This window comes from Oryzias latipes, chromosome 22, assembly GCF_053564925.1.
Source record: "Oryzias latipes strain Hd-rR chromosome 22, Olatipes_Hd-rR_3.1".
Lineage (NCBI taxonomy): Eukaryota > Metazoa > Chordata > Actinopteri > Beloniformes > Adrianichthyidae > Oryzias > Oryzias latipes.
In genome coordinates this window covers 16,459,302-16,530,897 of record NC_136258.1, presented here as the reverse complement: position 1 = coordinate 16,530,897, position 71,596 = coordinate 16,459,302, and the positions used below count along the sequence as shown (strand labels likewise).

Here is a 71,596-nt window from a genome sequence, read left to right as displayed (position 1 = left end):
CTTCTGAGAGGGGAACAGAATGTTATGATAGATCAGATTTGCTGTAGATCAAGCTGTTTGCACAAAATATGGTTCTTAGTATTCATCAGGAGAAGCTAGGAAGGCCATCATCAGATCATCTTCATCAATCTGGGCAAAGTGGCTGGTGAGGTTTATGGAAAGTTGAAGTTTGATACATTTTTTATTTTTCAGTCGATTTTAATATGGTTCTGCATTACAGATGTAACATTGGGTGTTTACGATTTAATATCTAGAGGTATCTCAAGTTTTGTTCCAAACTGACACAAATAATTTCGAAATGTGGTTTTCTTCTGCCCTCTGCTGGACATTCTTATAAGTACACTTAAAATGTTAACATCTAAAAATTGAAACTTGCAGCACCTTGGCTTAGTCTAAATTAAAACTTAATTGTTTGATTTTTTTTTATAATATAAGAAACATCACATAAAAGCAAATTACATTTTAACTTGGTATTTTTAGGTTTTAGATATTAAGATGTTGCCTTGTAGTCCTGTCCTGCCATCAGGGTTTGAAATAAGGCTGGAGATACACAATTTTCACTATTTTATTTTATTTTAATAATTTTTATTTTACATTTTTCAGAATTCTTATTGATTCCAGTTGATGATTCTGACATATCTCTATGGAAATCCTGGAAAGCATTTATTTCCAGTTTTTACTGTACTTTTCTATTACCAACTTTATCTTTAGTATAGATGACAAAAGGCATTCCTCCAGGAGCCCAACATGCACTGGGAACAGGTTTGACATACTACGGATAATATACTCCTGCTCTGGTTGTTTAGAGACTCGAGAGCCCTTAGAAGCGGGGTTCCAGACCCCATATTTCGCCTCTGCGTTGCCATTAGTCACTGGCTCTGATCATTGTTGTTATATAAAAGTTCGTGGTGTAGCCAGGCCCTGGAGAGTCTGGTTTGCAGATCACAGGATTGTATCTCTCTTTTTTTTAATCTCAGATGATGTGATTTTGTTCTGCTGGCTTCATCAAACCAGAACCATTGAGAGGGGGATTTGCAGTCAAGCGTGAAGCATCCAGAGTGAGAGGATTTACCGCCTTTAAGTTGAAGGCTATGCTTCTCAACTGGAAAAAAGTTGTTTGTCCTCTCTAGGTGAGTGGAGAGCTTCTGCTTCAAGTGAAGGAGTTTGAGTATTTTGGGGTCATGCTCATGAGTTAGGGAAGGGTGGAGCATTCAATTTGAAAGTGAAGCTGCTGCAGTGATGCAGTCACTATATCAATCAACCCACAATTGGAAGGGGAGAATGTCCAAACTCCACATAGAAAAGTGCCAGCCGGGATTTGAACAAGTACCTTCCCACACTGTGAAGTGAATAGGCCAACCACTACACCACCTACAGACTCACAACTGCAACTTTCTCATCTGTCATCAAAAGAATGACACACCATTATTTCCTCTGTCCAACATTTTAAGTGCCTTTATGTGAGGAACTAAGTGGCCAAAGAGGACGTCAGAAAATTCATCGAAAATGAAAGTTTAATTTCGCTGTGTTTCAATGCATTCTGAGCCAATGACAGCTTTACAGATATGACAGATCTTAGTGGTTTTCTTGGCATTAGTGAAAGCATCTTAACAATAAAATAAGATCATTACAAACCCAATTCAAACCTGATAATCATTTGTGAAGTGGGAAGGATTTAATAAATCTTTAATCAAAATTTAACCCTTTAATACAGTTTGCATTTATTTTTAGGTTTATCTGGAATGTGTTTTTAAGTGGGTGGAGCATCTGAATATTTTATTGTAAAGCTGAGGAAATCTTCATGAACAAATCACTCAAAAGACCACACAGACCTTTCTGAACTTTATTTCTGTTATGGAACTGAAACTGTGTCAGTGCTTCAGTCGTACTCTTTAGAAGTTGCTATAACTTTAGTTATCCATCAGATGTCACTTTTATGGAATTCGTGATGCTTTGAATTTTTTTCAATACAAATTTTAAGAAAGCCTCATTGCTTTGTAAAGCTTCACTTACCCACCACTAGTGATGTCTCTGGCAACGAAGATGAATTGATGCATGTATCAAGCTCATAAAGAGAACATAAGGAACTTGTTTTATTTTCCTTGCTGTTTATGTCACAGTTGTTCAACAGAACTTAATTGAACAAATCCACCTCTGTAATGCTGATGCATCATAGGACCAGGGTTGAGATAAAGTCTCAGATACAAACTCAGACATACAGCCATTCTGCAACTCACTCATAGTTGCTCTATGGATAATTGAGTCCTATTCATTCATTCTTTACTTCCTTCCAAACGTCTGGGAATGCACATCTGAGGATATGCCGGGACCGTTTTCACACCTGCTGTCTGCACCCACTTTAAGTATGTTATACAGCATAGTTTGTTTGTTGTTGTATGGAAATCATGTCCCAAAATCCAATTTTTTGCTTTTGAGACAACCTATGGCAACATCTTGATATCAAAGTGGGCAGACAAACCAAAAGTACCTCAGCTGATGCCATCCAACTGAAACATGGATACTTGGCAAGGGGCAATATTACCCATGTCCCAGGATCCCATGATACCAAAACAACCACAAGACCAACTACTCAAACCTCTTCCGGATATCCTTAGAGTTTCTTTGTACTCCAGACTCGTCTTGTAGTGTAAGGGGGTGTTCCTGAGAGCTGTAGAAGTTGAATAGAAAAAGCGTGATAGACTGAATTTCAAAATGTTTCATAAACGCATTATTTTGTTTAAAATATTTGCAAGAAAAATACTTGCAAAGTAAAAAACCCAGTCCACAAGCATTCTCATCAACCACACGTTCACTTATATTTTCACGTTATGATACGTGTTCACATTACTTATTGACCGGGTCTAGAAATATCAAAGACATTTTAAATGTGAATGAAATAATTATATTGTTTTATTAACTAGGTCATCAGTATTACAGATACAAAACCTGGTCTTTCAATAGAAAAAGAAAGAACAAAAAATACACAAAAAATATTAACAAATTAAAAACAACAAGCAGGCGTTAAGCAAACAAAAAGGTTAAATAAGTCCCTTATTTCTCCCCTGTGGAACTTGTGTAGATGGCACCTTCCCATTAACCTGACAGAAGTATTTAAAGGACAGTACTGGCTCAACTTGCCTCTTTTGGCCAGGCTTTGCAGCACGGCCCCAGTAGCAAAACCTCAGCCGCACCTGCAGTGATGATCAGCATCACCATATTTAGCACTGGCAACTCAAAAACAGGGGATGTTTGTGACGGGGTTCTTCTCAGCAGCGAATTAATAAATCATTCTCAAATAAGATGACCAAGCCAGCAGACTCCAAATTTCAAAATGGGATTTTATTGATCTCAAAAAATGTAATTATATAATAAATTCAGCTGATTCCGGGAGAGCCTGTTGCCACCACTGCAACCAAGACTGCTCTTTCCCACTGGGAAAAGTTCACCCCTTACACAGGCTTAGCCCCTCCCACTGGCCAATTAACCAAACAATTCCTTAAAACAAATTCCTGGAAGATTCTTTAACTTAACTCCAAAATTAAAGATATTTGACAGAAAAAAATAACAATTGAAATGCAGAAATAGGTTTGAAACAAAATCAATTAAAAAGAAAGAGGAACAAAGCAAAAAAAAACAAAAAATCAATTCTGACATGTGAAGTCACTTTCCGTTTCCTGTGGATATAAATGCTGATGTGTCCGTTGCTCTGGTTTGGCTGTTGGTGGAGGAAAACTTGGATGGTGAGTGAGATTCTGTTTAAAACCAAGTGTGCCCCCTTAAAATTAAACACAACATGAAATGTGAATGATTTGTGTCCCAAAAAACTATAAACTGTTACTGGGCTGGGAGAAAAGAGAAAAACAAACAATTTAGGCTCATGTTCAGGCACTGTCCTGCAACCTGTGACGCTACTTCGTCACTATGTTAATTAAACAAACTAAACGGAGTAAATTGAACAAAGTATAAGAGTGTTTGCACTAGAAATAAACACTGAAAACACAGAATAAAATTTTATTTTAAGTCAGATAGTGTGTATTTATTTAAGAATAAATTGCAAACCAATTAAACTGGAAAGAAGAAAATCTGCAGTGTATTTGGATTTATCACCATTCAGTATGCTGCCTTCACACTTTCAGAAATTAAACAGTAGATACATTTAATTTATGCCATATTGTGTGCATAAACATAAACAATCAGTTAAAAGCTAAGACAACAGTTTGCTGTAATTTTTTCATGTTCAGAATTATTTATTTGTACATGTCAAACAATTTATTGCACCAAAAAATTGAGTTTTTCCACAATTCCATATTAATCATAAAGTTTTTTTTCTTTGAAGTACAGTAGATATTCAGGTGAACGTAAAACATGTTTTGCATTTTATGTATACAACAGAAAACCATGTGCACACTGAATGAACGAATGAATTTTGAACTCTCAGATTTTTCTTGCAGCCACATGGTGGCAGTATTGGAAAAGAAAAAAGAAAACCTAATAAATTCAATGCACAAAACATTCAATCTGACTCACAATCACAATTTTGTCATTATTTACTCTTTATAAAACATGTTGCTAAAACAGAATTACATTTTTTAAAGGGAGTACCTTTAATATATCTAAAATGGTCATGGTCCAAGCTCAAGCACAGATATTAACTGATATCTTGATCAATATTTGTCATCTGCTGTCATTCTTGAGGTGCTCTGAGTGATGCTGCTGTCTGTCAGCTGTGGGTTAATGGATGCTGCGCTTGAGTGATCTGTGTTGCCTGGGGACTAATTTCATCTCCAAAGTCCATTTTTGTTCTCCAAATAAAGGCACACCGATCTGCCAGCTCTTTTCCCCGCTTCGCTTCATAAAAAACAAAAACATCATTATCTTTGAGCTCATTTGTTAAAATTAATCCTCTGAGGCTGTGACAGTATCACCATTTTTTTTTTTAGATTTAATGCCACTTTAGCAACATAAGCTTTTTGATTGGACTTTTGTTCTTGTTTTTGTCTTGAATGTTAGGTTTTTGGTGTGGGAACTGTGTTATAAGTCATATGGTTGTTTGCTGTTATCTCTGCATCAAAATGTCATTTGTTTTTTTCCCACGTGGGTAAAGCTTTCTTGAATTTTGTTCACCAAATATATTCCAGCCCTTAAAGCATTTTGGACACTTTTCTGTTCGCCCCATGACTGCAAACTCCTTTAAAGCTATACTTATCTGTTATTTAACCACAAAAAGATTCTTCATGTGTGGCACCACACCAGCAGTCGTCCACTACAGCTGCCCTCCAGCCTTGAGTGCTCAGTATTTCAAGCAGGCCATCTGTGGACACTTGTGCTTGCCAGCTCCAGTCATCTGGTTAGACATAAACTGTGTTCGACTCTGTTTACTTTATCACTATCTGAACAACCTTTATTACTTTCTGCTTGGCGTTTCTTGAGTTGGGGAAAATGGCATCGCCCCTCCCTGTGAAGCGATTGCAATTAAAAACCATCACATCAGGCTCGGTGTTATCTCTGTGCTGCATTAGAGGCTTCCGCTGGTGCGTTTAAGGAGCCAAGAAGGGGGGGAAAAAGTGTCCAGTCTGTTCTTATCAAGAGGAGGGAAACATGAACAGATAGACAGCACTCCCTTGTTGCTCAAAAGTGATAAGTGAAGCCAGAAGATGAGGATGGGAGGACCTTATCAGTGTCGAATGCTTTCTGGCAAATGGTGTCGCCTCAGAAGACAGTCATGTTGCTGTGTGACAAAGGTGTTAGGGCAGATAAGCATGCATGTGTGAAATGCTTCAAGGATGAGTTTAACTCTGATGTGAAAACAGAAAGAAAGCAAAAAAAATAAAAGTGGGAGGCTGAGATCTGTTGTGGGGATTGGGAGCTGCCGTGGGGACGTCTTCATTTTCTGACTCTTACTAAAAAATGTCATGGAAATCCTGGTGGAGATCCAGATGTGTCCCACTGATGCTAAGAAGTTATGGAAAAGGTGCTCTGATCTTCTATTGGAATATACTGCAGTGCGGAAGTCAAAGGAAGAAGAGATTTTGCTTTGTTCAGGAATTAATGTAAAAACATAGTCATGCAAAAATTTTATTGAAAAAAAGCAAATTTCAAAAATAGATTTAAAAGCACATTGAACATTATATTTGTTAAATAAAAAATCTCAGCCAAACTATCCAAAAATACACTATAACCCCTGAATTTTTACATGACAGCTCTGTGTTTTTGTCTCTTTGCAGAAAAAAACTCATTTATATGTAATCTAACATGGTTTACCACATGACCTGCTTATTTCATATTGTTCCACTATTTGGTTTCGGCGGACTGAGGACAAGACATTTACTTGAGGTTGAAAAAATATATAAACCATATTTAATTTTAGTCCCACGATTTTAGCCCTTTATGTTTCTTTTAAAAAACTAGTCATCCCTTAATTCAAGTTCAAATTAATTTTATTTCTAATGCACATATCATGTAAAGCAAACAACTCAAGGTGCTGTACATAAAAGCAAGCAAACAGGAACACAAAAACACCAATCTCACCAACTCATGTAACAAAATAATAAAATAAGCCCCTCATAATAAAATACACAAAAACAAACACAAGTAAAAGAGAAATAACTAAAAAAAACTAAAGAAGAGAGAAGCCAGAAGACGCCGTCCGCCCTGACCTTATGTTGGGGGTGTTGGCATCTATGCAGCACAAGCACAACTCATCCCCAGCACCTCCCGCCCCACAGACCCCCAACCCCCGGGTCCAGTGCGCCTGACGTGAGCACACCAGGCCAGGCACATCGGAGGACCCAGAACAACAGATGCCAGAGGACAAGCATGGCCAAAATTCTGGGAGCCCGAACACAAACGCCCCTGCCAAGGGAGACAAAACACTCGTGAACAGTCTAAAATTTAAAAGTGATAAATAGAAAAGTTAAAATATAAAAACAGCTAAAATATGAAAATGTTAATTGAAATAAGTTAATGCATAAAAAAGTGCATAAAATAGTCTAAAACACCTGAAATACAAATTAGAAGAAGTAAAGATGTAAAAATGGCCAACTTGACTAGAAAGCCGTAAACAAATAAACGTTTGATAAAATATCGTATCAAATATAAGAGTAAAAATTGTAGATCCCACATATGAGATCTAATTCAAAGCTGAATTAATTAGACACTTCTTTGGTTTCTTTTTAAATATTTGGACAGTGGATGAGGCCCTCATCCCTACCAATGTCTCAAATTGAGTGTCATGAATAGTAGAACACAGAAAACCCAAGAGCAGATCCAGAAAGACTGTCCCACACCATGATACCACCACCATCTTTTGGAATGAAGATTTTTTTTTAAACCAGTAACTTCAAATAACTTCAGTCCCATCCTTCCAACACCCCCCAAGTATCCAACTCCAAATAAAATAAAATAAATATCAGAATGTGTGTAAGAAAATCATCACAAATTCGAACCATTTGTCTCCATAGCATTTAATCTGAATGAATTTGAACTCCAGAGAGAGAATTTAGTAAACTCCTGTAAATCATCTCAACACTTTGTCTTTACAAGTTTTTTTATGTAGTGGATCTACCGAAAAAAACATCTGCAAATGGTGCCCACCAAAACACCATCATCCACACTTGATCATTCTCCTGCTCACTGAATACAGTTGATTCCATCAGTACTTGGGACTCTTACAGAAACAAACAATTACTTTTTTTTCTAATCAAAAACTAAAATAGGGATGAAAAACATTGCACACTGCTCAAATATTTAGTTGGAATATAGACATTAATAATGAGTATGCGTTAAAAAAACCATTCTGTGTGAAGTCCATCATAAAAAGACTCATGGGTTCTGTAAAAACTTGGATTTTTAAGTTTAAACTAACAGTTTTTAAAGCATTTCTCATAAAACGTTGCTTTTTCTGTCTTCTGCATCCAAAAAGAGACCAAATATGCAATTCATTTTCAGTAAAAAAACAATAATTGCATGAATCACCCAGAGACAAGTAATGTTTTTCAGAACAAACTCGATCTGTGCTTTCCTCCTTCCTATACACCACACTACAGAAGCACAGAGGGAATTTTATATTACCAACACTGTGAATTTCATTTTGTAGTCAGACTCTGTTTCTCTTTCTGTTTTTCATTTTTGCCTTTGTTTTTTATTCTCTTTATTTCTTTCAAATGCTCTCTTAGAAACTGTCTTTTATGTTGCTTTTTTTGTAAAACGAACATTATTCAGTGTAAGGCTTTTAATTTGGCTTTTTTTCCTGCCAGTTTTTTTGTCCCCACTTAGAAAAAACAACATGAGGGAAAAATTTTGTTTTAACAATTTATGAATTGCAAAAAACAAAACAAAAAAAAACAAGAAACACAAGGATCTTTCCCATTTTCCTTCTCATTTTTTTTAATTAAACAACTGCATGTAGAAAAAAAGCAGCATGTGTCTAGTGTTTAACGAATGACAGATAAAAATGAATTAACAAGAGCCTCTTAATTATTCTTATTCAAGATTTTCTTAGTTATGTTCAGTGTAATCTTTCCTTTTTTTAACCAAAAATAAACAAATACAAATAAATAAATACAAAACAAAAAAATATTGGTATTGCATCTACAAAATGTAAAATAACTTAAGAAGAGTCCTCCCTACAACTGGGTTTACGAAAATTCCTGCGAAGTCCTCAGATCTATGAAATTTGATTGTCAAAAATCTAAATTGTGTTTAATAAACTGTCAAGATCTTAAAATAAAGAGGCAGTCATGATTTTGTTTTCTTCTATCCATCATCTATCATTCAAACAGTTGATGACCCAGAAAATGTCCCTGGAAGTATCAAATATTCATTAAATCTATCTGTCTGTATGGAAAAAAAAATCTGGATAAACTTCAAACAGCATGCACATATCTGTAATCTACCAGATGAACTTTGGGATTAAAGATCTGTCAGAAGAGAGACTTATCCACTTTTGCAAGATAAACACCATAATCCCAATTGTTTGAAATTTCATGGCACAAATTTTAGACTTTAGAAAAGTCGATGAAGCTCTAAAGTGTGAAAAGCATCTGGTGTCTTACTTATGCAGCACTCAGCCTTTATATGTTTTTATCTCTGTATTATGTTCCAGTTTCTCATGGTTTATTTTTCATTCAGCGTTCATCATCGTTTGTGTATCTCTCTTTGGTTCTGATTGCACGACCCGTTCCGCTTTTGTTCGTGAGCTGAATGCGACAAGTGAGGCTTTGACTTTGTCCAGCCTGAAGAAAAAAGACTTTTGCATAATTACAGATGAGAAGATAGCATGTAGAAGCTCTTGATGGACAACACAATGCTCAGTGTAAAACAAAAACGTGATTGCCAAGATAAAGAATAAAAAAATGCAAAAGCTCACACTCAACCCGTTCCTGCCCTCTAGAAAACTTTATACACGTGGGGCGGATGAATAATAAAACCAGTTTGTTTCTGGTAGTCTCGGCTAGCTTTAGGCGTGGGTGAAGCTTCCTTTTTGTGGTGGGGGGAAAGGACACATGCTGCACTGCACTTTCTCGCAGAGTGAACCTACTTCACCACCTCATACAGCTCCCATTGATGAGAGCAGCACTTTCGCCCCCGTCTCCCCCAGTGAGCCACATCTCATGCATTAGGGACTGAGACTTGCTTGGAGAGCCACTACAACAAAGAAAACATACAAATTTAACAGACTAGACAGTGCAAGCTTTCAGGCACGCATCTTATTTTCCCGGCTAGCTGCTTCATTTATCTGGCACTGAAGAGAAAGTCATATTAGCTAATCTTATTACTCTATATCTGTGTTTGGGCTCATAATAAGTCCGGGACATTTTGATTCTTTTTTTTGTGATCAAAATTTTCAAACTCATAATCTCTCTGCTAGTTTTTTAATCTTCTCCTCAGAACTACTCAGACCACTCTGTTCTTTTGTCTCCAGAGGCTTTGGACTGTTTTTCTGGATTGGAAGACAGGTGGAGTGAGATAACTGAACCTGCACCAGACTTGTTCCAAGTCCTGGAGGGGAGCGAAATGCTGCTTTCATTTTTTTCTGACATCCTGACTTCAGAGAGGAGGCTTTTGTTCCTGCTGCTGGCAGCTAAAGTAACCTTGAGGTGTGACACTGAGTGATGCCAAAAGACAGAAAAGAGACAAGGCAGTCCTCGCACAAACTTGTGCCTGCAATTGTAAATAGTCAATATATTGCTCTGTGGTTGGTAATGTGCTCTGACAGCCTTCTCCAACCGCACAATATGCACTGAGGATCGGTGTCTTCAGCCTTTGTTGTCTGGTGTCTGTGAAATGCTAAGTGTTCCAACTGTCAAAACTGAAAAAACAATTTTAAATACAGAGGCTTATATTATTGTATTGTATTGCATTTGAAATGCAATTACAAAAGCATGTTTTTTAGAATGGTTTAACATAATCAGCTGCAATCAATCTGATCACAATGACGACGTCCTTTCACTGCGCTGTTTGGTCCACACCAGTTTGTTTAACTGGAAAAGTCTGTTTAACTTGGCTGTAAAATGAGGGTCTTGGTTCAGTGACAATGTGGATGAAAATGGTAATGGTTTGTCTGATGGACAAAAGAGAGAAATGCAGAATTTCCACAAGCGGTTTCGCCCCCCCCCCTGAATCGCCTTTATTCGACTAATTTGTTTTTACACCATTTTATCAGGGCTGGGCTCTTTGCACCGAAGCTAGCAAAACAAACGCCTATCGGTTTATCCTGCTGTTTTCTAACAATGCAGGAGAGCCTATTGGTCATACTGTTGCGTCTTTGAATCTTCTTGGTGTGGCTGAATACAAGGATGCAACAAGAATCGAGACCACAATGCAGTACACAGATCAAACCACACTGAGTTGGCAACAAAATAAATGTACCTTAAGCAAAGCACAGCACAGCACAGTGTGAGGTGAAAATGCAGCAACTTCTTATTGGCTTTGGTAATGCTTAAACAAACTTTGACCAGGAATAAAAGCACAAAGAAGAAAAAGAAGTTGTTTCCAAGCTCCCTTCTTTCTTTACCAAATTTGTAGCAAACCAGGAAGATCTAATTGTTGCAGTTCTTCAAGAGACCGCCAGAGGTTGGTGTCATAAAGGAATAATTTTGATCCCAAAAAGGATTTAGTGGGCTCCGAAGATAGATAGATGTTGAGATGGGAAGAGAAAACTGATCAATGTGCCCGCCCCATTCAGGCTTTCATTTTTTACCTTTGTGTCTGAGGTCAGAGATTATCCATTGAGTGTTTATGTCAGTCAGTGGTAGTTCCATTAATCATTTGGTAATTATAAACTAAAATGGGCCTGCACTGAAGGCAGAACTTGTAGCGGTACTCACAGATATAGTAGCCATATGACTAGTCAAGTCCATCAAAGCTTGAGAAATACCATCAATACGGCGAAACAGATCTAGTTGAGCAGAGGCCATCTGGGTTAAGGTGTCGGCTTGACGATCCAGTAAGGCTCCCTGCTGAGAGACAGCGAAGCGAAGACCTTCAGGGTCAGCTCGGTCTTGAGTTTGGCCAGTTCGTTTTGTCATGATCAGCTTAGGCAGAGTAGACCCAGACGCTGGAACCCGGAAAGAGCACAGGAGAGTAAGATGGAGAATAAGAGGATTTTTTGTTCTGGACGAGGACCAGTGGAGGAGTCTTGATGTGATTTCTCTGACGGCCTGATGATTCTGGGGAAGCGGTGGGGACCAATGATGTGGCGTGGATTTGCGTTCGTGGCGTGGAGAGGAACCGGAGCTTGAGTTAAGTTGTGACTTGGCTTGGAGTTGTGGCGAGGCTTGGAGTTGTGGCGTGGCTGGAGGCTTTGGAGAGCTGATGGTGATCAGACTGCTCGTGATGATGTTGGAACCAGGTGGATACTAGTGGGATTATGTCTATAAAGAGGCAACGTAGAGGCAGGTAGATGATGAGGTGAGTTTCCACAGCTGGGTCCAATCAGGAAGGTAGAGCAGAGAGGGGAAGGTGAGGAGAGACTGCCAGAGGCACCATGACATGCACCATCTTACCACACTGTAAATGCCAACAAATACTTCCAACTTTTTCATTAATTTTCACTTATTTGATTGACCATGTGGTAATTTTTTTCTAATTCTAGTGAATTGTGCTTACATCATTTACTTTTTTTTTAGCTGTGGTTTCTTTGATCCACTGGATTGTCCAGAAATCTTTTCAAACTGAGAGGAAGTTGCAAGTGAACCAACCAACACCCATGTTCTCAAGTGAAGCAGCATTTGCTCTTTTGGACCTCACCATAGTTCAGGTGAGCTTTAACTCATAACCACATCTTTGTACTTACATGTTGCATCTTACTGACTTTACACATGTTACTTTTCATCTTTCATTTTCAACTGGTGAAATTTCCATTGCAAAGTACATAAAGAACGCCTCTCCCTTCTCGACACACAAATGCACCTGTGTGTTGTAGAGGTCAAAGGCCTACTTTTTTAAGTCTATCACACAGTGATTCACTTCTCAAGCTACATTCACACCGGGCACATGTTACACATTCAAGAATGCGCCAAACATGGTTTCATGAACTCACATTTAGTAGGCGGTGTTCACACCAGACAAGCAGGGAGCGGGAGGAGGAGCTTCTTCTTCTTCTTTTTTTGACTGTTTACTAGCGCCTGTCCACCACCATTGGAAGAAGCTCGGTATTAACTGTCAAAGCAATGCAAATGTCACAAGTCTTTCTCCAGGATTTTTCTTTCAAAGCTCTTTGCCTATAAATATACATCATGGTGTCATAATTCCAGCCGGGCACAAACCGCAATTATTAATTTCTACTTTGTGATCATGTTTACCTTTGTCAAGTCTATGTTTTGCAAAAGCCACCACCTACACCTCACTACCGAATCCGAGTCGTCCCTGATTGGTCACCGTTCAGCCGTTTCGGGATTTAGCAGTGAATAGTTCAACTGGTTGAACTTGCAGCTTTGATTAATGGACGCCCATTTTGTTTGTAGAGCCCGAGAATGGACTTAAGAACTTGCATAGCGGCGCATGAACACAAGAGATCTGGAAGCGGAAGCCCAAAAGAGGGTGAACGTGCATTTACATAGATTTTTCATTGGAAGTGGCCGCTTAAACGTGAGTCGGCGCGGCCAATGTGAATGTACCTTAAGAAGTACGACCACATGACGGGCTTAACAGATAAACTCCTCCACAAACATTAAATGATGTTTATACCAGAGAACTGTTACATTGGAGTTATAAGCAAAACCGATGTGCTGAGTTCACACCGGGCTCGGAAACGCACGTTCCAGCAACCTCTTCCAATGAAAAGTCTATGTGAAGGCACGCAGTTGCACGTTTTGGGCTTCCACGTTAATAAGTCTTGTTTGTACGCCCGTTTGCAGGCTCTATGTACAAAACCTGCAGCAACTGAACGCATGCAGAATATTCAAACCAGTAAAAATTTGACCAATCAGAGACTTTGCATTGGTCCTTATGTATGGGCAGTGTCCTTTTCAAAACAAGGAAGTGCCAACTATTTAAAATGTGATTATGAAGGAGAAATTAATAATAGTTGTTAATACGTCTTTTATTTATTGGTACAGATGTGTGAAAGAAAAAGCCTGGAGCAAGAGTCACGAGATTTGCACCACTCTGACATTTCAACACTAAGCCTCTTCCAACTGTGAGTGCTCGTATTGGGTTGCAACAGTCCAGTGTAAATATCAAATGCTAAAAGCATTTTCAAGAAACCACATTCAGCGAATTCTCAAATGCGCCACACATACCCAATGTGTACATAACTTCATTCTACAACAGTAAAATAAGTATTCTTGCATAGACAGTCTAACTTCTCGCTGCATTCATATTCTGAGGGGGAAAAAACTCGTCCTTGCCCGTCACTTTCATGCAGTAGAATGACAGGTATCATTTTAATCAGGATTTCCAGAGGCACACCTGTCAGTCTGGGAGTCTTTATGTTCCTGCTTTTAAAACCCAGACAGCAGTTTTAAGAGAAAATCTGGAGACCCCATTCTCATTTACACACAGTGTTATTATTTTTTTTTTTACTTTTTTTTAAAGCCAAAAAAATGTATAAAATAACATTTTTTTATTGGTTTACACACATAGAAGGACTCCCTTCCAATCTCTTTTAGTAGAGATGCAGTCTGCTCAGGCTGCTCAATGATCGGTCACAAATGGTAGAATGTCACACTCAAAAATACTGAATGCTTTAAATGAATGCAAAAGTGGTTTGTGGCAGTTTATAGCCTATGTGACGGCAGCTTCTTTAAACTTTCAATGTATTATCTATTTAATCTCATTTATTTGATCTGATTTTATGAAATATTTATATCACAGACCTGTTTAGGGTGTACCCCAGCTTCACCCAACAGTAGCTAGGATAGGCTCCAGCAACCCTGCGACCCCAAAAAAGAATTAGGTAGGTCTGAAAAGCTTCTTGTGACTCCCCTGCCATCCTGTGCATGGATGAAACCAGTTCCAACATTTGAAGATTATTCTCAGAAAATAATGATTGAAGCTTTTATTTTAATTTTTTTTAAATGTGACATAAATTATGATTTCTGTCCCGGTAACTGACTTTTTTCTGTCGTTTTTTGAGGTAAATGTTAAAGTTGCCCTCTCAGAAGGTCATGCTTGAGTCAACACTGCATGACAATGGAAGTTATTAGAGTAGATAATGGCGTATTTGTACAGCAGAGTAGCCTGGTTTTATTGTGTAATTTGAAGGTTAGATTTTTATTTAAAAGAATAAAAAATATATTAATATATATAGGTTTAACATAAGCAAATCAGTTTTAAACTGATATATTCCTTGACTGCATTAAATACTTTAACATGGAAGGACAATTGTTTTCCAACAAAAATGGCATAATTTACATAATTGCAGAAACTGAGTGTGGATTCTGTTCTTACTGTAATGGCTTACCAGCTTACATATCTCCTCTTTTGTTTTGAGAAATTACAACTTCTGAACATAAGTGTTTCATTATCTGACAGCAAGCGATAAGCAGCTCAGTAATAAATATCCCTAATTATTCTCAGCAGGTGGTGTTTTATATTTCTACTTCAGATGTTTGCCTTGCTCATTCTTATTTTTCACTGTTTCATTTGTTTCAGCTTTGAAAGACTTTTTTTTTCCAGTTTCAAATCTGTTGAAAACACTGTGACAAATGGGAGTGAAAGACAATGGCTCAGTTCTCATGCCAAACATATTTATTGAGTAAAAGTACAGTACACTACAGACACTTAAAACCCTCAGGTCCACTGCTCAGCAGCTTTGAAGCTACCCTCTTGAAGTCTTTTGTCCTAGTATTTTTTTCTTTTTCTCACGTCTCATTGACCAGATTACTGTCTAATTTACGTCTTCCATAGATTATGACTCAAAACAGCCTGCTATTATTCAGGAAATTCACTTACAAGGTAAAACAATGCACAGTTTGGATTTGTAGACACAGATAATTCATTCACCATGAAGCTAAATAAAGATCAATTTACTGTTGTGTTAAAAGGTAGGTTTTGTTTTTGCTGCTGAGTTCGGTTTTTCCATGAGGATCATGTGTTGAAGAATTTTTTATTTATTTAACAGTCTTTTTTTTTCTCCTGTATGGTAGAACATTCAGGTGGAAATGATAAAAATAAAAATACCAAGATTCATTCTGGATTAACTTAGAATCAAAGTTCATCCTTGAAGCGTATTTTCTTCTTCTGTGGTCTGTTTTAGTAGAAAACCCAAGACATACATGTTCATGAGAGGATAACAGATCCACCTTTCTTTCTTTCTTTCTTTTTCTCCCCCTCCTGAATAACAAGCCCCAGTGCTATACATGTCCAGGCTTGGATAAGTAAGCTACAAGGGCAACAACCACCCCCACGTACATCCCGGTTCCGATGGTAATGGACAAAGCAGCCAGAAATAGCGCTCTTCTGGAGCTCATCCCTGCTCTGGAGAAATCTCCCTTAGCAATGGCCTTGCCAGTCTGACGAAACAAAGCAGAAAATAAAATCGCTTGGTGGGTTACTCATCAACAAAGAGTGTATGTGTAGGTGTCGATCCACAGTTAAAAGAGAGAAAACAAGAAATCCTCTTATGCAAGCCATTAGTTACCATGGCAATTAAACCATTATACCTCTGACAGTGACAAATGTGTTGTTCGGTTGTTTTGGTTTCCTATCATAAACCAGCTTGGCCTTTATTTATCCCTTAGACGTTTCATTTTCTCTCTGCGAGTAAAATTTGCTTTGTAGTTATCTGGGAAGATTTAGCAGAACTTTTTAAATGGGGTGTTAGAGTCTGTGGGATCTAACAGCTCTGTGAGCTTATTTTAGGCACTGCAGCAATACATCATTATGTATCTGAGGCACAGTGCTTAGATGGACCATGATGTGAATTAAGACCTCAGTGTTTTTCTGTTCACAGATGACTGACAAATGGGCTGAATTTGCAGTCAGTCGTGTAAAGCAAGTGCAAAGAGGGTCATGGGATGGAAAATGGGCTGCTGTAGCACTTGTCTGAGTGCTTGTGCTCACTGACCTTAGATATATTGCAGTGCAATCAGAATTAATAACAGGTTTGGGCTCAGTGGGACTTTACCTTGTGAGAATAGCAAAAGGCGACAATGCCCAGCGGCCAGAAGCAGCAGAGCATGGAGAAGATCGCCAGGCCCAAGTAGTCACGAGGGGGGAGTGTGAGGAAGTTGTCTTCACTCTCACTATCGCTGGAGCTGTCACTCTGGAAGAAACAGTGTTTATAACAAATAATTAGGTTTCTGAGTGGAAGACGGCCTGCAAAGCTTGTTTACGTGCATATTTTTAGATAAACAAATCTCCATTCCAGATTGAGACAAAAATATGAGCCTTTGATATTGACGTCTACGATTAAAAAAAAAAAAGGATTGATGTGCACATAATCAGATTTGAGCATCTTCAAAGTGGTGTGGTGCAACAACTCGTGCTCTGTGCCCTTGTTTCCACAACCAACCAGGACAGGCTGTGCTCAGCCAGCTAGAGAGGATTTGTTTCCTCTGTCAACACCCATGAACGGCATGACAGATAACGCAGGATTAACAGATTGTTCCATCATTGGGAGGTGACAGGAGAAAAAGCAATAAGACAGTGTCATTTATGTACTAAATTGCCTCTGGAGTCTGATAGACCTCCACCATTCTGCCTCAATAAAATCCACATCCTGCTTTAAAAAAAAAAAAAAAATTCAACAAGCTCTCAATGCTGCACCTTGATGCTTACTCTCAAGGCCACGGGGGCTGAGCAGGCTAATGAATGATAGATTTGAATGCCATTCAGACAACATGAGCCCATCGAGCCTGCAGCAACAGCAGCAATGTGACTGCGTGCATGACCTTTAAGAGGAGGTGGCCATACTTCCCTCAACTCTTCAGGAGAACTAAAAACTGTTTGCCCCTACAAATTGCCTCCACAGAGAATGGGTTTCATTTGTTAGTGTTGCTACCTTCAGGATTGATAAAATGGCATGGGGTTCAAGAAAGCACAAAACAAAAATCAATAAAGACTTTAGTTTGCAGGTGATTAAAGAGCTATCAAAACGAAGGACAGAAAGAAAGATGTAGTTGTAGTGTCTTATGTTTCAATTAAATCACTTTATATGATCTAATTTGGTCAGATGGAGCTATAAGGTTATTTCTTGGAAACCTTGAGTCAAAGGAATGTGCATAAAGGTGGGGCCAGCTTCAGAAGAGAGTATTTTAGTCATAAATTATACTTTTAAATAAGTACACTGCAAAAACTTCATATTAAGAGAGTATGTAGACCCTTGTTTTGAGAAAAACATTTTTTACTCAAGGAGTAAAAATGTAGGAAACAAATTATTAACTCAATTGTAAAAGAGGAACAATTTTAGAATTAACAGTTTAAATATATATCTATATATATCTAATTTGAAGTCTAAAACACATCCCATTCAACTCATTTTATTAGTTACACTCCAGTTCAGAGCTGAAGTTATCACAAGGGTCAACACTAGAGGAATGCAACAACAACAAAAAAGAAAAAAACTTCAAATCAACTAATAAAACAAAGAAAAAACTTTTAACAACAGAATTACAGTAGTTACAATTTAATATTTTTCCAAGTAATTTATCTAATTTGGTCTTAATTTGAATCATTTTAATAAAGAACAGGGCAGAAAAATATATAAAAAATCTTGATCAAATGTTTAAAAATTTCTGGACAAGTATTAAAAAATTGATTTACGTTTTCAATTTATGGAAACAATGGATTTTCACTGATGACTGGAATAAAAAGTAGTCTTTAAAAAAAGAGAAAACTAAAAGACTAAAACTCATTATAATTAATTAAACATAGTAATTTATGCATCAGAAATGTACCCAAGTAGACGGTATAAATTTTCAAGAAACTCCAGGAGAACAATTTTTACAAAAATGTAAAAATATTTGAGCTGGTGTAACTTGTTACTACCCACCTCTGCAAAGCTCCATGCTATCTACTTCCTGAACTCTGTGCACCTCGGCAACAGTGTGTGATCAATCAAAGCAGCAGCTGGTCACAACCGCCTGAGATGACATCATATAAATGCTGAGCACAAACAAGAGTAATCTCCTGCTATCTCTGCAGCAAAGCCTCATAACAGACCTGTATGACTGGTGCATTCAGCCTTGCTGACAGGCCTGCAAGTCTACTGCAGGTGATGCACTCCCGGTCCGGTCTGCCCTTATAACTGATGAAGCCCACTGAGGGACTGAGCCTTTAACAACCCTGTCACAGCTCTCTCCAAGGTCTCATTAGTGTCTGGAGGGGCCAGTGGACTCCACAGAAATCCACCGACAGAGCCATGTAGCTAGTTAGTTGGGGCATCATGCACAAGGTTTTGCTACTTTGTCACCAGCAATTTCTTCTTTTGCTGTCAAGCACCTGTCAGATTTCTACTGATAAAGGCAAGCTGTCATTTCTTCCATCTGGGTTGCTGGATGTACACCAAGCCTGCTGTACCAGAAAAATGTAAACACGAGCCATCGTGGAGATTTCAAGGCCTGATTGAAACCCATATTGCATTATCTTGATTTTTCTGACATGATTTCTTAATGCTTTATTTGCTGCAATTTATCAACCCGTAAAGCATTCCTTATCTGCACTGACAAAATTCAAATGAGACATAAATCATACAACTGACATGCAGTAATATAAGAGGGGAAGTAAGAATAGCAGGTGTTCAAATTTGAGCGAGAAATCCAGCTTTTCATCAAAGTTCTGTTCATCAGGATCATTTTCTCCTTTGAGTTGACATAAAATAACTTTGGCTCCAGGCTTACCTGCTACACCGGGCATGAATCAGCCAAGTTCCATTTAATACCCTAAAAGCCCAGCATTACTTATGGCATTAATGGCGCTTGCTTCAATGTCTCCATCCATCTGCAGGGCCTCCGAGTGACAGGAGCTGGCACAATCATCATCCACTTAGAGTGCTATACTTTTTCTTCTGCCAGCTCCGAGCACGGGGCATTTCACAAGCTTCCCAGACTGAAATTAGATTTTTACCACTTCACTGATTCTTTGCTTTTTCTTTTCCTTTTTTCTTTTCAGACTGAGCTGTGGTCTAGGAAGAGCTTGGACTGATAAAATCTGATGTGTGACAATAAGAAAACAAAAGCACAGTTCCACTCCGGATAAAATTTGAAAGCTTTGAAAGAGTGGGAAATGAGCATGAATCATAGTGGCAGCATATTGAATAATAAGCAACACTGCAGTCAGTGCACGATGAATCATTTTCTACTGAAAGGTGGCACTGCCAGTTACAAGCAAGAACTGATGTGCCCTTAATTTCATGAAGTAATTCTATATCATAATCACTGTGAAAAGCATCTTTTCTAGCTTGAATTTCCTCTTAAAATGTGAGCCTCCAGTAATTATTGCGCTTTTAACTACCTCTACTACCACAAAGCTGAAGTTTAAATCCTTTTAGTATTCATTACACCACCTCATACTGTAATAAGCACCACCAATTCCTCGGTGGTGGAACCTCTGACCTCATACTCTGGACCTTGATCCTCCTCCACTTCATACGACACAGTCTGGATCTTCACATCCTTTTCTCCTTGTGCAATGTGGTCGGTGTTTTCGGTGGAAATTGCATCCGTCGCAGCGTCCTTATTCTCTGTGAATGTGGTCTCAAAGCTCTCGCTCTTTGAGTCCTTGCTGTGGAGGCTAACATCGTCCTTGTACATGATTAAGTTCGGCTTGTAAAAGGCCTCCACAGCAATGTGAAGAGAGGTTGCATCCAGAAACTGTTGAGATTTATGCGTGCCGCTGGTTCCCGTGTAGTAGTAGCCGATCAGACTGTCCTGGTAGGGCTGGTAGTCGCATTGGTAACCCTGGTAGTTGTTCCTGCTGGTTTTGTCGAGAAGGGGGTTTTGAAGCTCATTGAGGCTCTCCATGATTTTAAAAAAAGTTGAATTGATAAAGAGATTGAATGGTGAAGTCCAAGGTTTTACTGATGGTCTTACAGCTGGACACAAAAAAAAAGTCAATTAAAATAAACACCATCAAAAATGCATGCAGTCATTTTTAAACCATGCTGCTCATGCAGCTGCAGTTTGATCCCAAAATAACACATTTTGGCCGTAATGCGATTTGGGAATTCATTGCAGGGGTACCTTGATTTGATTCAGCAATCAGGATTCCTCCTACAAACTCTTAGCAAAAGCAGCAATAAATGCACCATCTGCTGTATGTTCAGCTGTTCATCTCCCACACCTAGTTTCATATAAACCTGCAGGAAAATGCATCCTTTACACAGCCTTTGCATACTGATTTGAAATGTCTGCCATTTGATCTTCTTGACTAGTTTTACATTCAGTTGTCGAATGGAACAAATGGGAAACAAATATCCGAGAGAAAATTGAAAGGCACTCTGCCAATGAAAGGTGGTGTTATCTAAGTATTTCCAGATTTGTGGCAGCAAATGGGAGGTTTGTTTTGCAAATTAGCCAGTCGAATCAGCCCGGCTTGCTTAATCTTGCAACTAAATCTGATATCCGCAAACTAATAATGAAATTAGATAGTAGATGCTGAAGCAGCTGAAGGTCAAATCCGAATCAGCTTGATAAATTGTTACAAAATACTTAATTTTTATTTAGAGGAGAATGCATCTGTAGACATTAGAAAAATAAAAAAGTATTAAAAAGTAAAGCTTTTTGAACCCACTGTAGATTTCCTACTGATTTGCTCTGGAGAAGCATGACTAATGTGGGCCAGTGGCTGAGTGAGCCCACACACACACACACCCGCGCAAACACACACAAACAGGACTTAAGCTCAGCATTTTCACCACTGTGTATATTCCTGCAAGCTTCCGAGGCTGAGCCACAGTCCAGATAACAAGAAATTCCATTACACACTACATTACACAAGGAAAATCACATCTCGAATGCACAAATAATTCATTTCACATTAGAAAAAGTGCACTTAGCACACTTGAGTGTATACTTAGACTCCACAATTATTAATGACCATAAGTAAACTGTCTGTCTGTCTGTTCTCTGGCTTTATTGGGGCTCTCTCACACACACATGCGCATGCACGCAATAAACAACAAAAAATACACAATTCCCTTTATTTTGGTCAGCCTACGTTACTTCACATAAAGAGCAAAACTAAGAATATACTCCTGATCATTCTACATGTCTCTTTCTTAAAAACATTCGGATGTAAGAGAGCTGCTATATGAGTATTTTGGGGGGAAAGCTCTGACAATAGTCTTACCTGTAGAAGACAACTCCCCGCTTCGATCCGCTCAGCATCGTTCCCTGGCGCAACTCGCTCGATGGAGAGGAATGGGAAAGGAGCGATCCAGCATCGCACTTCTCATTTTCAGTTTGGGCAAAACTGCCATCGGTGCACAGCATACAAACATCCGCGTTTAAAAAGCCCTGTAGTCCGTGCGCCTCAGATTGGACTTCGCACAGATGCCATGGCACCGCCGCTGCGCCTGGTGTTGGTTGATTTTACGCACAGTGTCGCGCTGAGCTCCAAACAAAACAAGTCGGACAGAAGCTGAGATGACTTCAGACAAATGATTGGCTATTCGTGGCGCGCTGTAAAACTCTGCTGCCGAGCAGGGATTTGAAATGTCCACGTTTTTTTTACGCACCGCCTACAACCCATGGGATCTATTCTGCTTATCATGAACTGCGAATGTTATATGAAATCAGGCTCATGGGAAAGCTACTGAAATGTCCTTTACAGCACAAGAGCAGCTTTGCAGACTTTTATGACATATTTTCTGCTATTTATTTACGTCACATGCAGCTTAGGTGTCATTTTGACCATTTACCAGGCACAAATCTAATGTGTATTCTTCCTTTATATCTTACATATAAACATTAAAAGCCTCAGGGTTTAAACACAACCAGGAATATAGATCATCATGTTAAAATTCATCTCACATTTACTTTTGATGAAATGTTTAGACAAATCCCATTAATCTAGCTTGAGCGTAAACATTGAGATGTGCTCTGATCCACCTGAATTCCCTTTGATTATGCTCCAATTCTACCCTGTAAACATGGTTTATATAACGCCTATAAGGATGCATTTCTTATACAAACATGTTTGTGACACAGCCAATCTCACCCCGAAAAATTAACCAGTTCTGATCTTGCTGGAATAGAGATAACTGCACCACATCACATTTAAGAGGTCTCTGCCATGTGGACTCTCTAAAAGCATTTTTTTTTTAAGATTGTGATGCTAGATGACAAAAACTAAAAGACTGATATACAGCCAGAGAACATTGAACACATATCTTGTTCAGACGGAGCTCATAAGCTCATAAAACTGACTGGAGTTAATAATGTGCAAGCCCTGGCTCTGGCACTTTCACTGGGAGATACATTAAGGTGCTGATGGATACTTTATGGGGGAAACATGGGTCTGCATTTATAAGACTGGGCAGTCACGCTCCTCGAGTCACCTTGTGTTCACATGCACGAAGCAACGTGGCATAACAGCCCCGCTGTCTGTGTGATGGATACCACTCCCTCAGGGGACGAGTATATTAGAAGAGAGGGTGAGGGTGGTAAGCATGGAGGGTGGAATGGAACCTTTAACCTCTTTCCTCTCCCTTTCCCTCTCTATTTGTCACGGTAGGAAGATTGAGGATAGACATTTCCCATTTCTGAAAATGAGGATCTACAAACAAAAACAAGCAAGCTGTGAGGCAAAAACCCAGTAGAGCTCAGAGATGCCACATTTAGCACAGTTTATGCGAAGAAAGGATCTCTCCAAAGACCAAGCGTTCTCTTGCTTTCTGTAGATGGACTGTGAATATTTATGGTTCTTACTGTGCCCCTTTCTTCTGCTCCACTTTCCTCTCTATATTTAGGCACCATGTCACTATGTACCAGACGCACACTTTATAAGAGTTTTTTTTTTTTTTTGCTCTCAGACCTAATCATGAAGAATGCTTGCACCAATGCAGAGCAGGTTATGATTTATCTGATATTGCAGCCAGTTGTGACACCGTGAACTTTCCTCCGGCCCCCTAACCAGCTTTAATCATTTGAACGCTTTTGGGAATTAATCAGCCTAATCGGATTGGCAGAGGAAGCTTCAAACCAATTAAGTTGATCTAGTCTATACGGCTTTGAAACAGGAAGTGTGTGTTTTTAATGTATATGTGTTTAGCAGAACTTGCTGTGTAGCAGCTTTTCCTCAAAGGTCATCTTTGATGTTTACTTTGCTTTCTGATGAAATAAAGGAGGATCGAACCAAGTATTTCTGATCCGTACAATGAGTATAGGACAAACGTCAGAAGATATTTCTTTGAATGACATGTAGCAAACGCTTGTACAGCTGCATTAACAAGTTCTACCTTCAGATTTTATGTACCAGTAAACAAGTGGAATATTGGAGTCATTTTTACCAGTTCTTTATTTTTTCATGTTGTTGACATGTTCTGATCACATCTAAAATCAGCAATATCCTGTTGCAGAGTGATGTAAAGGAACTGGGATTAAATCCCTTTTAGCAAGCTGTCCCAAAACATCCCTGAAAAGTCTCCAGTTAATCCAAAATACTAATATAAAATACTTTAATTTTAGCTTCTCTTCCTTTGCCGCCTGTTTTAAGCTCCTCTTACTAATAAAGCTGTCATCTTGAAGCCCTCATAGTTCCATATATTTTCAAAACGGAGTGTTTTGCTCTCCGACAGCAGGATTAGTCATTGTTCCTAGAATTTCCCAAACTGGAAGGGAAGGCAGAGGTTTTAGCTGTCAGGCTCCTCTCTTGTGAAAGCAGCTCACAGTTTTAGAGGCATGCAGAGTATGAGTCTGTACCTTATACATTTGAAAGAAATCCGTGGGCTGTTTTTACAAAAAAACACAGTATTGTCTCAATTACATTGAATTAAATTTGTTTGTTCTTCAAAAATCTTCTAGAACCACATTTCTTTGCTTTGTTGTGGAATCTTTTGTTTCCATTGTCTCTGACTTGGGATGAATTGTGCTGTGAATTGCTGCTTTATAAATAAACTGAGCAGTAATGGGTTTTACACCTCTGTGGTGATATAAATATAGTGGTAATTTTCACATGTGGCATGCGAAAGCATGGACAAGAGAAATGTCTGTTTCCATAAGTAAAACATTAAAAGGGTTAGAAAATGCCACCAAATTTGTGGAGTGAAACGTGTTTTTAATATTTTAGCTTAAGACAGTCAAAGGTGGGATCGATCCATGCCTGAAATCAAAAACATAATAAATTCTTAACCTAACATATCTTCAGGGCATTTTTTCTCAAAGTCCAGCACATTTGTGAAGATAATATTTTAGAAAATTCCACTACTTAAGTCAGGGAAAATAGTGTCTTCAAAGTGTCAAATGTTTTAAAGGATGCCAGACCAATTTAAGGTTTATTTCCCACGTTGTGGCACCGTGCTGCTGCTGGGGTGCCTGAAAAAGACCTTTTTTTTACTGAAAGTGGAAGTAGACACAATGTACTGCAGTGTGGCTGTCAAAGGTTTGAGAAAAAAATTATTCTAACTTGCTGAATCATGCTGTGTCCCAAATGGAATTTATTATGTGCTGTTTTCATGTTCTCATGAGGTCATCAGTGTTGTAGGCGTCAGCTACTTTCACTCTCAGACTGAAAGCTGATCATTTTTTTTCCTCTAAATGCTCGTTCAGATGTGCTTTTATTGTGTTAAATTGTGCAAACATCATGCTTGAAGTGTTTTAAGAGTACCAATAACAGAATTTTTGATGTTGACATGCAGTCACCAGGTGGTGTGTATCATCTATTTGGTCAAAAAAGCCATGTTAAAGAAAAGAAAAAAAAGCTTGGCTTTGCCTCTGGAATGGAGGAGGCAGGTGCAGCAGTCACCTGGGGTAGGTTTTGCCCGAAAACACTCTGGAGCTCCTTCCAGAAATTGGAGGCTCAGTGCAAACCTCACACTGGAAACAAACAAGAAGAAGAAGCCTCTCATAGTAAACTGACTAATATTCAGCAGCTCACCTAAGTACAATGAGCTAAAAAGGAAGCAGATGAGAAACTGTTGTGCTATTGGCAGGAAAAGAAGAAGAAAATGTCCCTTCAGTTGGCTTTCAGACATCTTTCAAAGCACTGAATCAAACACTAGAGCATGAAGAACAACAAAGGCTCTCAGTTTATTAAGCACAAAGAGCTGCAATCTAGTGACCAAATAATTAGTCCCTAGGGCAGGATTATAGAAATATTTGTGAAGGTCTAGGAAAAAATACAAAGCACTATATACATAGAATGTTTTGAACTTCTGTAGAAGGTTATCACAAAAAAAGAAAAAAGAAAAATATATGAAGTGACTTCAAGAATTTGGATCGTCTTTTTCCTTGAAGTGCTAAAAAGCTGCACTCTGAATGACTTTTCAAGGTCCCTGAAGAAATGTTTTGTAGGATCCTTGACAGAGCGTGCCTGGATGTTTTCCCAAATCTATGTGAAGGAGCAACGGATGTTCAGAATGTTGAGGAAACCAGCTGAGGCTCTTCTCTTGGCGGTGCAATCAACAAACACGTCACGTGTATCAACAAATGTGAAAATGAATTAAAAAGTCAAATTAATAACATTTATAAGAGAGGAGCATAAAGTGATCAGCAGAAAGGTGGTAAAAACATCAAAAAAGAGGTCTTGAATTTCTAAGGTGGACTGGTGATGTTGCATGTTTTATCAGTAAACAACCAGATGTCAGTCAAGGGGATTTCACAGCTAAGGCTAAATATAAAGGATGCAGAAATGCCTCTTTGTGGTAACATCTGCAGAATCACACCGTCTGGTATTCACCAGTTGTGTCTCCTTAATACCTGCATATTCTTAAAATCTATTGGAACTGGAGTCTGAATTGTGCTCCTCCTGGGTTGTCACAGTGACCCACACACCTTTCTGTGTCCTGCACTCATAGTTGTTGATGATTTCACAGGAAATTAAAGAAATTGTTTAAACATCCTGTTCCAGGCTCACCATTCTAATTTCCTCTTTTATGGTTTCATTCCAAGATTCACTTTGGCTATTGAAAACTCATTAGGGAGAAAAAATAAATAACTCTGATGTCCTCCCACTTAAAAAGAACACATGTTTAAGGGTGTTTTACAAGAAGCCACTAATCCAAATGATTAATGAGAAAATGGAAGAGAAGAAATTCCAGCAGAAGAAAAACATGATGCCAAAACAACTGAAATACCATTCTTGGAATAAAGAGCATCAATGGGACAGGAAGGAATGCACGTTGTGGTCTAAAGGTCAGCAATAATACCAGTTTGTAGCTCTTCACCTGCAAGCTCACCTCCCCTTGGCAGTGCATATAAAAATTCAAAGTGTGTAATTTGACAGAGATCCGCTCAGGAGGCGCAGGAGTTCATGTCAATCATCAAAAGACCCCCTCCCACTGAAGAAAAGTGAGCCAAGACATTGCAGATTTTCTCATCATTACAGGTTGCTCAGTTTGAACAGTAGCACATTTTCTGAGAGACTTTGGGACTGACTAATGGGAATTTCCATAGTGAAATTTGAAAACTTCAATTAACGAAAGACCAGCAAGACTTTATGTGGACAGCTGCTTTTCCATGAATAATGAAATGGCTGTAGGATTGTCTAATGGGATAGATTTGCTCTAATCCACGGACATAACAGAAATTCTTATGGCACTGGCAAAGAAAAGAAACTCAAAGAGGCTGTTGCATCGTGATGGAAACTGTGTCATTCTTTTAAAAATACTTTAATTGATTTCCGTTGGGAACGACGTTAGCACTATAATGAACAGTTCTCTGTTAATCCTGTCTATCTGGAGGTATGCCACATGATGACTCAGCCAGGCGTGACAGCAAACGTGGAAGAAAAATGTTTTTTCACGCTTCACTTAATGAACCCAGTAAGAAAATATAATCACTTATGTGTAACCGTGCTCAAGCCACCATCTCCAATGCATCGTGGGAAAAGCCTGCCCTTACAGCTTTCCACTTTAATGTGACCCATCAGCCCTATTAACCATTTATTAAAAAGCAGAGGATCCAGCAGTCTTCAGTATTATTCTGAGCTAAGACCAAGACGAGGATATCGCCATCTGTCATTGGCTGTGGGACTGCTGTGGAGGAGATATAAATAGGTAATCATTAAGGAGCTGCTGCAGGTTAAACCAAGGAAGCTTGCTTCAGGCTGTCGTGACTCATCGTCCTGTCTTTCTGCATCATGTCAGTTGGAGCAAAAGTGGAGTTTTCCACCCCTGGCTACTGCCTCCAACCAGTGACCTGCCCTCATGAACCAAGACCTGCTGGAGGCTGACTCCCTAGAGTTCTGTGGGATAAATACTGCATCCCTCTTCTTAAACTACCGTATTTTCTGCACTGTAAGGTGCACTTAAAAGCCGTTATGTCTTTCAGAAAATTGACTATATTTACTTGTGCTTACTTATGTGAAAGGGATTTTGAGACGTACACAGTGCTCTATCAAAATCAAAGTGGGGTGTTGTGGTTAACACGCTAATGCGGCTAAAACACGGACTGTGGGTTTATTTTGTTTTAATGACAAGGTTGAGAGTTAGCAAAGTTACAGCAACCTTTTGTTTTGCCACAGATCGGTTTGTTCTTTTACGAGTTGCAAACTTGGGTGTTATTTTAAATACTCCAACATGACTTAGGTGTAGCACGTTACAAACAAGTTCTAGATTTACTTTGAACGCAGTTAATAATAAAGTCTGACTGACAGACTTATCTCTCACTCTTTTGTCTCACTTAATGCGCCTTATAGTTTGGTGTGCCTTATATATGATGCAAGTTTGGAAATAGACCATTCATTGACAGTGCACCCCATTGTACCCAAAAATACAGTATTTTGTGTTATTTGTTACAGCTGAAAATGGTATTTGAAGAGGTCAGCTAACAGTTGAACATTAACATGTGTATTTTATCCATAAACAGCCTGATTTGTTTGGCTATTTGGTTTCTTTTTTTTTTTCAGCTAAGTCATGTTTCGTTTTGTGTTCAGCGATGTTCTGTTTCCTCCAGTCATCCACAGCTGTTCCAGTTTCAGGTAATGGCCTCTCAGTCTATTGTTGGTCCCTGGTTTTAATTGTCCAGTCTCAGCAGATCATGTGTTTTATCACTTTTTATATCTACAGGTTTTAATTCTGTTCTTTTTTTGCGTATGTGTCAAGTTTAAGTTTATTGACTATTTTCTTTATGCTTCCGCCATCCTCTCCCCAGTCTTCTGTGCTCTGTATCACCACAGTCCATAAAGTGGTCATCTACAGTAGTGTTTATCAGTTTTTTCTGATTATTAGATGGTTTTATTTATTAATTTCTGATTTGTGTTAAGTCAATTTTTTTAAATTATATTTGTGCAGTTTTGTGTTGAGCTTGACACTTTTTTCCTGCCCCTTTTGGTGCCTGTGTAAGTTTGTTTACTTTTTTTTACTGTAGTTTGGTTCTTGTCAGATTCTCTTCTTGTGTTTGTGTTATTTGTCATTCATGGCATGATTAGCTTCTGCTTTTGTCATTTTTATGTCACCTGCTTCAGTGGATATATGCACACTCTCACATATATGTGTATGTGAGCATAAGTATATATAGCTTTGGGTCCACCAGTACCACCAATGACGACAGAAAGATGTGGCAGGAAATGAACTGAAACAATGGTCTTGTGCACACGAAGAAAGAACCAACAAACAGGAAGCAGCTAAAATAATTGCATGCAGAAACCAGGTGGGAAAAACATCAGGTATGAAAAAAAGGGCATATGTCTGGCATATTACGGAAAAAATATTCAAATTTTTGCACAGCTGCTGTTTGATCATTTGAAAGAAACATTTTCCTTTTGACCGTTTCTGAGCAGCTTCCTTTGTGCCTCAGATGCTGCAAACCATCATTTCAACCCTAGATAGCTCAGTTTGGTGTTTACTGGTGAAATTGTGGTCCCCATTAATAAAGCCACACCCACAAAGTGACAATCACAGCCAAAGGCAAAAATGTGGCTGTTTTCTATTTACCCTAAAAACAGATCCCATTCACAAAGGCAGACTGTTATGGCTTTCATCTGACATTACAATGAAAAATAGATCTCAGCAAACCCAGCAAAGCGCAAAACTTACATATAATGTTCTCTTCCTAGCTGTGATTTCAGGAGTGTTTATTATCCGAGCCCCTGCAGGCTGCTAAAGGCTGCCTCATTCGAAAAGCCATTTTCTGTGCATAGAGTCACCCCGGCTTATGATGCAGCTAATGAATGGTATCACCAAGGGATTCTTGCAGGTGTCAAAAGGTGAGGGAGGACTGCCTGTTTGTGAGTTCTATTCTGCGCTTCGTTTGCACCACCTATTATAAACACAGACAATATGTGTCTTGTTTTTCACACCAAAGGACCAATCCTGATGTAATTAGAGCTCGCCAGAACTGCACGGCACTGTACCACACAACAGCTCTCAGTCTCAGTACCATCCAAACAGATTTCATGGGCAGCATTTTAAAGAATCAATTTTCATGCGTAACCCCTGGGAGAGGAGTAAAAGTAAGGATCTAAGATGAAGAAAAATGAATGTCTGTAACTGCTCATCTATTTGAGCTCTCTGGCTCAAGGCTCTTCAAAAGGCTGCTTTTTCCACTTTAGCTATCTTTTCCCAAATGGCTGTCTGCTGCACGGACTAATGGCTCTGAAAAGAAATGCAGGGAGACAGGATGTAAGCTGATATTGTCATCACAGCCTAATAGCAGAAAAGGTGATGCTCACGTTTGTCCCTTGCACAAAACATATTAGCTCCACAATAAAAGCTTGTAAAATTCTGATATTGTTACATATATCCCTTTATTGTTTTCTACTGATCTTCATTCTATTATTACACGATGATCAAATCATACTGACAGAAGAAAAAAAAAGTGTTTTTCACCCAGAAGGTAGCTGCTTCCAAGATTCAGGTTAAATTTCAGATGCATTTTTTTTTATCTGGCCATCCCTTCTACAGTATCACTCCTCTCCCCTTCTGTAATTATTTCATGATACCTTTTGGAACCTTTAAATGAAGACCAGGCCTCAAGGGACTGTTGTAGCCTAAGCTCCAGCAAAGGAAATAGAAATGTTAAGCACCTTCCAGGAACGTGTTCAATTACCAATCTTTTAATTACTAATTTCAGAAAAGCGGCAGATTTAGCACTTTGGGTTCTCACGATGGGAAGATGATCCTTCTACGGTGACAGTTACCACATTTTTGCGGTAAATGGATTGCTTTTCAGTCTATTAATTAACAACAAACTTATACATTTTTACCTAAACTAACCTGAGATTTTGTAAGTAGTTTTATTAAAATTAACCCAAATCCCAAATGAATTAGCTTTTTTCCCACCCATCTACAAATATCTTTTTAATGATGTTGGTTAAAAAAAACTGATGAGACAGAGCTTACATCTAATTTCAGGCTTTTTGGTCACATCTGTGCTTTAAGGGTTTCTTACTTTCACGCTTTCGACCTCTGAGATGATCTTAAATGATATAAGTAAATTCTCTTGACCTTTTTAAATTTATTTTATCTCAACTTTTGCTGATTTATCAGTTCACTTCCATAATTATCTTCTCTATTTTTGGTGGTTTATCCCCCCACCCCTCATTTTTTTCATTGCTTCACATTTTATGTAAAACAATTAGCACTGCATCCAAGAGCATCCATCCATTTTCCAATCCTGCTTAATCTCTGTTTGAAGTCATGGGGTTGCTGGACTCAATCCCAGTCACTGTTGGGAAAAGGCAGGGTGAACCCTGGATTGTTGGCCAGACGGGCCACAGAACCACACATACACTCACATTTGCATGCACCAATCCACTTGTGGTGCATTTTCTTATACTGTGGGAAGAAGACGGAGACCCAGGAGAAACCCCACCCATGCATGGGGCAACATGCAAACTCCACACAGAAAGGTCCAAACTGGGACTCAAACAAGCTACTTCTCGCTGTGAGGCGAGGGGGGTAACCAAGGAGGTTGAAAGGATTTGTTGTTTGAGGTTAACATTGTTGTCACCTGTTACATTTTAAAGGTCAGAATTGTGTTGCCTTTGGGAGCACTGCAGTGACCTTTTTATCATTCTTTTATCGTTCATGCTTCAAGACTTGCACTGAGGCAATCCTTCTTCTTCTTTGCCTTTTAGGGGTCATCCGAGGAAATCCTCCTGCATTTAACCCCATCCTCTGTGTGATTTGTGCATTATTGGCTTTGGTTTTACAGTACAGACCAAAAGTTTGGACACACCTTCTTATTCAAAAAGTTTTCTTTATTTTCATGACTATGAAAGTGGTAGAGTCACACTGAAGGCATCAAAACTGTGAATTAACACATGTTGAATTATATACATAAAAAAAAAATTAAAATATGTAATATTCTTGGTTTTTCAAAGTAGCCACCTTTTGCTTTGATTACTGCTTTGCACACTCTTAGCATTCTCTTGATGAGCTTCAATAGGTAGTCACCTGAAATGGTCTTCCAACAGTCTTGAAGGAGTTCCCAGAGATGCTTAGCACTTGTTGGCCCTTTTGCCTTCACTCTGCGTCCAGCTCACCCCAAACCATCTCCATTGGGTTCAGGTCTGGTGACTGTGGAGGTCAGGTCAGGTCACCCCATCACTCTCCTTCTTGATCAAATAGCCTTTACACAGCCAGCAGGTGTGTTTGGGGTCATCGTCCTGTTGAAAAATAAATGATGGTCCAACTAAACACAAACCGGATGGAATAGCATGCCCCTGCAAGATGCTGTGGTAGCCATGTTGGTTCAGTATACCTTCAGTTTTGAATAAATCCCCAACAGTGTCACCAGCAAAGCACCCCCACACCATCACACCTCCTCCTCCATGCTTCACGGTGGGAACCAGGCATGTAGAGTCCATCCATTCACCTTTTCTGCGTCACACAAAGACACGGTGGTTGTAACCAAAAATCTCCAATTTGGACTTGTCAGACCAAAGCACATATTTCCACTGGTCTAATGTCCATTCCTTGTGTTCTTTAGGCCAAACAAGTCTCCTCTGCTTGTTGCCTTCTTTAGCAGTGGTTTCCTAGCAGATATTCTACCATGAAGGCCTGATTCACACAGTCTCCTTTGAACAGTTGTTGTAGAGATGTGTCTGCTGCTAGAACTCTGTGTGCCATTGACCTGCTCTCTAATCTGAGCTGCTGTTAACCTGCCATTTCTGAGGCTGCTGACTCGGATGAACTTGATCTTCCTTTCCTGGGGCGGTCCGCATGTGAGCCAGTTTCTTCATAGCGCTTGATGGTTTTTTTGACTGCACTTGGGGACACTTTCAAAGTTTTCACAATTTTTTGGAATGACATTCCTTAAAGTAATGATGGCCACTCATTTTCCTGTACTTTGCTGCTTTTTTTTTCTTGCCATAACACAAATTCTAACAGTCAATTCAGTCAGTACTATCAGCTGTGTATCCACCTGACTTCTGCACAACACAACTGATGGTCCCAACCCCATTTATAAGGCAAGAAATCACACTTATTAAATCTGACAGGGCACACCTGTGAAGTGAAAAACATTTCAGGTGACTACCTCTTGAAGCTCATCAAGAGAATACCAAGAGTGTGCAAAGTAGTAATTAAATCAAAAGGTGGCTACTATGAAGAACCTACAATATGACATATTTTAAGTTGTTTCACACTTTTTTGTTATGTATATAATTCCACATGTGTTAATTCAGTTTTGATGTCTTCAGTGTGACTCTAAAATTTTCATAGTCATGAAAATAAAGAAAACTCTTTGAATGAGAAGGTTTGGCCAAACTTTTGGTCTGTACTGTATGTCCTGACCTCTGATTTTATCCGGACTTGGGACTGGCAGATGAAAACGCTGGGTTGTGCCTCCTTGTGGTGGCATTCAATAAGGCAGTCAGACCAGTACATGAATTACTGTAAAAAGGAAGGAGAAGTTGAGATTCTCTCTCATTGGGACAGTAATGCAATTTTATCATGTAATTTTTATAGTTTGAGCATTAAATGAAGAATTGCAGTAAGTAAATTCGTTTTCTATTTATCTCAATAGGCCCTCTGCCTCCGTTTTAACGATTATCAATAAAAATGACATTAAAGCAATTCATAATCTAAATCATAATGCGTGTTTTAAAAATTCGTGTCTATATCGTTAACAAAGTAAAGACAAATATTGAATTGAGTTTAGACTTTTTTTGCATTCGCATAAAAATGAAAGCATTTAGCGCCTTCATTGCACATCTTCAGGGTGGCTGAGTTCCTCCCTGAGGAGGAGGTGAACAGCACAATAATCCAGATTGAAAGAAGTCATCTAAAACAGCTTGGGCGGCTTTTCAAGATGCCTCCAGGATGTTTCCCATTGGAAACGTGTCATACATTTTCCAGAAGAGACCAAGACGGACTAAGAGAGGATTAAACCTCCTGGTTACTTTGTGATCTCCTGAGGGACTCCTGGAGATTAACAATATGGGGGGGGAGGAATTTTTGGAAAAAATCCATTACTTTGTGAAGTTGTGCCCAATTTCCAACAAAGATGCTTTTTTGGGGGGAAAATTACCTTTTTTTCCCTCCTTTTTTTCTTCAATTGTTCGTCCTCTACAACTACTGCCTTTGCTTCATGGACCGAGATACTTTGATGATGGTGATTGGAGGCTACACGCTGTTCATCCCAGCATGCTCATGTTTTTATTAAAGACATCATTATTCTCACTCTCCAATTAGGACAGGAATAGTAAAGCAAGTGGCTGTAAGCACAACATGACATTAGCGCGTTCTTTTTTTTTTATCTCATGAAAATGCAAAAATATAATTGCAAAAAAGATTTCAGAAATATTCTGCATCCACTCAAATGACTTCTGACAATTCCTGACATTTCTGCTCTGTAATCAGCATTGTTTTCCCATGTTAGGTTGAATAATAGATGCATCTTAATGCATAATTCATTCGGAATGCAGGAATTCGTGTTATTTTTTTTTTGCTGTGTTCAGGGCCGGAGTTGTCAGAGCCTTAGTCTGTGCTGTTTATTTTCATCATCAATAGAGAGACAAAGGCTATCCGCAGGATTTAATGAGAATATCAAAATCACAGATGGAGTAATCAGCATGCACTAAACCACTGAGGAGGGGGCGTTTAGTTTGCTGTCCTTAAATAAATTCTAATGTTTACATTCATGATTAAATCCACATATCTGGGCCTGTGCTCACACCTAATCCTTGGGCAATAAAGTTATAAAAGCTTATGAACATTTATCGACCCTTGTTATGGGCTCGGTTAGACATTTTATCACAGTTTCAAGACATTTCTGTGAAAATCGGTTGGCATTTACCTCTCATAATTTGCTTTTAGTTCAGTTTGCTGTTAAATAGGAATAGTACAATATGGGTTTATACAAAATTTCAATATATATTCAATATATAAACATTGCAAATATCACAACCACCTAATAGAATGAAGGCCATGTGTTGGTATATAAGCCTTTTATCAATCTAACACCACGTCAGCGAGCACTGCTTCTGAAGGCTATGCTTTTCCAGGAAATTAACAGGTAATCTATATGGAAAATGGAATTAGGATTAACATTGACTCCTGTTACAAACACTGTAATTTACTGGAAACCTTTTTTATCAGCGTTTAAGTGTGATGTGCTGCATTCCCACACATTTTGGCATTCATCTTCAGGGGGTCATGGTTATCTACCTTATTGCTTAGCTGTGTCACTCCAGCCTGAAGCATTAGATCGGCGCAAGAAAGATGAATACTAAGTAATTTTTTCTAGTGAGCAAACCTGCTTTTTTTCTCTCCCACAGTTCTAACAACCATGCATGACATTTGAGTCCTAAATCTGCTAAATATATTCCAAAAATTTAGAAAATTTCATTACAACATTTTTTAAGTTATCCTAAAAATCTTCAAACCAATTTTGTGTTTCCCACTTTATTCCAAGGATGATAGTTTGTAACAATAGGTTGAGAAGTGACACTGCGTCACCATGGTTACCATGAAGAGCAAGAAGAGGGAAGAGAATGTGAACCTCTGGATAAAAGACCGAGGTTTGTTAGTAGAAAGCATTTAGTTCTTTACTAAGTGTTAAAAGTCAAAATTAAAATCATGTAGTGGCACAGTTCCATGCAAAGCTTCCAGTAACAACATTTTTGCTTGCCAAGTTGCACTGCCAACTTGCACTGGCAAGCAAAAATGTGAGAAACAGGACATCACAAAGGCATGTGGAAATAAATGTATTATATATTTTTTTCTACAAATTCTTATAGGTATAAAGGGACAAAAATGTATAAATGTTCGCAAATCTATATATATTTATTGATTCACTGTGGGACTGGAGTCTGTTATATGGCTAAATGGCTGAATTGTGACCTTGTTTTGCTCATTATTTCAGTGGTTCCTTCTCTGTCTGTCCACCACCCATTGCATTTAATTGGTGTGTGTCTGAGACATGCTTGCCAGTTGTTGCAACACTGCTGAAGTCAACAGAGCAAGACATATTCAAAGTATAATGGTCCAGCACAAAAAAGGAAGTTCCAGCAGAAAACACCTAAAATAACTGCAACGGAGAAGTTCGAAGAGAAGTTCTCTTGGCTTTGTGTGTGAGCGTGTGCAAATTCTCCCCAAACACCCGAGTGAATCTGGCCATTCCTAGGCTTGATGCTGCCGCTTTGTGAGTTCTGTGGTGCTTGAGAGGATGAGGTTTTCTGACAAACCAGTAGAGAGGTTCCTAAGGCATGGTGATGTATAAATGAAGAGCTGTGGGAACGTCGGTCTGAGCTGTCAGCTCAAATTATGTATGCACGCGGTTGGTGAGGCACAGAAAGGTCATGAGTTCGTCAAATTTCCAGGTTCTGTGCACAAAGTTATGGAGTAAATCTCTAGAACATCTCATTTATTGCTGGTGAGAAATTCTGAAATGCTTGACTGATTAACACCCCAAATCCATAATTTCTCGCTAAGACAATCAGCTTCAACATAAAAAAATCAGTGAAAACCAGAAGATGCTGATGTGTCGTCATTGTGTTCTGAAAGATGTGCAACTGGACAATCCTCGGAGACACCCACAGGGATAAAAGCATCAAATCAGATTTTATCTCAACAGTTGGCTGCTCCCAAGGGACTGACTGCTCACAGATGGTGGGGAATTGTTTTGTGGTATGTTGTGGTGAGCTGAACTTCTCTCAACGCAACCACAATTGCCTTTAGTTGGTGGCATTCAGGGGTACAGCAAAAGAATCATTGATGAGAGGAATCTATCTCAGCTGTTGAAGGAAGTGGCATTTCAAATAATACTGATATCATGCGGTGTGGTATTTGATGTTGCATCTGTTTAGATAATTGCTGATTAGTGTACCAGAAAGTGTTCTTTAAAATGCCTGATAAATGCACGGATGATTTTGTGTTAATTTCAAGTAAAGCTGCTTAAAACCAGACAATAGCGGGCATCTCACTGACCCTCTTTATTCATCAGCGCAAATCAGCACCTGCTTGTTCTCTAAAATCATTGTTTGGTTCAGTGGTCCCTCTTCTCTGCTGCTTTAAGTAAAGCAAAAGCTGCTGTCTTATCTTGAACTGTGGCAGTTCACATTATTTTCTTCCTTCCAGTTTCTTTTTTTGCCTTCAGACTGGCCTTCAAAGAACTGCTGCAGAGCAGGAGTACAGAATGTTTCTTTCCCGTTGACCTGTGTGTGATGCTCTACGCCTGTAAGCAGTGAGCTCCATCAGTGATTCTGTGCACCTATTATGTGCCGGATGCAGATGCTGCAGCATTGTCCAGGAGTTCAAGTCACATTTTGGCTGCTACACAACTTTATGTCCCTCATTATTCGGAGAAGAAACAGAAGCTGCAAACTAGCAGGGCTCTTAAACAGCCGGCTGGACATCATTTAAGCACTGTTGCAGTTTCAGCCGACCGTAACAAGAAGCTGCATCCAGTTGATGGTACAAGGGAATTGACAGTCTCACTCTCAGTTTGCGTTATTGCAGCCCATACACAAAACTAATGAACTGTTGTGGCTCAGTGTTTAAAAGCCTCACTTAAAAAAAAGGTTATTTAGCTTGATGCTACATTAACACTTTAACAACACAGTCCTGTGAGATTTGCTGTCTGAAATTTTACATCAAAAGGGAGGAATATTCCTACCCTCTGCAACCTGGCACCCAATTAAGAATTTAACAAAGAAAAACAAAGATTAAAAAAATAAAAGAAACAAAGCAGAATGCTTTTGTTTTATCTTTTCCTTTTTAAAAAGGTGCATTCAGCAGAAAAGCTGTGGTTGATTCATGACAAAGTACCCAAAATATTTTTTTAATAAACAGTGGACTGCTTATTTAATTTATATTTGTCGCCTGTGACTTGCATCTACATTTATATATAATTCAAATTGCCCTGCTGCTGTTGGAAATACGCACTTTGGAGAAACTGTACAAGTGTACCGGCCACAATTTGGCGAGTGGAGAGCTGCAAATGTAGATGTCTAGCCTGGAGGAAAACAATAAAGTGCTGCGTGAACAAGAGGAATGCGAGGAGAGATATTTATTTAGAGTCATTCTTTGTGTTATTGAGCAATCTTATTTCCAAACAGGCCACAGCGTTGAGTAGAACACAGATAGAAAACAAAATCCATGATTTGCAAATCATTAAACCCAATTTTCAATGCACACTACGTACACGTGGAACAAGGCTGAAAACTAATATTGATTTGAGTGGATCTCCAGGACCTCAGGCAGCACTGTGTTGCAAACAAACACACTCAGAAACACTATTTTTATCTTGCATGTGCTCACAAATATATATGTATTTGCAGAGATAAACAGATGCAAAGTGGGTTTCTCTTGTCTTTCTGTCAAGGATTTAGATGCTTTCAAAAGATTGAACCTGGCTTTTTGTTTGCATTTTACACACCTTGGGATGTTTGCAGGAAACAGGGCTGTTTTTTGAGACAAGAAATTGAACATTTAAGATGGCAGAACAGGATTATTCACTGAAGCAAATTCACCAAGATGCCACTATGTGGAATTGAAGAGCATGGATCAGTGTTGTATACTTAAAAACATTCCGATAAAACTTGTGTTTTTAACATTATCTTGAGGCATTTTCTCTGATAATGGAGGACTTACATTAAGAGATTTGAACTTAAAATTGCATCTCAGAGTTTTTCTTTATTCAAATCAGTGTAAATCTGAAGCAGACAGAATAATTTAGCTAGGAAAAAGCTTGTAGTTGTGACATAGAAGCTACTACAGCAAGCCACAGCCCACTTCTCTGCTCCATTCTAATGCATTCACTTACAGAGGACTAGATCCATGTACGTTTTCATTTTGCTGCTCTGAGTTGGTTTTGGGTCATAACTGTACGGCTAGATAGCTCCAAAATTGCTCGCTATTTTTGTTGTAATGTTAGGTTGGGAGGGTGAGGGGCTGTGAGCTAGCAGAAGTGCACATAAACAGATGGATAATGGGAAGGGGGGAGGGGTTGCTCTGCTCTTTTGGTCCCCTCCCACAGCTCAGAGGTTAATTTTGAATGAACTGCTGCCGCTCTTCAAAAACTATGTCCTAGAAAACGACACAAGTTTTTTTGTTTAACTTGAAAAAGCACGATCATTTAAAAAAACAAAAAATACAGGTAATGCAATAGATAAAATACATCAATGATCATCAAGGATCTTTCTATGAATAAATCCTTTTTACAAAGCATTTACTCTATGGCTAGCCTCAAATGATTTTTTTAGATGAACAAAAATATAATGTAATTTAATTGAAATACATCCCCAAAAAAATTGTTGAACATATCTTTACCTCCCAAACTTTAAAGGTTAGAAAGGTTATGAAAATGCTCCAAATATAAAAGAAAGACGTTGTGTAAATCGTTTCTTGTTGTGTAAATATTTCTTTAGCTTCCGAAACATGTTTTGGCTTTATTTGTTCAACAATTTACTATTTTCTTTTCTTTTTTCATATTAGAGAATTAAAACAGGTCCTCCATAGTTTAGTGGTATTGACAAAAAAAGACTGATTTTGATTCCTATCAGGTAAGTGGAAATGCAGGTAAGCTTTAAGGCATTCTCATACAAAGGCAAAAGAAATTGTATTGTTTGGAATGTTAAGCCTCAGACCCAGTCAGACCATTAGATTTGCTCTTTGTCATTCACCCAAGAGGATTGTTGCCAGGGTAAAATTCTCTTTTCTCCTTATAGTGTCTTCCCAATTAACTCTGCATCTGTTCTCTGGTAGTGCTATACTTTCCTCCATTTTACTTGATCTTGGCAGTTGGATGTTTTGAAGGTTTTGTTGACTATTGAAGGGATTATGGAGCTGCATTACACTGTATCTCTCATACCTGCATTTTTCTTTCTGTCTGTCAATGCTTGTTCCTCATATTTTTATTTAAAACTATTTTTAGCTCAAAAGCATAACTGGAATTTTGGTCAAATAAGTCAAGTTAGAGTGTTTTCTTTTTCATTTTGTGCTTTTCTTCTTCATAATTTATTCCCAAAACACACCTTGGAAAGCAATAACAAGGCACAAAAGTCAAGCATAAATCATTATGACAGCTGCTCAGGAGCCATGTGTATCAACAGGACTCTTACATTACTGTTCGCTGCTGCTTTTTCTTGTAATGTTTGCTATTAATGCTGAGACTAACAACCTCCAGGCGCAAACAGCACGCACAAAAGTCAGAACAAAACATGTCTTACAGCATTTAAATGCAATCTTCAAGTTAGTCTGGGTGTGCAAAACCACCGTCTAGAACAACAACCAGATAAAAAACACAAAGCCACTTCATTGGATGTTTGCAGGATATGAATTTCTGCACCCACACACCGCTTTGTGAGCGTGCGCAGTTTTATTATGTCGAAGTCAGAAGCTGGGAGAGACCGACTGATATGTCTTTGTGGGTACTCAGTCTTAATTTAGCTTCGGACGCTATCTCTTCACAGTTTGAACCCATGGGCATTTTTGATATGAACCTTAAGCTGCGCGCTTGTTCAGATCCAAAAAGGCAATCAGCTGAGCAAGAAGAAGCAGTGTTTCTCTTTGCAGATATCCTCCACAGCACAACACTGCTGCGCTTTCATAAAGGTTAATTAAAATTTCCTCCGGCCACATTTTGTTCATCACCTCTGGACACTTCCGCAAAATCCCTTTTTCACGCACCATCAGAGTTTACTTTGCTCCTCCATAAGAACCCTTTGGCCACTATTAGAACCTAACAAACTCTTTAACAATCAGTCTAATTAATGGAGTTGAGAATGGCTGTTTTATTGCTGTATCCTACAGAAGTTTTTGGGATTGTTCTACTTTATGTTTGGAAGTAAAGTATTGTGTTCTTGGTATGTTTTCTACATCCTACTACTGCTATCAGGGGAGGATAATGGCTTGTTCCTCATCTCTGACTAATTAGTTTCAGGCTGTTCATTAGACTTAGCAGATTTAGCAACCTTATGGGTATCTCAGTGGCCTGTTTCCCCCAAGTACACTAATGTCTGCATGATAAATCATCTCTGTCTGGGTGCTATAATTAGACAGATTGTTCAAGTGTTGTATGTCTGGACAGCAGTCCCAGATTGTACTGTCAAACTTACACATGACACGTATCACAATGTACAAGCCTCATACTGTTTTTTTTTTGTTTATTCATAGATTGTAGCAACATCTGTACATCAACTTGTCATAAAAAGCTTTTCAATCAGTCTTGACGGTGAAAGGGCAGCCATTGCGAGGGCCCCTCGGTTAAACACGTGTTCTTTTTATCAGTGTCTCTCTCTGTCAGCCAATATAATGGAAAATTATTCTGCGCTAGTTTGCATGAAGTCTGGTAGAAAAGGAAAGGTACTACCCAGCAGTCAGGTGTCACATTCAAATAAAAGCAAATTAGCTGTCACCGAAGCTTAGCTCGGGTGCTGCTACACTGCCTCAGAGAGCTGGTTTTATTTATTTCTTTTCATTTTATTTTTTTCACTGGGTCTCTGTTTGCTGCCAAGCCAACACATGGCAACAAGTCACGATGGCTGCAAAAAATAAATAAATAAAGAAACCCAACCTAATTTAAGTGAAATGGCTCCCAGCACCCCAGGGGAGAGTTACAACTAATCTGAAGCGATTCATGGCACTGGTGGCATTGCACAATTAATCAGCTGCTCTATGCCGTATGTCAGGAAAGACATGTGTGGGATTAAACTCTTGTTTTTGAATTTAGCTTCTGGAGCAGCAAGCGGTTCGTGTACTGTAGAGTGGTGGTAATTAAGGTAAACCCATGAGACAATGTAGAATGGCAAAGCATCCAGAAATCAGGGTGAAACACATTCTGCCTCTGAGGACATTCACACACGTCTGTACAGCTACACTCAGCTGACTTCCAATAATCTTGTGCAGGTTCGTCCTATCCCACCAGTTGATCCTAACCATGCTTGTGTGATGTTGGTATCAGCAACTAGTTGACATATATGCAGATAAGTAAATTCAATACGCGATACTCCATACACCCATGATGACCGTGAACCAATCAGCGCGTCCACAACAGACTTCAACATGTCAACACTATTGTGGCAACCCATCATTTTCCCCGTGCACGATAAACACATACCTCCCTAAATCGCTGGCTTTTTCACACCACCAGATGCTCACCTATGGCGCTGAAATTCGCTTATAGTTACTGGTGTTATGATGAGTTCTGCCTGCCCCAGAGGGAGTACATTTAAAGCAAAAGCTAATGGTTTGTAAGGGGAAATCATACTTCAAAACATTTAGCAAATGGCAAAACCCACAACGAAATTTAACCATTTGATTGATCAAATTACTGGACACCAAAACATAGGTACAAAACCAAAAAAACCTCAAGTTCATTGCGTTTAACAGTCTGTTTTTCTTTTATAAGCTAACTTGAATTAAAGTAAATGCTGATCCTTAAACAGCTTAAATAAGCTAATAATGTAGCATATATGTGACCAGAAACACACATGAACCCACATAAACATATTTATGAGAGCATATTATCAAACAACCACCTAAACATTTCAAAATTCACCATAAACTGAAAACAAATTCTGTGACACTGTCCGAAATCCTCCAGTAGGGCTTTGGTGACCTACAGTGGTCACACTGAGTACTACAACAACTATTTATATACAGACTACACATTGTTTATTATAGCATTGAGGTGACAAGACTTAGAAACATACTCTACACGTGAGTATATTTTCACTGTGTATACTTTGCAGTTTGAGTAATTTAAACACAATAAAAACAAATGCATTTGGACTACTTCACAGCACGATTTGGCTACGGCTCAGCCAAAGAATATTAGAAAGACACAGCTATGATAAAAAAATAAACAATAGCAACACAAAGTGTATTACAAAGGTAACACATACACACACAAGCATAAATAGGACAGTAGTACCACCTCTCTGTACACAATGCTCTGTTCTTTCATACTTCATGAAGACTGTGTAGTGTTTGAGACATTTTTGTTTACAATTTGATAGAAAAGAAACATATACAAAGCATCAACAGTGCATGCAGTCCAGTTTTTACAGTGCAGTAACAATGAATGGACTGTAGTCATGGCCAGTAAAAATTCACTTTTAGATACTTTCTAAGAAATGTTTGCACCTATAAATCTCCACCAAACACAAATATGCTTGTTAACTCATCATCAATCAATAAATAATGTTTGATTATTATTGTTTATAAAAATTGCTCAACATTAGTTTTAATATTTATTTTCTCATTATTAACATTTGTTTTAACGTCCATTAAATAAACAATTCACCATATAAGGGACTGTGGTTTACTTCTTTTTAAAGGCCAACTCCGATAGAAATGGTGTTTTTATCATGTTATTAAGGCATTTTTCTGATGATGGAGGACATATATGAAGAAAATTAAGCTCAAAATAGCATTTCTGAGATTTATTCAAATTGCTGTGAATAAGGAGCAGACGAAAAAACTGCAGTTTAAAAAAGATTGTAGCAGTGACGTATGCCACGAGCTCCCTTCTCCGCTCCATTCTGATGAATCCACTTATAGAAGACTAGATCCGTGTACGTCTTTGTTTTCCGCGTCTGAGTCGGTATCTGACACGAAACTGTACGGCTGGATAGCTCCAATATTGATTGTCATTTTTTTTTTCCTGCTTGGGTAATGTTAGTTTGGGGTTGTCAGGGGCTGTAAGCTAGCCGGAGAGCATGTAAACCAGGGGTGCCCAAATTCAGGCCTTGAGGGCCTGTGTCCTACATGTTTACCAACCAACCTGCCATTGACGCTCCTCATTTTTTCAGATAAGGTAAGATTTCTGGAAAACCAGCAGGAGGCCAGCCCTCGAGACATGGATTTGGACAGCCACACTGTAAACTGATGTGATGTGAAAAGAGGGTGGGGTTGCAACTGTCCCGCCCACAACTCAGAGGTGAATTCCTAATAACCTATTGCTGCTCCGCCTAAACTGTGTCCTAGAAAAACGACACAAGTTTTTGTTTTTTTAGGCAAAAAGCGGCATAATCATAACAAAAAGAACACAGAGAACACTTTTTAAATTGTTTAAAAGACGATAGAGTGGGTCTTTAAAGAACGTTTAGAGGTTTTATGGTGTATTTCTGCAGTGCCACCTTTGTACTGTTTTTGTTTTGATGGAATGTAAGAATACTTTTCCTCTAAATTCAATTCAAACTGCACTGCGGGGTAGCTGCTTTCAGAAACATCCACCTCAGCTTCAGAAACTCCCATAAGTTGCAGTGTGGTGAAACGCTGACCAATCTGCTTTAACCTACTGCGTAGTATTGGAGCTAAAGCACCACAACCGCCTAGTGCATTTTCTTCACTTTACCTTTCATGGTGCCAAATTGCCTTAGGCTCCTTCCTCTAATAAAAAGAAAACTTTTATTATCTAAGACAAATAGTATGATTCATTGGGAAAGCCAAGTGAGGGCAGCACCGGTCTCCTTGCAATAAGATTCTAAGACGAGTCCTCCACCACTAAAGGATGGAGAGCGTGATTTTTCAAAAGTGTCTTCAGTAACTCCATCTCTCTTTCTGCCTCCCTCAGTTTTCTGCGTAGTGTTTCATTGTCTTTTTTGAGACTCTGATTTTCCTGAGAAAAAACAAAAAATGAACACAATATGATTTATACAATAAATATGAATGCATATGTTGCAGGAACCTATGTACTCACCAATTCAAGGGATTCATGTGTGCCTTTGCTCTCATCTCCTGATTTGCAGTTCTTTGCCAAAACAGATGCTTTGTTTTCCCATTTGGCGCAGTATCGTGTTTTCCTCTGCAGCACTGAGTTGGGGGACAGAGGAAGGGTATGTGGTACGGCGGTCAAAATTGAAGGCTGAGGGTTGCTGCTTTCAGCCGTAGGAGAGGACAACGGCGGAACTGCCAGAGAAGACTGAAGCTGGGTCGCCTCCACAGCTTCCACAGTAGGACAGGAGAGCTGTGAGCCCTCAGTCTGGGTGTAGCTATGGACCCTCACAGGCCTCTTGCGGGGTGCAAACTGAGAGCTGTGGCTGTAGTCTTTGCTGTCGTCTGGGGGGTAGGGGAAAGGGCATTCCTCTGAGCCTGAAGAAACAAATCTTATGATATTGCTTTTTGACATTCCAGTTGTCTTAAAGTGGAAAAAAATAGAAAATCCAAAAGACTGCCTCTTAGGTGTTCTGAATTAATGTAAAAGCTACGATAAACACTATTATAAATCGGTCTATATTAAGCAAAACTAAAAGTACCTCTGCTCTGAAATAGATTTCGTATATTAGACGGGCAGTTTACATATCAGAGAAACTAATCCTGATTATCCTGACAGCAGACATGGGATAGTAATGGAGGTTTCTATTAAGTGCTGAGAGCTGAATCTTGTGGCTTTCAACTTTCTCAGCAGAGATAACAGGAAATGTGACTGCCCAAACTCAGTATCACACTGGTGGATTTCAGAACCTCAGGTAAGAGTGCTACATGTGGGCGAGGCTCATAGACTGTAAAAACAATGGACGAATCGAGGTGTGACATCACCCATAGAAAATGCCTTACCTCGGCTCTCGCGAAATGCCGTTGCTTCCTGATACGGGCGCTGCCATTTTGAAACCAGTCGACAGTGATGGGTCAGAGTCGCTCAGAGTCAATGAATTTATGGCAATGGCAACAGTAGTTGCCATAGATACGATGACTCAAAGTGACTCTGACCTATCGCTGTCGACTGGTTTCAACATGATGGCGCCCGTATCAGGAAGCACTGGTACTCCCTATTTGGGAACACAAAAAGGGAGGGGTTGAGCTGTCCATTGTCTTTACAGTCAATGATGTGGCTGCATATGTGTGTTGAATTACGCTAACCCACCCTCTGAGTTGCCCGTAGCAACGGGTGTAGTGCTCAACGGTGGACTGTCGGTGGTGTTGGACACTTTGATGTTTTTCTTGCACTCAAACGCCACCTGGTCTTTGCAGAGTTTGTGGCAGTTCATGCCGCAGTCTGTGCAAGCCAAAGAAAGCAAAACATGTCACAGCAGGAACTTCAACAAGCAGTTTTTTTTTTTCTCTTTCCCGCGCCCCTTTGAACTGCAAATGCAGCTCTCCGACCTGTGCAAGCCTCCAGTCAAGCAAACAAATGCTTAGATGTTGTGAAGGACGGGGGAGGGAGAGAAAAAAAAGTGCGGTTCTTGGTACATACTATTTTTTTTTTTTCTCCCCTGTTCTGCAAGGCTCAGTTCGCAACATGCTCTCTGAAAAACCACACTTCACCTCACCTGCTCCCCACAAGACACTGTCTGCATCATTGTTTCTGTCAAAGACTCGCATGCCAAAATTACATGGGTGAAAATATAATGATTACCCTTGCATCTGTAGCCTTGCTTGATAACACCCCATAACTGTTAAGGGAAAAAAACAGGTTTGTTTGTTTTTAAAAGTAAAGGAGCAGAAATGTGCTTTTTGTGAGGTTTTTACTTACAAACCCGGAGCAGTTGTCACAGAAAGTGGGTTTCATGTAAGTGGCCTCTTGGAAGTTGTGCACGAAGCCAAGGCCAAGTTTAGAGCAGATGACACTAGCCCTCATAAAGTAAGCAGTGATCTCCTCTCTGCTCACCATGCCTTCCCTGAAAAGTCACAGAAGACACACTGTAACCAAGCAGAAGGAAGTGGGCTTTCGGATCTCCATGTCTACCACTTCATCTAGTGTAAGGTGCATGGTAACGTGCTAGTATTTAAAGCTGTTGTTATGGTCTGCTTCCGTAGCTTTTGTGTATTTCCTGTTCTAAAGCTTGTGACTACAAATACCACACTTGCTTCCTCTCAAGTCTCAACTGATCCGAAAGGGCGCGTGTGACCTCAAATACCTACTTCTCTTTGTCCATGACACAAAAGGAAAAAGGAAAGCTGGCAGCAATCTTCTCAAAGTCGTCATGAGAAATGAAGCCGTTCTCATCGTGGTCGTAGTTCTTAAACACAGACTGGAAAAGACAAGGAAAAAAACACCATTGTTACTCAACTATTAGAGAACAATAACGGCGAGGGCAGACTGCCAAAATGGCTGCATGCAGAATAGTTTAAACTGATGATTGCCATTACATAACGCCATTACTGACTGGCCATGCAGCGGCAACACTTGAGAAAGGAAGCACTTACATCAACCATTCTCTGCACATGTTTGCTGATGGTTCGAGGGTCAGGTTTAGGAGCCACTCCAGATGCCCAGTCAACACAAACTGGAGGTTTGGAGGGGGTGGATGGCTGAAGCACAAACATATAATGTCATTAAAATAAATATTTATGAAAAAACAGTTCCTGTGGTGGAAAATTAGGACATTTATTATTATTTTTTAAATTAACCCTGTAAAGCCCACTACACCAAAGAATTGACCGAAAATTCAATTTCTTTTAAAAAATTAACATGTTTTATAAAAACCCTTTGGTGAAATCCACAAAATAAACTTAGTCTAGCAAATGGTGTGTTAAAGGGCTATTTAATGCAAAATCAACTTTTTTGAGCTTTTGAGTTTATTATAATTAGGGATGAAAGTAGATTTTTCTTTATGCCGGTACTATAACAAGTTACATAAACATTATTTTTTTTTAATAGCTGTAAATGCAAATTACGGTTGTGACGATTATACAGTGAATTGATTCATCCAACCGAATTGCTCTGTCTGATTCAAGTTGGCAACTGAATCAAATTGAACTATACCAATATAAAATCGTTTCAGAATTAAAAATAAATAATAATAATCGATCTTGTAAAACACCATTTGGATTGAGACACTGTAGGTTTATTCTACTTTACACATATTGTGACAGCAAAAACTGATCAGTCCATCATTAAAGTCCAATGTGTGGAAACACTTTGAATTTAGCAAATACATGTGACCTTACAGTGTGGTTCTAATAATGTTCCTTTTGGATTATTTTGATGTGGAAAACCAGCAGTGGGCTGAACTTTAGGAAACTAAAATGTGAATGGATTTGCCATGAATTCTTGTTTACCTATTTGTTTTAATTTATACTTGATAATCTTGCAAGAAATATGAGGAATCTGGACGCCATCTGAGTCTGAGTTGTTTTGGCTAAAGATGCACTGGATAGATTTTAAGTCATTGAATCGGATCGTTTACAATAAACCAATATCGACTATCACTTGTTAGTAAATAGAAAATGTATGAATTTATGAATCAGATCAGCGACCACAAATTATGATATGAATCAAAACCTTGTTAAAAAATTGTTACAACACTAATATGCTGGTAGATAAATGCATTTGAGAATAAATCTTGACTGTACGGTAAATAAAAATGTAGATGGGCTTTGTGAAAAAAATTTTGCATAGATGATTGTACAACTTGACAAATGCAAAAAATGCACCTCCTTTCTCATTTTCTTCTTGTCCATTACTAATTTCGGCTTGTACATCTTCATCCTTAACAATCTTCCCTGCATTTTTCTTCTTTCAATTACTTTTTCAAGTATCAATTAATTTTTTTGCTGCATCTTTCACTTCTACCATTGCATTAGGTTTTATCTTAAAACTATCAATGACAACAGTGTTCAGAAAAAATGTGAAAACTGTTAAAAAAAAAAGGTTAAAAACAAACCAACCGCCAACTTGACTGTGAATGAATTGAGTGACCCCGCTCAACAAATCAAACATGTATGCCATGTATATATATGTATATGATGTTGTAAAGATAAAACGTTCAAAGTAAAGAATAAAAACAAAAATAGTACAATTCAGCTTTTAACTACTTGTAAATCAAATTTTAGCATTATCTTTTTAGAACAAATTTGAAGAGATAAAACACTGTAACCACAACAAAAAAATAAAAAAACGAATTAACTACCGTACAACAAAAAAGACCTTTATTCACAGTAAAGGTTGATGTTAAGAAACCATATGTCTCAGCTTTGAGGAGCTGACGTGGTTTCATCTGTCGGTATTGATCTGCTTTGCTGTGGAGAAGATTCTCTCAGGTTTTTTTGAGGAGATGGTTCTATATGAAAAAATGAAAAGCTTAGTGCAAAAGCTTGAAAGTTTTAGTTGAGTTAAAATGACCGCTTTGTGTTTTTTGTTGTGTCCTTGCAGGCGAGGGAATATAAAGCTGTGTCCGTGTTTGTAACACTCACAGGTGCCTTACAGTTCTTAGGCTCCCGTGCATAAGACAGCTCGTAAATCTCATCCTCAGAGTAGTAAAGGTCCAAGGACAGCTGTAAAAGAAAACAACATCAGCACAGTGGAGCCACACAGACAATACACTGAGCTCTTTTCATCCAAAGATTTCACCTTGATGCGTGTTTTGGCCAAAAACTCAGGCTACGGGGCCACAATTATCTTTCATGGGCATTTTATCTTTCCATTATGATTAAAACATTGTACAATAACAGCACAGCAAACAAATCTGGTCTCATTCGCATTCAGTTTATCACCCCCACACTCATAAATCACAGACTCTCATCCCTCCCACACAAGACAATCCACTTGCTGAAATCCGCTCATTTTCATCCATGTACAGTCATGTGAAAAAAGTGCGTTTTTATGAGGAGGTTTAACCTGTGAAAAAACAGTGGAAATGCACCTGGGGCTGAACAAGACCTAAATAATTGATGCTACTGCAGTAAGATGGGCAGCTGAATGACATATTGCAGCATGTCATTCTTACTTAACAGAAGCTAACCCAAAGCAGGAGTTTGACTATGTAAATACATGCTATCATGCAATACTTTACAGAGCCACATTGAACTTAGATGCTGCTACATTTGTGAACATTTAGAAAATTCAAATATTTTGATCCTAACTGCCCAACAGGAAAATGGAATCTTTCCGTTTTTAGCCAATCTATATATTTACTTTTAGCATTACTTGGCTACAATAAAGGTGTTGACTAATCTCTGATTAAAAAATATTTGGACCAAAACCTGCAAAGAATTCTATTGTCATCTCAGGTCTTCTCTTCCACAGAAACATATACGTATTTTGCCATCTTTGTGTTTAATGGGTGAAACTATGTTGCAAGGTGCGGTTATGAATTGCAGCTAAGTGTCTCCATGCTTGTTCTTGTGTATAAAGGAAGTCTTGTGGCCAGATGTAACTTTGAAGACCAAAGCTGTTCTGACTTTTTTGTTTTTTGCTTTTGAAGAGGTCTTCTCCTGTCAACACTTTCAAACTAAATATGTCTGTTCAGTCTTTTACTGTTGTGAAGTTTGAAACAAGTTAATCTGGATCAACGCCGACAAGTATCTCCTTTCAAACATTTGAAACATTGGGGCAAAATTTTGACTTACCGTCAGAAGATGAACCAGGTCCTTGTTTGCGTCTAATCTTGGTGGGATCTGCTGGAGCTGGATGAGCTCATTGATGTGGTTGTAGAGGACTTGGAGTTTATGGATATTCACCTTGTTGTCTTCCACATAGTCTGACATGGCCTCATTGACGGTAATCAGATCTTTCAGGTGGACACCAAGGATGGGGATTTTAAAACCCGAACACCTGCTGTAAGCGTGTCTATAGTTGTCATAGTTCCTGCAGGAGGACAGCAGGTCTGTCATCTCGTTCAGGACCTGGGAATAAATTAAAGTATCTGTGATTAAAAATAAATAAATACATAGCTTTTGAAATTGGTTAAAAAATATAAAGACCCACTTCAATGAAAATGATGTTTTTGGTGTTTTTAACATGTTCTTGTGGTATTTTTCTCACGATGGACATTTGTAAATTAATTTAAGCTTACAATAGCGTTTGCATTTCTGAGTATTTCTTTATTGATATTGTGGTGAATCAGGAGTAGATAAGAAAAAGGAGTTGAAAAAAAGTCTGTAGCTGTGACATAGGTGCTACAATATGCACACGTGCTCTGCTCCGCTCCATTGTGATGCATCCACTCGCAGAAAATGTTACGGCTGGATAGTTCCAATAATGCTAAATTGGGGGGTGTAAGTGGTGGTAAACTGGCGGGAGACCATGAAAACAGAAGATGTCGTGAAGCCGGGGGCAGGCTTACTAAGAGGTATATTTCTAATAAACTACTACAACTATGCCTACTCTATGTCCTAGAAAACGATGCAACTTTTTTATTTTGGCTAAAAACGGCATAATCATAATTAAAAGAACACTGGACTGCTTTTACAATTGATCAAAATATGTTTGGAGTAGGACTTTAACACAGATAAAGTTAGTACTAAATTAACAAATTATTGTGTTTTTTTTTTTTTTTTTTTACAGGAAATATGTTTAAAAGTTCCTTATACTAGACATCTAAGCAGATTGTCCTGTAAGATTGTGTCTCTTTAAGGCACAACTTCCACTGGTAACTAACTCTAAATAATCAAAAAATGGTAGAGTGCCAATAAAACAAGGATTGATGTGGGTTGACTGTTTCCTGTTTGTTTTTTTTAAAACGAGGCCCTCCTGTGATTACTGACAGAGACTTTCAAACTGACTAAAATGCTTTTTTATTCTAATTTACCCTCCATAGGTTTAAAGAAAGTCTATTTGTTTGCACTATATTAGAACCAAATCTCCAACATTTTCGAAAATTATCAGGAAAAGATCTCTTTCTTGTGTAAAGGTTTTTTGTCTAGGATGTAGCAACAAAATAAAGGAAAAACTCGCGTCAATGTGGTGTTGAGGCTTGTTCACTTGATTTTATCAACGGACAACTGAACAGTGTAAGAAAGAGGAAGAATAGCAACGTGAGTTCCTTTAAGTCGTTACCTTGGTGACCTCGCTGGGTACATGTGAAGTGGTGTCTTTCAGTCTGGAAATTGAGCTATGGCATAGTCCCCCCACCACTGCCATTAGTGTATTGTAGTTGTGCATTTGGTGAAGACTCTGATCACACAGACGGAGAACAAGCAAATGGTTTTGTAATTAAACAGATTTACAGGTACACTTATATAACTCATAAAAGGAATGTTATTTAACATAATACTGTCTTTTTCTTATGCTGCACTATAAAGAACCTCACTGCACTATAAAGGACCTCACTTTTTTCTGAGGATATTGTTTTTCTCTATTTTCCAGTCTCCAAATCATGCTGTCACTGAGACCTCATGGAGTGAAATCTGTTTCTACACCCGAAGGTTTTTGAGGTTGACAGCAGTGAGCAGTAGCAATGTGATGCGTTAGTGTTACAGTGCAAAAGTGCAAAAGTCCATCAGAGCGCGAGTCTGCCTAACAGTTCCCCAAAGTCAGGGTATCAGTTCTCAGCATTCAACACCCAAATTCACACTGAACGTTATATCAAGTCATCTCTGCCTTTTCTATGGTGTTTAAGTGGAATTTATTCAACTGCTGCATAAGCTTGAAGTTTTTTAATGCATCAAACACTTAGTTAAATAAAAATCTGCAGCCGAGCCCTTTTAAAATCATCATTTCACAGTGGATTTTTCATGGTGAATCTTTATGCCGCATTAGGGATTAGTGCTTTACAACTGTAATCTAAACATGTGAACAATGGAGCAATGTATATGCAAAAGGAAATGTTAGGCTATTAAAAGAAACTACAAGAGCAGATGGGGGGGTTGTGTTAACCACTACCTGTGCAACGTGGAGAAACTTTGTGAAGACCTCAGCTCTCAGCTGAGCAGTCGGCCGGCTCAGCACCATCAGCTGAACCCACTGGGACATCCCATTACACAGAGCGATGGAACGCTCCAGAACAGGAATGTCCTTCATGCAGCAGCTCTGCATGTAATTCTGAAAGTCTAGAAACTGTCGAAGCAGAGAGAGACATGAGCCCAAACAGCAGCGCGGAAACAACGAGGCATTTCCCACAAAGTGGGTTTAAAGAATTATGTGAGAGCAGAAGATAACCCACATACGATGCTTCTCTTTCATTGAGAGCGAAAGCGTGCACTTACTGATATTCTGCAGAAGGATTTAAACTCCAAGTAGGTGAGGTGGTCAGCTAACTCAGAGGGCTCCAGGTGATCAAAAAGCAGAGAAACCTTCCTCTTTTTACTGTAGTTAGCTTTGATCTTCTGGCTGGCCTTCCATGACCAGTCCCGCTCATTTCTACAACAACCAACAATAGAAACCTTGAAAGAAAAGCTCAAGGCATGGAGTTTACTTACACAATCTCATATATGTGGCCTGGTATTTCTGAAAATATTGAAAATTCTTATCAATCAAAGCTTGTCCCCACACTGTACATGTGCAGAAGTTTCTGTCTGACATTATGGTAGAGCTATGATTTGTGCAGGTAGGGCTTTGGTAAGCTTGAAACAAATAAGCTATTTAACCAAAGGATATCTGAATAACTAAAATGAGAGGTGCCTCCAGTCAAAATCTCTGCACCAACGTTAAAGAAAAATCCATCCTTGAACTCTATTGTTGCGACAAACTGACAGATTCTTGTCGGCTTCGTGTCTCAGATGGACAGCTGGTCAGAGATTAACACTTACATCCATTTGGTCTCTAGGAGAGAGCAAAGATGCTCCTGTCCTTGCTCTCTGATCAGATCTCGAAATTCATCCAGCTTGTCAGACAAGCTGTGGTGCAATCGGAACATTCCCCAGAATTCCTGAATCCAATGCCTGGTGGTCAGAAACGACAACCATAAGAGCAATGTAGAAACAAATGTTATTTACTGGATTTGTCTCACTAACCTTATAAAGTAGCATATCCTCTGACACTGTGTTGGCTGCTCATTGTCCACTGCTGTCTTAAATGTAATTAATAGTAAAGGAAACGGACCAAATGTCAACAGTAATGTTGTTGTTTTTACTGACAGTAGGGATGAAAAGTGCTTTTCACACTTGGGGCTTGCTTATCCTGACATCAAATCAATGAAAAATAATTAGGCAGTGGTTTAATTAAAGTTTCTTTTCTGTAAATGCCTCATTACTGGAATCTATAGCGTCTGAACCAAAAAAGGCAAACAAAAGTGACATTTGGTCATGTGGGAGGCAGCAGCTGCACAGAGCAAAGCTCAGAGCATCACTCAGTGAATCATTTTTGGGATATGACAGATAATTGAATAACAAAACGTACAAAGAAAGCATCATTAAAAATTAAGGACCAATTATTAAATGTCAGGTTTTTTTTCATATTTTGGTGGCAGGTCTCAAAAGATGCTTTATTTCAGAGATTTTCTGCCCACAATATTTTCCTTTTGACGGTCATGCTTCTCTCTGTTGTGCAGAAGGAAGCTGTTGTGCAGAAGGAAGCTGAATTTATATAAGCCTACAGTAAAAAGCACTTCTTTATCAGACAAAGGAGCTTTTATAAAGACTTGACAGTATGGCTCTCATTTGTCAGAAATCAAATTGAAGTGATGCACATAGAAAAAAACCTAATTGCGTCAAGGGAGTTGAAGAACCACCCACGCAATCCCAAGGCTAAAATGTGGCAAAGACTGGTAATCGTCCCTGATTTTTTTCTTTTTTTTTTATTGTTGTTGTTTTTATCCGAACCCTCAGACTAAACTCAACATACCCTTTTGGGTCTTCAGCTTCAAGAAGAAGGTTAAAAATAGCAGAGGTTGCATTTAGCAGAGTGTGCAAGAGAGCCTCGTAGGTATAAATGATTAAAAATGACTTCTATGAGGAAGAAAAAGGATTCAATTAACACTTGAAGACTCAAGCCCCCTTAATCGGACAATGAACCTTTTGGGGCTTAGTATAGCCAGTACTAAATGTAAACCTAAATAGAAGTATATATTTAAAAACGTGTTTATGTTGGGTTGCTTTGGAATGAAAACTGTTCAAAGAGAGTGGATTTAGGTGTAAGCATGAACTGCAGAGTGCCCATCACATTTCACTCTGACAGCAAACAGGAGCACAGTGAGCTAAGAACAGGCTTTACTGTGCGTTGCTGCTGACAACCAAAGGAAAGCGATGCACGGCCGGAGATTTGATCCCATGCTGCTCAGAAAACCCTGAGAATCCTGCTAGAAGATGTAGGAGTTGATGAAGGATATAGACAGACGAGCTTGTCCAGAAGGTCACTGGAGGACATGAGGAGACGGTGCATGGTCAAAGTGACGTTCAGCAGGTGGCTGCTCCCCCGCAGATCACCATCTGTGTCTGCAAAAGTAGAAGGATTGAATTTACCCATAATGCTTGAAAAATGGAGCAGAAATACTGAAGTTAAGTCAGTAAAAGCAGATTTTGAACGTCTAGAACGTCTAGATTTGCCAATGATATGAAATACCCATTAGGGATAACTGTTAGACATAAGTGTTTGCATATTGAGTCATGAAAATGACTTCTATGAGCCTGAATTTGCCACTACATTTATGGTTTTAAGCAGCCTTGATAAATGGGAAACATTTGTTTTAGCTGTGTTTTTTCCAACAAAACCTTTTCGATAAATAGTCTTTTTTTACATAATCCATCTTTAAATAAATAATTCACAATTAAATCACATAGGAGATCAAGTCACACAACATTTGTTGCTATTAAGAAAGAAAATACTCCTTATTTACTGCTATGTGTCATAGAGTTTGAATTCATGTCTGATAAAACTGAATTCAATATTTTTTAAATAAAGTTATTTTGATTAGTTGTTAATTGTTTAAACATTTTTGACTCTATAGTATTGATGTCTCTGTCCTTATTTTTGAGACATGCATTTAAGGCAAGTCTTCTTTCTCTTTCGGCTTTTTCCCATCTTTCGAGGACGAGTCGCATGGTTAACTTGGCAATGTTTTACGCCGGATGCACTTACTGACGCAACCCTCTCAATCCATCCGGGCTTGGGACCGGCACAGAAGCAGAGAAAGAAATGCATTTAAGGCAAGTAATATTCTAATAATCAAAAACATATATTTTAATTAAGAGTATAACTAAAATACTATTTTACCAGTTATGGCAGATTTATAAAAGACTGTATTGTAGTTTAGGCTAAAAAAAAAAGGAAAATATGAGGACTTTAGAGAGTTTCTTTCAGGTTTTATCCTTGTGTTTTGTCACAGTATGCTGTTATATAATGTGTCATAGTGCAAATGAGTGCATACATAGATCTAGTGTCCATATGCGTGCCATCAGTATGCATATTTTCATCTTTGGAAAACGCAACTAACAAGGAAATTGTGTTATCTCCAACAACGGCGCAAGGTATTTGATTAAATGGAAAGCAGGTGTTGAGGTTAACTGGTTAAAACAACCCGCTTTTACCCAAACTATCCGCACGACCTGTGGAAGATTTACCTTTTCCTCTGATTGTGTGGAACCCTTGTACTTCTTTGCCTCACTAGCATTTTCTTTTTGCTTCCTCTTCCCTGGCGTGTTTGTAACTTCCCCTCTTTGTGACGAGGCCACCTTTCCTTATTGTTTTAATTTCACAGCCGACCTCTTGAGATGCACTTGGAGAACTTGTCATGTTAGGATAATCTACATGAGAAAAAGTATGTTTCTAACTGCCATAAAGCAGTTAGAAAGCTTTTGCAAAACTCCCCACTGGTAAAGGGACAGTGGTTGTTGTATTTGAAGGTAGCATCATTCTTTGTGAAAACGAGCAGGGAAACTCTGAGATAGCATTCAAAACAGGTTTAAAATAATATTTTACCTTCCAAAATAAAAAACCTAAACTGGACATCCGGTTAGAAAAAAGGTGAATAAAAGCTTATCTAATGTCCTGATATCATCAAGGACATTGGGCGTCTGAGGACCCACTTTTTAAAGCACATCACCTTGAAAATCCCTCGGATGCCATGGCAACACATCGTTTTATCTTTGTTATCAGTAAGCAAGTTGCCACTCGTGCTTCAGCTGACTAATCCTGCCCATCATATTGTACATCGGGTGTGTTTTTGTTTATAACGTGCAGCCACTTCCACGAAAAACCAGTCAACATAAGTGACCTCATCTGTCAGGCACAAAGTAAAAAGATAAGGTAAAAATTTGGGAAGACTGTTCTTTATGCCTTAAGGACTTTTATCCACATGAACCTTTGCTTTGGTGAACCTTTGCATGAATTTTTGCTTTAGTGTGATGTATTTAAGTCCCTACATTAGCCTAAAAACAACTGGAGTTTGGCGCAGAAATCCAACAGGAAGTCAAGACTCTCTTTCAGGTAAACAGTTGCCTCATCCCTCTTTTTACAACATTCCAACCACTAACACCCCTCCCTGTGCAGGCTTAATTGCAGGAAGAAATCCCCTCCGGACTGTCTGTGATAGCCTGGAACATTGGGAAAGATGCCGCTCAGCACACGGGATAGTGATAAACACAGCATGAGGATGATGACTATGCCTGGCCTACTTTTAAGGTTATCTTAAATATTCATCAGCCCACTTCCAAAACCTGAGCGTCACTTTTCCTTGTTTTGAAAGTGTCTATCAGTCGGGATGAGGCTTTTGTTTTGCTCCATGTCAGACTGGATGATGGATGTCTCTTTGAATGTGGGGTAAAACCTTCCACACTAACAAGGGCTTGTTGGGTTTTTATGAATCCTCCATCTGCCACAGTGAAGCCCAAAGAGAGCCACAAAGAGCTAAAACAGACAGACAGCTGAGGAAAAATCAATGAACAGTAGCAGCAGATTATTTTACAAAAAAAAAAACTGTTGAAAGTGGTAATGAAGAGCAAAACACACCAACTTTGATATTTATATCGCGACATAAGGCATATACAGCATCATTCAAAGGAGAAGAAGAGTTTTTTTCTTTTTTTTACTTTTAAAGTGAAGATTATTCTTAAATATTGACCTGGACTTGAGTAAAATAAGAAATATAAACACACAATGTCTTCCAAAACTAAGTTGATCCTTTGACAAAATAATATTTTTATCAGATGCTTAAAGACTTTTCTAACTGATAAGAAAGATTCTCGGTTGGAGGTCTCTGTTAGCCAATGCGATGTGATATTTCCTGCACGCCCGCACAGTTTGAGCTTGATGAATTTTGGCATTGTCGTGTTGGAACATCCCAGTTCCATCAACAGGGGGGGGGGGTATAACAGGAAAACTCATTCATTCAGTCTAATGAGCCAGTCAGCTGACCAGACTTGTTGCCACCTGAAACATTAAATCATAGCAGTACTTTTCCACTGGAGACCCTTTGATTTGTTGAATTCTGAAGGTGACCTATTTCAATTAAAGACCCAAGCAGATAAAAATAGTGTTTTTTCTTGTTCTTGTGTCATTTTCTCATTATGGAGGACAGATAAATAAAATTAAGCTCATAAATTGTATTTCTTAGTATTTCTTTATTCAAATTGAGGTGAATTCAAAAAAATAGATATGCTTCTATTTGTGATGCAGGAAATACTCTGGGTTGGCCACAAGCTCCCTGGTGTGCTCTATTCTGATACATGCACTTGCAGACAAACATGCAAGTGTATCTTTGTCCACAAAGACATGTATGTCTTTGTTTCCCTTGTCTGAGCTGGCATCTGGTTTAAAACTATATGGCTGGACAGCTCTAGTATTGCTCCCCATTTTTGCTGCACTGGTAATGGGAGGTTAGGGTTGTAAGGGGCTGTAAGCTAGCAGGAGAGCATGTAAACAGATAGATGATGGGAAGGGGCCAGCCTTACTCTGCGCCAACAGTCTTGTCCACAACTCAGAGGTGAATTTCTAATGAACTAATGCTACTCTGCAGAAACAATGTACTGAAAAAACGACAGGTTTTTTATGTTGCTGAAAATAACCATAATCATAATTAAAAGACTACTGGGAACTCTTAGAATATATCAAAAGAGGATCCGAGTGAGACTTTAAGTAATAAAATTAGTTATTAGAAAACGTCTTTATATTAGTTCAGTATGTGATTTGAGGCGTTCTGCGCTATCCAGAGAGAGCGCTGATGTCAGCCATTGATCGGCGCTGCGCAACCTTCTATATTTCAAAGGCTCGAGAAGCATCTGAGGACCGCCTGACCTTTCAACCAGGCCGAGCTGGAAGCCGCCAACAGGTTATCTTTCACACAGCTCTTACGTGGACGCTCGCTGCCCTACGTTCCGTGGGGGGTCACTTGTGATGTGAGCAGGCAGGAACAGAAGTCATTTTATCAGGAGAAACTGGTCAAGGAACACTGCACTGCCTAAGAGATAGCATCTTAAGCACACATGTAGACATGTCACAGTTTGCATAAAAAAATATACTGAAAAATATTTTTGCACTCAGTCTCCTGAATGGCACCCTGCTTTGTAGAGTCCCTTTCATTTTCCCCTGATTAATGTTCGCTTCCTTCATGCATCGGGTATGAGAGGAAGCCCGTCATTACAGCCTGCTTTTTACCTCTCTGTGGATTAATGTAGTTATGAGATGTCATTTTATGTGCAGCCTTTTGTAACACTTCTCCACTGCTCTTGCTGCATTTGCGTAACCAGGCAACGGCAGTTTGAAAGCTGTCTCTTTAGAGACCCAATCATCAAAACTCTGACAGCACTCCAGACAACTTGATAGAGCCAATGATCTTTGTTTGACTGATCCAGATAAAGCTTCCACCATCATTCACGCAATTTAAAAAACATTTCTCTTGAAATAAACTGCTGTGTAGCATGAACTGAAACAACATTTTAATGATTTTAAAGTTAGTTTAAAAAAAACTAGTCTGCCAAGCATTAATGAATGATAAACTGAACAAAGCCACTTCCAAAAGTGGTTTAGAAAATCCTTTGAGAACCATATGACTCCATTAGGAAGCCTGTAGAAACTTGTTTCACCAAACAGTCATGAAAAAGTGGAAGACAAGCGCCTCAGCCTGCAGTGATCTCACCGAAACTCAACCCTAGCTCCACAACGGTGCACACTTCACTGCTGCAACATGATGTGTTGACAGTAAAAACACAATCAAGCAAAAGGGCAAGAAGGACTTACCGAAGCACTGCAGGCAGGCCTGGATAAGCTCCTCCCAGGTTGCCCCCTTGGCCAGGTGTCCCAAAGACATCCCTGATTTACCTGGGGGGGTTTGGACGGGACTGAATTTGTGGAATCTATGATTACGTCCCGGAGGAGAAACTTTGGACTTGCCAGAGGTGCACCCAGTCACCCTCCTTGAGAAACACAGAAAGAGGCAGAATAACTATAGAGGATAAAGTGTGTTGTTGTGCCGTCCTGTGTTTGCTTTAAGTGTGACTACAAAAATCCATTATTATGATCAGTTGAGGAGACAAACACTATCATGAGCCACTAAAGAAAAGACACAACATTATAATGAGCACCTCAGGCTTTGACAAGCATCAGATGTTGCCACTTATTGTTTTCGTTTCCTTCCTTTAAGGAGGAAATACCATGAAACTGCGGAAATCCACTATAAATTGGTGAGAAAACCGGTAAGCAAGAAATGAGTTTCCACTTTGTTTCTTATCGGGTTGGAGGGAAACATTCCAAGTTGTCTGTGCGTAAAACATTCGCGTGCGTAAAAATAATTGCGTGCGTAAATGTATGTTACGGCTTTGGCACAAATTCAGACAACTTTGTGTGTTTATCCGGATCGAGATCAGTAGGACAACACTTTTACTTTTATTTAAATCTATCTAAATATGTATTTCTTTGGTTAGGATGGAGTTTTAGTATCACTATCAAAGACGCTGGAATTAACTCCGCAAAAAGTATGAACAAGATAGATTCAACGACTTACACATCGTCTTTCCCCTTTTCTTCCGTCGCTACACATTCGCTCTGGTTCTCTTTAGACTGGCATCCCATGGCGAGATACTGGGCGACGAGCGGCTGAACTAAGCTGTCCATCTGCGTTCTCCTCGATGAGAGCATTTCATCGCTCTGCTCCCTTCAGTGTGCCTCTCACTGCATTGTGCTGACTCCTCAATGAAAATTACACAATTAAGATTCACCCAGCCTGTCAGCGAGTGGGCGGCTGCGCTGCTGTCGGGCCTGTCACTCACTCGCTCCGAGGCTGCCCTTTACTGGCCACTTTCATTTGCGTCACGAATCGAGCCTTTTTATAGGCAACTTCTCAACTTGGATGGAGGAGTCATACAGAGGTTGGTGAGGAGACTCCAGAAAGTGGGAACACTCTGTGTTAGACTTCTGTAATAACACATCAGAACCCATGTAGACTTTTTTTAAATACATTTTTACCCATTAAAACATGATTTGACCTTTAAAAATGCTCCGTATGACGCATCAGAGTTGCAGACAGATACAACAGCACACACCTAACACAGGTTTGGGACTCAAATACCTGGCAGATCAATTGATTTTATCCGAACCCAGCAGGGTTCTGAGATCTGCAGGAAGAACCAAGCAGAGTAAGGCTGTGCTCAGAGGAAACCAGCTTTTCTCCTTTCCTCAACAAGATGTGCTTATTTGATGCCATTTTTAGATAAAACTGTTCTTTTAATATTTCATTTCTTTGATTTTAACTTTTTTCATTTATAGCTTATTTGATAGGTATGTAAAACATTTCAAATTGCCTCCTTGAGAACCTGTAAAAAATCTAATATATTGTAATTGTATCCTAAAACAGACTAATCTGAGTTATATTGGTTACATTTTGGGATTACCATGATTCTACGGCTAAAAATTTTAATAAAACCATAAGAGTATCACTATATCTTTCTGAAACTAAACATACTTTTTTGGGGGTAGTAAACACAATATCTCTTAGGTTAAAAGATTAAATCCCCACATCTCTCATTGATCTTTTTGACTGGTTACTTATCTGGCTGAAAAAGCACATGACCACTACTGGAGCTTTCCCAACAAATACAATAGTTTGTCTTTTTATGTTTTTACAGAATTTTAAATAGATAACAAATAGATTTTTAAATGCTACAATATACTTTTACAGTTTTTTTTAAACTTTATCTAGAAAAAAGCAAAACCCCTTTGTGGTTTATATGAATGTTCTTCTATCTACCCTTGAGGTTAGAGTTCCACCCATGCAATGGGGTCTTTGATATGAATGTATTTTGGAAATTCTGAGTAATGAGATTCCTCTTTTCTCTTTGCTGAAACTTATTTGTTCAGTCTGCAGAGCAGGAAAGGGTGGATCTTCCTTTAAAGATAAAAAGGTTCTGTATACCACGATAATTGTGCCATAGGTGGTCCATTGAAGATGTTTCCTGCAGCCCTCCAGCTGCTTTAACAAGCCCTGATGAATGTTAAAAAATGCATTTCTCTTCCTGTTTAAGGATTCATGTGGACATTTTGGAAGTGAGTGCTTAAAAGGTCACTGGACAATTTGTTTAAATGGAAATCAATTCCCACCACGAGAAACTAAGACTTGTGGAACAACAATTTGAACCATGATGGGACAAAACTGAAAACTAATGACTCAGAAATAAAAGGGAAGTTGATTTTTTTACTCAATTCAAACTTTACTCCATTTATTAAGAGGAAAATGTAAATTACACATCATATTTTATCTTTATTTAAGCATCAAGATGTTTCCTCTGCTGTAGGTTACTTTAACTGAACTTTAAGCTTTACTTAATGAGAATCAACAAAACTTATCGGACAGTGATGGCATGCAGTAGTCTGACACCTCAGAGCTGACAAAGGCATTTTCCACAAATGTTTTTAGTTGACATGTTGTTTGGGCTGCAATGCAGCACTAGAGTCATGATGACCTGTGCATTAGCAGCTGTGTCTTTGTGATAAGGCATCGTGTCTGCAGCTCTTCCTGTGACACAGATTTTATTTGATAAATAAAATTTTTGCCTGTGCCCAGCGTAAGATGTATTTGTAGCTGTTGATTTATGTTGCACATGCTTAAAATACATATAAAAATACATGTACGGATGTGAACAACATTTGAGACATAGCTGAGCTGTGAAAAAAAAAACGGTTTTGAACATACAGATCAGAGCATTTTACAGCCTTGGAAGCAAAGTGCAGGAGCCTATTAAAAATATATTTCACATAGTTTTTGGATGTTTACAAATACATTGATTTACATATTATGAATATATAAAAGCCTGGATGTAAAGAATCAAAAACCTTGAAATACAAGTTTTATTTGAAACTGAGGAGATGGCTCCCCCTGGTGGATGTACTCTGCCATCCACTCAGGAAGACTTATGCAGGTGACTAAAGTACACCTCATTATTATGTGATGTTAAAGATAATTTGCTTGCTTTGTTTTCCAGGTCTACATGTTTTTTACAGTCCATAAGTTATAGACGTATTTGGACTCTTAATTTTTGGTGGAATTTTTAGGAAGGTATGACACAATCAATGTTGTTTTGGCTGATTTTTGCTTGACCTTGTTGTACGTAATACATTTTCCACAAAAGAGGATGCTATAGAAAGTAAGATTCCAACAAAATGCAATTGTTCTTTCCGTTTAGGTCTTTTTTTTTGTAATTTATGAGTATGAGCTCCTTCTAAAGTTGTTTTTTATCTAAAAAAAACCAACTTTTTAATATTTTTTACATTTGATTTTTCTTTTTTTACGCCTTTTAATGGTAAGGCCATTGTATTTGTGCAAGTTTAAGTAACCTTGTAAAGAAAATTAATCAAATTTCAAAATGTAGTTTTAAAAGTTCATTCAACTTGGCAAAAATTGGTGCACATTTTAAAAACCGTATGACTGAAATAAACCACAAATAAACAAATAAAACTTGTAACAGTTTGTGTATGAAAAAGATCAAATTAAAAATAACCGGATGTTCGGAAACGCACCACCAACACAAAGGCATCGCGCCATTGAAACTAGCAAGCTACAAATTCGGATTTCCCGCCAGTTTTTGTCGTTTTTCGTTTTATAAACTTAAAATGATTGACGAGGCCGCTTCGTTTACGACTCTCTTCAAAGGAAAACGCGTCAAATTAACGCTCAAGAATTCAACCTTCGTCGGGCTTGTACAGCGAGTCAACACAGACAGGACGCTGGTGTTAGCTGACGGTTAGCTGCAATACTTTTTCTTTTCTTAGACCACTTCCAATAGTTGTTTATTATATTACAGTTTGTACGTTTTGAAGCCACCTTTTATTAATTCGCTGAATTTTACTAAACGTGCTTGCAGTTAGTACCAGTGATGGATGCAAAATTCCGGGATCCAAGCTATTCTTTGGTCGTGACGTTGTTAATGGTGAGTCCACTTTAGAACAGTCTTTTCTGCCATTTTGATCTGATTTAATCGCCTTTTTATTTTATTTTTTATTAAAATCTACAGTTGAATTCCTCAATCAAGAAAGCAACGAGGTTGGGTAAGTAGCTTTGACAATAGCATCATGATTAATAAATGTGTAAAGTTTAATTAGGAAATATTTTTTTACCAAAAAAAGTGTATTTTGGGGGGGACAGCAATTCTCACTCAGACCAACCCGATGAGAAGTTAGATGTAAAGATGTTTCAGCCCTACAGAAGCCCAATCAATTTCAGTGAGTTTAAAGAACTACGTCAAAAAATATTGATTTTTTTTTTTTAAAATGGAAAATAAGTGGTTGGATGTTTTGAACTTCCGAGTGGTTGGATGTTTACAGATGATGAGGACAAAGAGGAAGTCGGCAGCATCAGTTTTGCAGTCATCGATGAGTTTCATGGGAAGTTTGGACCTGCAGTGAGTAGATCTATGTGCTGGAAGCCTTTTATTTTTAATCATTTGATGTAAAATGTGAACTTTTTTATTTATTAGGTGTCTCACATCAAAAAGCAGAGTGTGATTGGTGTGAATGCTGAAGGCGTTGACAAATCCAGGAATGGAAGGTTGTGTTGGCTGCAGGTGGGAAACTTCAAACTAAAAGCGCGAATATTTTCTATTTTAGTATTCGTTTGTTTTCTTAATTGCTATATTTTCTTTGAAAAACAGTAACTTAAGTTTCCTTTGTTCAGATTGCTACCACACAGAAAGTATATCTGTTTGACATCCTGTTGCTGGGAACTCAGGCTTTTAGGAATGGTCTGTCTTTTATTCTGGAAAGTAAGCACATCCTAAAGGTTAGTGATTGGAACTAAATTTGCAACACTTTATTTTATTTATTTTTTCGGTGGGAAACACAGTTTTTTTGTACTAATTCATTCATTTTTGTGCAGGTCATTCATGATTGCAGAGTCATAGCTGGAAGTTTGATGGCTCAGTTTGGCGTAAAGCTAATGAATGTTTTTGATACCCAGGTATGTAAACCTTGCCTTCCATGCATGGCTTAACCCTCATGTTTGTGCATATTTGGCCTTTTGTTGTTCTGTTTTTGGATCACCTGGGTCAGGTCTGATTGATGCATTACCCGCTTTAATTGCTCTGTTTTTCTAGGTGGCAGATGTCATGTGCTTCCACTCAGAGACAGGAGGCTTCCTTCCTGACAGAATCAGCTCTCTCCAGGAGGTGGTGAGTCTCCATTTAAAGGTGCCGTCCTCCAGGCTCTCGGCTCTTCAGATGAAGTCCCAGCTCACAAAGGTACAGAAACCCACTCCCGTTTAGAAGTCTGTAGTTTTGGGGAAAGACAAAAAACAATGTATGTCAAGTTTTTATGAAAAATCTAACAAATAAACAAAATAAATCTTCAGTATCTTTATCAAAGAGTCAAAACGTTGTTTTTTTTAACTTATTTTCTTATTGTAAATCAGCCAAAGTACTTGATTAGAACGAAACAGACTGCTGTTTGCTTAGTTGTGGTTCTAGTTTTGGAATTCGGAAATGAACCAGGACGTTATTTTATTGTCAAAAGATGTGTTATATGTAGAATAATTCAAATGTCTTCAACCTTCATCACCCCATCCACTTAAACAAAGAATCCAAAATCCTCACCTATTAAAAAAGGTATTACTAAGAGACTCTAACCTTTTGCCCTCTTTACTTTGCATTTTTACCAGTTTATTTTAATGCAAAATCATATTTTTTCTATATGATTATGATTTAATCCAGTGAAATATTTGTCAAAATACAGTAATTTCCGGATTATAAGCCGCTACTTTTGTTACACGCGTTCAACCCTGCGGCTTATTCAATGATGCGGCTAATTAATGCTTTTTTTCTGACGGCCGCTAGAGGCGCTCGGGCAGAAAGCCACCAAACGGCATGGAGGTCACTTGTGCTCTAAGGCTCCTCACCCATGGTGCAACAAAAAGAAACACCCATGCTCAGCCCTATTTTGGCCGCGTCCCACAATCCCTTGCTGCCTTTAGACCCAACGTGCACGTGACTATAATATTATGCAGCTTTCAAGTTAAAAGCAGTGTGTAAAAATCCACCTTCACCGCCGTGTTTGGAAAAGCTGGTCTGCTGCGTGACGGAGAGGACAGTGCAAGCTCAGGAGTGAATGTGCCTCTGGATGAGCGTGACAGTACTGACAGCGACAATGGAGGAGACACTGAGAGAGTGTGCGACGAAGAATATCTGACGCTACTCCAATCCGACACCCGGGAGGAAGACTTCCATGGTTTAAATGCACATGAGGAAGCTGAAGAAAGCTCCAGTGACTTTTACGTTAATGTTTTTTTAATCCAGCCCTGTTAGCGCTGTGTTACGGTGTGTCACTGTTGTAGAAAGTTACTGCTGCACACCACTGTGAACTCTGATCTAGGCACTATTTAGAAAGAAAAGCTCATGTATATCATTAAAACTTTGAAAACTCTTTCTGTGTACAGTCTGTCTTTGTAAATATATCATGTGTTGAACCTTTCCTGCGATTACTTTTTTTCTTTCTTTCCTCTCCGCCAAAGGCGGATCTTCCTTTAGTTGTTCACTTCCCCGTTCTGATCCACAGAGCCTCCAGAGCGGGTTAATAAAGAATCATTATTAAAGAATCATTCATCTTCTGGGGGAAACCTTCTTTCATTACACTTCTCTTTCACTCTGTATAACAAACATAAACACACACCCCCAACACACTTTTGCTGTTCTTGCTCTCACTCCCTCTTGCACTGCACGCCCGCCCTCCCCTCCTTCCACTCCCTCCTCCTCCTTACACACCCACACGGTTTCAGCACATACACATCCTCATTCTACAACACATTTTTCAATGTGGGCATGTGTGCCTTATAGACAGGTGCGGCTTATGTATGTACAAAATGGTTTATCCTGTCAAAATGTAATGGGTGTGGCTTGTAATCAGGTGCGCTTTATAGCCCAGAAATTAAGGTATATACTTTTTATGATTTTAAAGAATACAGTAAACCCTTGTTTTTCGCTTGGGTTACGTTCCAAAAAGAACCCGTGATAGGCAAAATCTATGAAGTAGAAACCTTTATTTTTTTTTACAATTATTATACAAATAAATACTCTATTATACATTGAAAAGAAAGATCAAGCCATTTTACAGGCTCAAGCATTTTTATTCACAAATAAAAGTACTTTAGAAACAAATAACTTCTGTACTGTACTGTCAAATAATAATTTTAATCATCAATGTGAACAGAAGGCTTCAAATGGCGGAGATTAGCACTGCGACCCGAGTAATTGGATTAAACGGGAGAAAATTTAAAATTATTATGAAAAAAATACAAAGTACAGTTGGACAAATAGTGACTCAGGTGTATTTCACTGCTCTTCAGACTGAGCCGCTGCATCCTGACTCCGCTCTGCAGTGTTTTCTTCTTTTGAAGCCCGCAGTGCAGGTGTGTGTTTGTTCGGGAGAAGAACATAGTGATAGGCAGTTGTTGTCGCTCTTTTTTCCATGGGTTTTAGAGAAACTTGAAATTGCAAGAGAATTGGAACGTACGTAATGTAAATTTGGCAGGCTGTTTTACGTATGTGTACATTTTAAACTGCAACGTTATTGACGCACAGGTAGAGAAGAAGCGGAGTAACTTTTTAGCCAATCAGAATGCAGAACACCATGCAAATCTGTGAAGTAGCGAAACCGTGAAAAGTAAACCACGTTATAGTGAGGGATCACTGTATTTACTGAATAAACTTAGCAAAATCCTTAAAAAAATAGAGATTTTTTTTTTACTTTTTTGGAACATTTTTGAGAAATAGAGAATTTAGAGACACTTACTGCTTTAAAGCTTAAGTATAGCTAAATCATACCTAGTAATTCTCACTTTTTATTCATAAAAAAGGACATTTATTTATAGATTTAGTTTCTTGTCATACCAGACGATGAATATGTTGAGTTTCACAAAAGGATTGGAAGAAGATTGAAAATGTTAGCACCAACATTTACAAATATTTAGTAGCCTCACCACCCAGCCTTCATCTTCCTGCATAAACCGAACATCGCATGATTGTTTTGTTTTCATACGCAGTTCTAGTAAGTTGGATAACAACAGACTGAAAAAAAAAATAATAATATTTGTACCCCTTTGTTAATTAAAAGAAATCCCTCAACAAAATATCATTAAACTGGAAAATCGTGTAATCCAACATTTTCTTTTATTTTTAATTTAGTTCCACAGAAGCAACTCACTCCGACCATCCAAATATTTGAAGTTTATTTTTTTTAAATCCAGCAAAAAACTACAATCCCCCTCGGCCCTTCACAGTTGGTATCATTGTAAAGCCCCAAATGTCCTCTGTAGATACCAAACATGATATGCAGGTTTTCTAAATGTACAGAAGAGAAATTTGCATTGTTCCTAGTCAGGGGGATATTGGCGAAGTTTGGAGTTTTCTGACTTTGAGTCTTTCCATCAGCTAGATTTAAAAATGGTGACATTTTCTACAGCTAAACTTATTTTTTAACATTTCCTGGTTAATGTGGACATTATTGAGAAAATAAACAGCATGTGGGATAGTGAGAAAAATGCGTGAAGAATGCGGTGATTGTTTTGTTTGCTGGTTTGAGAGTTGGAGTTCTTTTTTTCTTTCTTTTCTTTAGTTGGCTTTACCTCATTGAACTTGAGCTTTACACTTCAACTCCCACGCTGATGGGAACTGTTGTCCGAAAATAATGCTTCTCGTAGCGTCATGTGGGTCTGGTGGCATATTACGCAGGAAACTATGACAAACGGCGATGTTCCAACACGTCGTTCAGAACATTATCTTCTACAGAATATGCTACTTAAACCTGGAATATACGGTTTTCTTCAAAGAATTGTAAAATTCTTGGCATATTGTTTTCATTCATTTTTCAAATTTCTTCCACAGAAGGACATGGAGGTGTGGTACGAGCGGCCTTGTCCGGCCCCCCTCCTTAAGGTGATGGTGGTGTCAGTGATCCACCTGCAGCCGCTCAGACTGATGCTGCTGGATACGCTTATGAACGATTACATGACCCTGGTGGATTCCTACTTGAACAGCAGCTACTATGAAATCGGCACACCGGAGCAAGTCAGTACCACACATACCTAAGACACGTGTTACCATACAATTGGTTCATGCCTAGGAACCAAAACTTTTCAGTATGATAGACATGGCTGCACTGTGGCGCAGTGGTTAGTGCTCTTGCCTCACAGCAAGAAGGCCCCCGGTTCAAGTCCCGGCTGGGGGACATGAAAAACAATATCAATGGGGGACCTTTCTGTGTGGAGTTTGCATGTTCTCCCTGTGCATGCGTGGGTTTTCTCCGGGATCTCCGGCTTCCTCCCACCGTCCAAAAACATGCTACATAGGTTGATTGGCAACTCTAAATTGTCCATAGGTGTGAGTGTGAGAGTGAGTGGATGTGTGATTGAGGATATTCCACCCTGCGACAGACTGGCGACCAGTCCAGGGTATCCCTTGCCTACGCCCAAGTGGCCGGGATAGGCTCCGGCAACCTGGCGACCCCGAAAGGGAATAAACGGTTAAGAAGATGAATGAATGAATGAAATAGAAATGAAATAATCTTCAAAAATGTTCCTAATTTAATTTAATTTTAAGTTCCCATTTAATAGTAGTTATAAATGTTGGACTTTAAAATGTTAGACCCCCTGCTCTGTGTTTGTCACATGACTGCTCAGGTCTGTCTATGACTGGCAAAGTAAAATCCCGCTTTTATTGTTTTAACCACCTAAAAATGTTGGTGTTGATTTATGACACAGTTCACCTTTTTTCTCCTCTGTTTTACATGAACTAATAGAGAAAAAGTAAACTTCTTTTTGATTTTTGAATAAAAACATTTTATTTTGAAAGGTACACAGGCTTGTACTCTTGGAGCAAGCCATTTCTGATTAAAACTTGTTACTTTTTGTGATTTATGTTCCTAAAACTATGAAACTTAAACTAGTCAGGGGTAAGCCTGAGCACACAGAAGCTCTTAAAGCTGAGTTATGGATAGTTCGAGTGACATTTGACTCTGACCTTTTCACCCTTGGAGCTGTTAGTGAGGAGATCACATACTTTTCCTTCAAAATGAGATTGATGGCATCCTTTTAGAACCAGGAAAGATGTATGTTCCCTTGCGACCACTGCCTACATCTGTTGTTCCCTGCTTTTCACGTGTTTGTGAGGGCGCCTCAATCATCTCTCTGCCTTCGACAGGAAGGGGTGCAGGAATTACCCCAAGAAATCAGACAGTTGGATGAAATGCGCTTGAGGCGGCAGGAGTGGGCCAGAGGCCGCTACCCCGTCACGGAGGACGGCTTGCTGGCTCGCTTCAGCCCCCTCCCTCAGACCTCGTCCTCGGCCTCCTTACAGGAACGCAGGACACAGACGGGACGCCCTACTGTGGACGCTGACACTTCTATAAATCCATCAGCGCAGCCTGCAAACACAGGATCACACTTCACGCAAGAAACGTCTGGCGATTGTTCTCCGCCTGCAGGTGTCAAGAAAGGATGCAGACAGGACCAGCTGATTACGAAAGGAAGAGGAAGGCCATCTCCAAAAGAGTCATCTGTCCCCGTTTTACCCTGTATAGGAAGAGGTTTTCTTCTCAACATGCTTCAAACTCCCAGAGAGAGCACCAAAGATGGCGAAACCCCACATCAGCATGAGACGACTCCCACCGGGACAAGCGGAGAAAAAAATTCCCAAGCCTGACTGTCTTGATAATTAGCTGTTAAGTGATGTTTATGGTCTGGGATGAGAGCGTTTTTCACAAACTCTGAAGTCTTTCTCTTCATTATGTCACTCATTCAGGTTATGTTGGTTTCAAAGTAAACGCTGAAAGGCCTAAAGTACATTCTTTTCGAGATTCAATTAGGGTATACTAATGACCACTAGATGGCAGTAAGTATTCTTTTATTTTTTTAGTTTCAAAGCTAAAATTCAAAAGGAAATGAAAAGATAAGTTTAGAAAAATACATTTCTGAATATTTATTTTAAATCTAAATAATATTTTTGGTGCATATATTTTTACATTTTTTTTATTAGTTTTCTTGATTAAAAAAAATGTGTTTTGGTTTGGAGTTTACTACCATTTATTTTGAAAATTGTCGACGTTTAAGTTTTTACTTTCAAATTTTTTCTTTTTGATATGGAAAAAAAAAGTTCATTGTGATAAATAACATTTTGAAAAAAATAAACTTGTGACATCCACAGTGAACATGGTGTACCATGAGTGATTCATCACCTCAAACCTTTAGTTTGTGTTTAAAAGTAAATAGTTTTGAGAAGCAGGATCAGATGTTGATGAAGTATTTGGTAATCGAGCCAAAACACTGTCAACTGATGCTTTTCACTCACGCAAAAATAAAAATAACTTGAGAAAAACGGGGACTTGGCAGCGGCAAAGCAGCGATAGGTTACTGCCTCGCTCTCAGCAGCAGATCAGATGTACTTGATCACAGGTGGTGAACACCTGCCATGTTCTACAAAAGCTGGTCTTATCCAATTAATTTGCTGCTCGAGGTGACATGCAGATTTTGCAGGGAAGGCGGCGCGCAGCCATCTCTGCCTGGATCATCAGAGGTGCTGCTGTAGATCAAGGCATGAAAATGACAGCAGCTCCAGCGCTGTATCCTGCAGCAGAAATGTAGGGGGGAGGGGGGGGGGTGC

At 38.9% G+C, this 71,596-nt stretch overlaps 3 protein-coding genes across 7 annotated transcripts; 1 reads left to right on the top strand and 2 right to left on the bottom strand.

Moving 5' to 3' along the window:
- The first annotated feature begins 12,134 nt into the window (after positions 1-12,134).
- exd1 (exonuclease 3'-5' domain containing 1) lies at positions 12,135-71,144 on the top strand. Of its 5 annotated transcripts, XM_078941073.1 has the most exons (13): positions 12,135-12,259; positions 56,872-56,957; positions 60,109-60,160; positions 63,821-63,886; positions 63,971-64,004; positions 64,083-64,178; positions 64,281-64,357; positions 64,433-64,519; positions 64,630-64,734; positions 64,831-64,911; positions 65,048-65,191; positions 68,825-69,007; positions 70,139-71,144. In XM_078941073.1, the coding sequence occupies exons 4-13, from the start codon at positions 63,833-63,835 to the stop codon at positions 70,637-70,639; spliced, it is 1,362 nt and encodes a 453-aa protein (XP_078797199.1). In that variant the 5' UTR covers positions 12,135-12,259; positions 56,872-56,957; positions 60,109-60,160; positions 63,821-63,832; the 3' UTR covers positions 70,640-71,144. The 5 variants fall into 5 exon arrangements, with proteins under 5 accessions (XP_078797199.1, XP_078797201.1, XP_078797200.1 ...); XM_078941075.1 differs by lacking the exons at positions 12,135-12,259; positions 56,872-56,957 and having other exon boundaries at positions 64,102-64,178; XM_078941074.1 differs by lacking the exons at positions 12,135-12,259; positions 56,872-56,957; positions 60,109-60,160 and adding an exon at positions 62,949-63,015.
- On the bottom strand, positions 15,175-22,075 carry syndig1l (synapse differentiation inducing 1-like). The gene is made up of 4 exons (XM_004082336.5): positions 21,733-22,075; positions 19,998-20,476; positions 16,571-16,708; positions 15,175-15,956 (listed from the first exon to the last, which is right to left on the bottom strand). Exons 2-4 carry the CDS (start codon positions 20,403-20,405, stop codon positions 15,798-15,800), a joined length of 705 nt encoding a protein of 234 aa, XP_004082384.1. The 5' UTR covers positions 20,406-20,476; positions 21,733-22,075; the 3' UTR covers positions 15,175-15,797.
- Positions 41,078-60,762, bottom strand: LOC101169327 (RAS guanyl-releasing protein 1). The gene is made up of 17 exons (XM_004082588.5): positions 60,469-60,762; positions 59,706-59,881; positions 54,862-54,967; positions 53,549-53,611; positions 53,345-53,476; positions 52,802-52,955; positions 52,479-52,652; positions 51,654-51,770; positions 50,225-50,500; positions 49,070-49,150; positions 47,081-47,185; positions 46,796-46,905; positions 46,407-46,551; positions 46,290-46,326; positions 45,798-45,929; positions 44,634-45,025; positions 41,078-44,552 (listed from the first exon to the last, which is right to left on the bottom strand). Exons 1-17 carry the CDS (start codon positions 60,600-60,602, stop codon positions 44,418-44,420), a joined length of 2,469 nt encoding a protein of 822 aa, XP_004082636.1. The 5' UTR covers positions 60,603-60,762; the 3' UTR covers positions 41,078-44,417.
- Positions 71,145-71,596: the final 452 nt, after the last annotated feature.

What these genes read in the sequence shown, in the direction of transcription:
- syndig1l (XM_004082336.5), bottom strand. Translation starts at nt 20,405, where the DNA reads ATGGAGAGCCTCAATGAGCTTCAAAACCCCCTTCTCGACAAAACCAGC. An exon ending in ATCAAGGTCCAGAGTATGAG is followed by an intron (nt 16,709 to 19,997) that starts GTCAGAGGTTCC and finishes TGTTTCTTCCAG; the next exon opens with AGTGACAGCTCCAGCGATAG. An exon ending in CCTTTTGCTATTCTCACAAG is followed by an intron (nt 15,957 to 16,570) that starts GTAAAGTCCCAC and finishes TTGTTTCGTCAG; the next exon opens with ACTGGCAAGGCCATTGCTAA.
- LOC101169327 (XM_004082588.5), bottom strand. Translation starts at nt 60,602, where the DNA reads ATGCTCTCATCGAGGAGAACGCAGATGGACAGCTTAGTTCAGCCGCTC. An exon ending in AGTTTCTCCACGTTGCACAG is followed by an intron (nt 51,771 to 52,478) that starts GTAGTGGTTAAC and finishes CTGTGTGATCAG; the next exon opens with AGTCTTCACCAAATGCACAA. An exon ending in TGTGTCATGGACAAAGAGAA is followed by an intron (nt 46,552 to 46,795) that starts GTAGGTATTTGA and finishes GTGACTTTTCAG; the next exon opens with GGAAGGCATGGTGAGCAGAG.
- exd1 (XM_004082337.5), top strand. Translation starts at nt 63,570, where the DNA reads ATGATTGACGAGGCCGCTTCGTTTACGACTCTCTTCAAAGGAAAACGC. An exon ending in GACGCTGGTGTTAGCTGACG is followed by an intron (nt 63,700 to 63,820) that starts GTTAGCTGCAAT and finishes ACGTGCTTGCAG; the next exon opens with TTAGTACCAGTGATGGATGC. An exon ending in AAATCGGCACACCGGAGCAA is followed by an intron (nt 69,008 to 70,138) that starts GTCAGTACCACA and finishes TGCCTTCGACAG; the next exon opens with GAAGGGGTGCAGGAATTACC.